Source organism: Piliocolobus tephrosceles, chromosome 9 (assembly GCF_002776525.5).
Source record: "Piliocolobus tephrosceles isolate RC106 chromosome 9, ASM277652v3, whole genome shotgun sequence".
Taxonomy (NCBI): domain Eukaryota; kingdom Metazoa; phylum Chordata; class Mammalia; order Primates; family Cercopithecidae; genus Piliocolobus; species Piliocolobus tephrosceles.
In genome coordinates, this window is record NC_045442.1 from 68,299,663 (window position 1) to 68,370,422 (window position 70,760).

The following is a 70,760-nucleotide window of genomic DNA, read 5'->3' on the forward strand; positions in this document are numbered from 1 at the left end:
AAAGAAAGAAAGAAAGAAAGAAAAGAAAGAAAGAAAGAAAGAAAGAAAGAAAGAAAGAAAGAAAGAGAAGAAAGAAGAGAGAGAGAAAGAAACAAAAAAAAAGAAAGAAAAAAAGAAAGAAAGAAAGAAAGAAAGAAAGAAAGAAAGAAAGAAAGAAAGAAAACCACTACCCCACAAAAACATGAAAAGGAGATAGACAGGAAGGAAAGGAGGGCAAGAGGGAAGGAAGGAGGGAGGAAGGAAGGAAGTACAGACAAGCCCCCCACCCATAGCACTGCATACAGCCTCTCCCCGAATGCTCTGGGCGCAACCACGCCAAGACGGCCTGGAGCAGCACCTGCTGGCCACGTCCCTGGCCGCACAGCGCTGGCATCCTCCCTGCAGTCCAGCAGCCATCCTCCGCTGGCCATAAAGGCCCCTTTCTCTGGTGGCTGTTTGTGTTGGGCCCTTCCCACCTTCATGGGCAGCCTCCAGACACTGCCGGCGGGCACGAGGACACAGCCCCTGCCCGCTGCTGAAGGGCCGCCTTTGTGGACGCACGGACCAGCCGGCTGGTGCACCCTGGCCCTTGGAAGCCAGCTGCTTCCCCCTCCTGCTCATCCAGGAGGTAAACAGGACTGAGAGCCAGCCTCTGCCACGTTCCCAGCCCCCTCCCCACCCCAGCTCTGTGAGGTCCTGACTCCAGGAATGAACACACAACCCCTGTTCTTCCTCAACCCACGACATAAATCACTGTTCCTCTGTCCAGGCAGCCTGTATCACAGGCGCCACTGACGCCTGCTGCCTGGACACCGGGCCGGGTCCTGCTTCCACCGGCCTCCTGGAGCTGTGGGTGAGGCAGGACCGGGAGCTGCCTGGAGCCACAGCTGGGGACAGTTCCAAGGTGTATTTCTCATGTTTAAAACACTGTGTGTATTTAAACATGCCCTGTCTTGTTCCAGAGAAGATCTAAAGCAGCTACAAGGACACATCAGATGCAACCAGTGTAAATGAAGACTGGGACGAAATGCTCAGAATGACTTTGTTTTTTTTTAAGAGACAGGGTTTTACTCTATTGCCCAGGCTGAAGTGCCATGGTGGGATCCTAGCTCACTGCAGCCTCAAACTCCTGGGCTCAAGCAGTCTTCCTGCCTCAGCCTCTTTAGTAGAGACTACAGGTGTCCGCCACCACACCAGGTTGAGATTTTGAGTATAGTTTAAAACAGAGGAACATCAGAAGCCATGTAAATGTTCAATGATAGGGAATTGATTAAATAAATTACAATATAGCCACACAATTCAATTCATAAAAATATTCATTATGCAGCCATTAATACTGAAATTATGGGTATAGAACCTAATTAATTTACTACTTATGTATTTATAGAATCTAATGGCAAGCTTGTATGTATAGGCCTAAGAGGATTTTTCCTCAAAGGGAGCTAGAAGTCTCGTGACCTTCTTGAAATGACTATGGCCTCCAAGAAGTTAAGAGTCACAGTATAAACTGTATGTATTGTGAAATCCCACTTTCATGTCTGTGTGTAGTCTAGGAGGCTGTACCACAAACTTCAAAGCACTCTTATCTCTGAGTATTAGAATTGTGTATTTTTTCATCATTTTCCTACCAGTATGATCTATACCCTTATCATGGTAAGCCGCAACTGTGGCCACGTATCTTCCAGCAACCAAACCAAAAACAAAAATGTGGTCAGTTACTAATTCCCAGTGCTCATAGGAGAAAATAAGTGACTGCTTTTGGCATTAAAGAGGGTAGAGAGTTCTCTGAACTCTGAAGGGGTTCAGAGATGTATTTTTTTTTTTTATTTTTATGTATTTATTTTTTGAGATGGAGTCTCACTCGGTCGCCCAGGCTAGAGTGCAGTGGCGTGATCTTGGCTCACTGCAATCTCCACCTCCCAGGTTCAAACGATCCTCTGCCTCAGCCTCCTGAGGGAGATGAGGCTGGCTCATATAGAGTGTGAGAACAGGGTGCAGGGAAGTCTCCATCAGGGGCTGAGGCATCTGCAAATATCAGATGATGCATCTGTCCAGGAGAACATCTTGCAGCCCCCCTCGGCTGGCCCCATTCAGGAAAGGGGCTGACTCATTGCTTCACAATAGGGTAGAGTGAGATGGGGTCAGACACTCGCTGTTCATGTCTTCATAAGAAGGACAGGTAGCAGTATCACAAAGAGTCAGCCAAGAGTTGTCGACTGTCTGGCACAAATAGAAGAATATGGAGGTTACTGAAATCAAAATATACAGAAAGCTGTTCACTCCACCCAAGCCTAGGAGGGCTTTTCCACCAACCTCAGAGGAAAATCTGCAGAACATATTCAAGAGTGTTCCAAATATCTATTGCTGAGTCACAAATCACCCCAAACCTTAGTGAACTAAAGTTCACAACAGCAATCCTTTTATTATCTCTCACAGTTTCTGAGGTCCAGGAAATCAGGAAGGGCTCAGTTGGGTGGTTCTGGCTCAGGAAGGATCTCATAACGTTGCAGTCAGATGGAGGCTGGTGTTGGAATGGCTCAAGACCGGACTGCTAGGGATGGCCATGTATCTCTCTTCATATAGTCTCAGGGCCTCTCCACGTGGTCTCCTCATGTGTGACAGCTTGGGCTTCCTAACAGCATGGCAGCCTCAGAATGGTTAGTCTACTTATATGGTAGTTCAGGCCTGCAAGCCCAAGTATTCTAACTGACCAAGCAGAAGCTGCATCACATATTATAGGCTAGGATTGGAAGTCATCCATGTTACTTCCATTGCTTTCTATCGGCTATGAGCAAGCCACAGGCCCATCAGATTCAAAGACACAGGACACAGACCTCTCCATGGAAGAAGTGTCAAGATCACTCGACATCATGTAGATTGAGGGATGTTGCAACCATCTTTGGAAAATATAATCTTCCACACAGAGCCATCACCAATATCCAGAGCAGGTAAGAACAAACTGAGGCAGATGCAAGTACTGAAAACTTTGGCCTTTGAACATTTGACATGGACACCCTAAGACTACCTTTTATCTACACAAATTTCAGCCATCATAGGCCTCATGATGTGGCAAACACTTTGAGCTGTGATAGGCACCACGTGTCGGCCATGAAATGGGCTTTGGCAGTGGCCATCTTTGTCTGTCAGCAGGGCTGAGTTTAGGCAATGATTTAAATACACTGTTGAGGCTGGGCGCGGTGGCTCATGCCTGTAATCCCAGCACTTTGGGAGGCCGAGGTGGGTGGATCACCTGAGATCAGGAGTTCGAGACCAGCCTGGTCAAATGGTGAAACCCCATCTCTACTAAAAATACAAAAATTACCCAGGTGTGGTGGCACACACCTGTAATCCCAGCTACTCAGGAGGCTGAGGCAGAGGATCGTTTGAACCTGGGAGGTGGAGATTGCAGTGAGCCAAGATCACACCACTACACTCCAGCCTGGGTGACAGAGCGAGACTCCTTCTCAAAAAATAAATAAATAAAAATAAAAAAAATAACATATATCATTGAGTTTTACCCATACTATCTGATTTTTTAAAAATGAGTGGAGGCCGAGCACTGTGGCTCACATGTGTTATCCCAGTTCTTACCTGCACTGGATATTGGTGATGGCTCTGTGTGGAAGATTATATTTTCCAAAGATGGTTGCAACATCCCTCAATCTACATGATGTCGGGAGGCTGAGGCAGGAGGATCACTTGAGCCCACAAGTTCAAGATGAACCTGGGCAACCTAGTGAGAACCCCATCTCCATTAAAATTTAAAGTGAAGGTGGAAAACAGAAAAGTGGACCTACAGATGGAAATGATGGAAAAGGTGTTCGCTCCCACCCCTAAGACAGTTGAGGCTGAGATGAGTTAAGAGGGACTCTCATCTGCCCATGTTGGCTGCTGATCAGCCTCGAGTCCGTTAACTGTGAATTAGTTCTCTGGTGGAAAACAAAGAATAACAGTAACAATAAAAGAACAAATAGGCCGGGCGCGGTGGCTCAAGCCTGTAATCCCAGCACTTTGGGAGGCCGAGACGGGCGGATCACGAGGTCAGGAGATTGAGACCATCCTGGCTAACACACGGTGAAATCCTGTCTCTACTAAAAAATACAAAAAACTAGCCGGACGAGGTGGCGGGCGCCTGTAGTCCCAGCTACTCGGGAGGCTGAGGCAGGAGAATGGCGTAAACCCGGGGGGCGGAGCTGCAGTGAGCTGAGATCCGGCCACTGCACTCCAGCCTGGGCAACAGAGTGAGACTCCGTCTCAAAAAAAAAAAAAGAACAAATAAAACAATGTGTCTATCTAAAGTATTTTGGGGTAAAATTATACAATGTCTGGGATTTGCTTTAAAATACGCCAGCAAAGTAACAAAAAGTACATAGAGGGACCAAGATTTGTCATGAGTTGCTAATTGTTGAAGTTAGAGGTGGGTACATGAACGGTGTTTGTTTGTTTGTTTGTTTGAGACGAAGTCTTGCTCTGTCGCCCAGGCTGAAGTGCAGTGGTGTGATCTCAGCTCACTGCAACCTCCGCCTCCCAGGTTCAAGCGACTCTCCTGCCTCAGCCTCAGGAGTAGCTGGGATTACAGGCGCCTGCCACCACGCCCAGCTAATTTTTGAATTTTTAGCAGAGATGGGGTTTCACCATCTTGGCCATGGCTGATCTCAAACTCCTGACCTCAAGTGATCCGCCCACCTCGGCCCTCAAAGTGCTGGGATTATAGGCGTGAGCCACCGCACCCAGTCATGCGTCCATTTTCTTAAGTTAATTGATTGATTCATAATCAAGAAAAATCATCAAATGGTTATTGTTGGCTATTCCTTTCTTTTCCCTGTAGTGTGTGTTTGTTTGTTTGTTTGTTTGTTTTTTGCTGTTTTTGAACTTGTTTTGTCTGCCAAGGGAGCAGGTATCTTCAGTGGACAAGAGGTACCCGGCATAAAAGATTAGGAGACAATTATGGAAGAGTAAGTGTTAAATAGAATGAATTTTGGTCATTAGCCTAATCCTAGACCTCCCCCGATCCCATCCACTCCCTGACTTGAAAAACCTCCGTTGGATTTCCCTGGACACCTCCCGGGCCTGGTTGTCAGAGGCCTTTTCTAACGCAATGGCTGGCACGCCCTCTGGTGGCTACTGGCAGAAGTGCATAAATCCGTGCTTTTTTTCTGAGCTCACAGAAGCCAAGTTTCAGAGCTTCCACTAAAGATCACAAACTGGTTGCTCCAAAGGCGGATTGAGACCTATAGATGCGCTATCTACAGAGTATGCATATAGGGGCCAGGTTCTTCATATGTTACCAGCATTTAAAAATCTAGATATTTTACGTACAAATCCAGATTTCTGACTTCTTTGGAAAGCCAGGTCTGACAATGACAGGCCGAGGCCTGTACTCTCCAGTTACCTGTCTGACCTCTGGGTTTCCGTTCAGTTTCTCCAGGACACGATCCCTGTAGTGCGTGGAATAATAACTCCCAAATATTTGTGTCCACCAGGAACCTTGAAATGTGACCTTATTTAGAAATAAGATCTTTGCAGATGTAATTAGTTAATCATCTGAAGATAAAATCATACTGAATTTGGAGTGGGCCCTAAATCCAACAACTTATGTCCCTGTAGGAAGAGGGAGGATACCAGCTGGGTGCAGTGCCTCACATCTGTTATCCCAATGCTTTGGGAGGCCGAGGAAGGAGGATTGCTTGAGGCCAGGAGTTTGAGATGAGCTTGGGCAGCATAGCAAGACCCAATCTCTACAGAAATTTTTAAAAATTAACCAGTCTTGGTGATTCACATCTGTAGTCCTAGCTGCTCAGGAGGCTGAGGCAGGAGGGTCACTTGAGCCCAGGAATTTGAGGTTACAGTGAGTTATGATCACACTGCTGCACTCCAGCCTGGGCCACAGAGCAACACCCTGTCTCAAAAACAAAAGAAGAAGAAAGAAAAAAAAGAAGAAGGAGAACAAGAAGAAGGACAAGGAGAAAGAGGAGAAGAAGAAGAATCAGGAAGAGGAGGAAGATAGAGAGCCACAGAGGAGAAGGCCATACGGAAATGGAGACAGCCTGGAGTGAGACATCTGCAGGTCAAGGAATGCAAGGATGGCTGGCAAACACCAGAAGCTGGGGACAGGCCTGGCACAGATCCTCCCCAAGAACTTCAAGAAGGAGCCAATCCCACTGACACCTTGATTTTGAACTTTTGGCTCCCAGAACTGTGGGAGAATAAATTTGTGTTGTTTTAAACCACCCAGTGTATGGTCATTTCTCATGACAGCCCTAGAAAACTAACATGCAATCCTCAAGAAACCCTTGCTCTTCTACAACAACCCCCAAACAGGCCTCTGCTCTAAAGCCTCAAGAGAGGGACAGCTCACATCTCCCCGCTGGGTGATGGACTAATCATTGGAAAGTTCTTTCTGCTAAACCAGTACACAACACAAACAACACAAAATCAGGCTAGAATCTATAAAAAGTGGGGGGAAGGGTACCTGGAAAACACTGAAAAAAAGTGGGTGGAAACAAGATTATAAAAAGAAAGAAATCCTGCTGGTTGTGGGATCAGGGAGGGCTTCATGGAAGAGGTGGCACCTGAACTGGGCTTCAAGGATGGCTATGACAAGACAAGCAGAAACTGGTGGGAGTGCAAGGCATATTCCAGGCGATAAAGCAGTGAAAGGCCCAGAGGAGGAACGTGTGGGTCATGTACAGTAACATTCATCCACCCATCCCTTCCATGAATGTTTCTTCACTAAGCAGTGAGCAATGAGCTCAGCTGGATGGAGTCCTGTGGCTGAGGGGTCAGTAGGTTGAAATGAAACAGCAGAGTCTAAATCTTTACAAAATCCTGGGTCCCCAAGCATGCTAAGTAAAGAATTTGACATTTACACACCTCCACAGGGGTTTTCCTTCAAGCTAAACTATTTCACTCACCTCTTGTATAGAGAGGGCTGTTGGTTTTGTGTCTTTTCAGGGTCCTTCCCCTGGTAACAGACCCATGCCCTGGAGGCAAGCATGGGCACATGACTGGCCCAGACCTGGCCAATCACTGCATTCCGTCCACCTGGCAACAGTAACAGATCCAATCAGGGTCATTCCCTGGGATTAATATACAGATTCTGGGTGCAACCAGCTCTCTGTCTGCTGGGACAGTCTTGTTCCCTGCCACATGAAGACAGCCCATCAGGAGTCAGACGGACTGAGGCCAACAGGTGAAAAGAAACAGTAAAGCAAAGACAGTCAGCATGGAGGAGCAAAGACAGACAGCATGGGGTGCTGAACTCACAGTTGCCATCCCCGAAGACCTGGTTCCTCAAATTCTTCCTTCAATTCCAAGACCTGCTGCAGGATCCCCACCTTCTATGAGAGCCAATACATTCTTTCTCTGTCTAAGCCAGTCGCAGTTAGGTAGGTGTCTGTCACTTGCAACCAAAGGCTCTTGGCTGGTACAGTCCTGTTTCTGAAACCCTGCCCCTGCGGACCAAGCAACCAGTGAAAGCAAAGGGAGATGGTGCCCATCCCGGCAGCAGCCCTCTCTCCGGTTCAGACAGGTCACTCTAGGGCACTTTCTGGTGGGTGCTTGGTGCTGAAAAAGGTGACACTGAAAAAACACAGGGATGTGAACTGAAGTCAATTATGAATAGGGTAGAAAAGATAACAAATCAGACTCTCTCTAAAGGACGCACATGTCCACCCTCAGTCATTCCTTTGGATTATGGCTCCCTTTGTAGAAAGTAGGCCAATTTTCCAAAATACCAAAATGCCTTAGATGCAGCCACCGAATTTACTGGTGCAAATTTTGTAAATCAAAATTACCAAAAACTTGTTTCTTTTAACTAAATATAACATTTTCAGAAATTCATGTGAAGTATTGACATTTTGGTTTCCAACAAGAAGCAGCTGGGATACATTGACTTGGAAAAAATTTACAGAAAGATTCTGAAGGGAAAAGTAAAATTGTTTGAAGTAACTGAAAAGAAATGAATCTCCAATGGTGAGAAAAAGTACTAGGAGTGCTTGTAGATGTTTTATTTATTTCTTTATTTATTGAGACAGGGTCTTGCTCTGTCACCCAGGCTGGAGTGCAGCGGCGTGATCTCGGCTCACTGCAACCTCCGCCTCCCGGGTTCAAGCGATTCTCCTGCCCCAGCCTCCCAAGTAGTTGGGATTACAGGCACGTGCCACAACTTCCAGATAATTTTTTAAATACTTGTGGTAGAGATGGGATTTCACCACATTGGCCAGGCTGGTAGATGTTTTAGACATGGATGATATTCAAATGACAGGTAGAGAAGGTAGCGTAAGGGTGATGTCAGGGCTGAATTGGGTCAAGATCATTCATTCATGCATTCATTTCAATGTATGTCCTGGTTACCCACCAGGCCCAGGCCTCCGGGATACAGATGTGACAAGACATGACCTGTGCCCTAAAGAGCTTGGCAGGAGGAGCTTCAGGGAGTCAAGAAGATGTGACCCAGTTCTATATCCTTATAGATATATCCTATCTCTAGCCCAGGGCAGGGTAGAGGCCTGTGCAAGGCCATTAAGGAGCAGAGGCAGCCTGGTTCTCTCTGCCTGCGGAGGTCAGGGAAGTCATGATATTTGAGCTGGGTTAATTTTTTTTTTTTTTTAGACGGAATCTCACTCTGTCACCCAGGCTGACATGCAGTGGCGCGATCTCAGTCCACTGCAGCCTCTGCCTCCTGGGTCCAAGTGATTCTCCTGCCTCAGCCTCCTGTGTAGCTGGGATTACAGGCACCCACCACCATGCCAAGCTAATTTTTTTGTATCTTTAGTAGAGATGAGGTTTCGCCACGTTGCCCAGTATTGAACTCCTGGGTTCAAGCGATCCACCTGCCTCAGTCTCCCAAAGTGCTGGGATTACAGGCATGAGCCACTGCACCAGGTCAATTTTCTTTTTTTAAGAGCAAGGGTTCACTATGTTGTCTAGGCTGGTCTTGAACTCATGGACTCAAGTGATCCTCCGGCCTCAGCCTCCCAAATAACTGGGACTACAGACATGCACCACTGCACCTGGCTTGGCCTGGATTTTGAAGGATGTGTAGGAAAGTCAAGAAAGGAGTGGTGAACATTTTCAGGCAGGGGGTGCAGCCCTAAGCAAAAGGCTGTAAGGCACAGAGGGTAGAGGGAAAAGGGAGGACAATGAGGCTGGTGACAAGGGCGAGGACCAATTCTCCTGGCTTTCAAAAGGTGAAGGAACTTGACTTTCACCCTGTGGATAGTAGGGAGTCATTGAGGGTTTTATGTAGAAGAAAGACCCCACCTCACCCATCTCAATGGTAGTTATGACAAAAATGGATAAGGAGCACTAGAAAGGAAGGGGCTAGAAGCCCAGTTTGCCAGCTGCTGCAACTGTCCAAGAGACAGGTGATCATGGCTGAGCTAGGGAATGCATTCATTCAGCAGGTATGATGAATCCATACTCAACTAGAAGGCAGACTTTAGCCTGGACAGTTTGGCCCCAACTACTTCTCCAGTCTTCATTTGAATCCTTTCCTGCCTCCCAGCCATAGCATGCACAAGGTCTGCAGCCCCCTCTGCACAGGGTATGCACCCAGCAGACCGCCACTGTTCCCACCCCTCCCTGCACAGGCCCCATCACCCCTTCACAATGAGTTTGCAACCCCTGGGAAAGCACCTTCCTGCCCGAGAAGAATCACACTGGGACACATGTTCTTGTGTGTTTTTTATTGGACTGTGGGCTTCCTAAGGCAAGTCAGGCACTATTTCCCTCTGTATCCTCTTTTGCACCACCTAACTCAATTTCTCAAAGCCTGATAAGCAAAGAGCCTTGCATACAGCAAGGGTTCAATAAACCCATCTAAGTTGACATGCCATCTCCAAGGGTCAAGGGCAGATGTAGCTCTACGGAAGGGGCAGACCAAATGAGCTTTGACATCTCTGGGATTTGATGATCCCAGGATTCTGAATCCAAGAATCTGGGGTTGAGTGAGGAGCCCAGTGTGTGAGCAGAGGGAGAGAACAAGGAGCAAAACCAAAGAGACCCAGCCTCAGTGGAGTCCCGAGCCTGCTGGAAACAATGCTGGAGAAGGGGTGCAGGGAGAGAAAGGTAGGAGCCCGCGTCTCCCTCGCTGCCCTCTAACTGCTGCAGGACAGGCCATCACCTGCCCATCAGCACCTCAGCAAGTGAACAGGCCCCCTCAGCCCTGGCCCAGGGGTCTTGCCTCGCCTGATGGGGGCTCCTCCAGGGTGGTCCTAGGGGCCCTGGGGCAGATCTCCTTCATGTTGAACAACGGGGCATTGCCAGGCCCCAGGCTGGCCCTCAGTGACAAGGGGAGTGCTGGAGAACCCGGCTGGAGCCAGCTGCCTGGCAGATTCCGGGAGGAGGCTGGGGCTGCGGAGGAGGGAGTGCAGTCTCTGTTGGTGTCACTGACTGTGATATCCTGATGTAAGAAGAAATATGTATTTGGTCTTTGTCCCAGTTCCTGACCCAGAGTTCAAAACCTTTGTAATTTCCTGAGTAATAGGAACTACTGACGCAGAGCTCTGAAATCCCTTGGAATTTCCGGAGTGATAGAACATCTATTGTTCCAATGAGGTGACTCCTGGGGGGCTCCCGGATACCCTTGGAATAAGGGCTGGCTGCCAGGGGAACCAGCTCCCCAACTGCTGGGGAAGGGAGAGGGGCCAAAGGTTGAGGCGATCACCAGTGGCCAGTGATTTCATCAGTCATGCCTACGTAATGAAGCCTCCACAGAAACCCAAAAAGACAGGGTTCGGAGAGCTTCCTGACAGCTGAACACACGGAGGTTCCTGGAGGGTGGTGCCCATGGAGGGCATGGAGGCTCCACGTCCTTCCCACCCACCTCACCCTATGCGTCTCTTCCATCTGGCTGTTCATCTGTGTCCTCTGTAATATCATTCACCATAAATGGGTAAAGGTGTTTCCCTCAGTTCTACAAGCCACTCTAGCGAATTAACTGAACCTGAGGAGGGGAGTGTGAGAACTCTGATCTGTAGCCCATAGGTCAGAAGCACAGGTCAGAACCTGAGGCTTGTGACTAGCATCTGAGGTGGGGGCAGCCTTGTGGGACTGAGCCCTTTTTAAAATTGTTAAATTCATTAATTTTAATTTTTTTAGATAGGGTCCCACTCTCTTGCCCAGGCTGGAGTGGAGTGGTGCAATCATGGCTCACTGCAGTCTTGACCTCCCAGGCTCAAGAGATCCTCCACCCTCAGCCCCCCAAGTAACTGGGACTGTAGGTGCATGCCACCTCATCTGGCTAATTGTTTTGCTTTTTTTGTAGAGATTGGGTCTTATTATGTTGCCCTGACTGGTCTCAAATTCCTGGCCTCAAGTCATCCTCCCACTTTGGCCTCCCAGTTCGCCACTGCGCCTGGTGGGACTGAGCCCTGACCTACAGGATGTGTCACTCTCTCCAGGCAGTGTAGGAACTGAATTGAATGTGGGACACCTAGGTGGTGTCCCCTGGAGAACAACTTGGTGTGTAGAGAAAAATCCCCACACATTTTGGTGACCAAAGGGGAAGTCTTCTGTGTTGACAGAGTAAGAGTAGAAGAGAAAAAAATAGTTTTGCTTTTTTCCCCCTTCAGACAGACTGTAAAGGAGATTGAGGCCGGGCACGGTGGCTCATGCCTGTAATCCCAGCACTTTGGGAGGCCAAGGTGGGTGGATCACTCGAGGTCAGGAATTCTAGACCAGCCTGGACAACATAGTGAAAACCCATCTCTGCTAAAAAACGAAAAAAAAAAAATTAGCTGGGCATTGTGGTGTGCACCTATAATCCAAGCTACTCGGGAGGCTGAAGCAGGAGAATCGCTTAAACCCGGGAGGCAGAGGTTGCAGTGAGCCGAGATCATGCCACTGCACTCCAGCCTGGGCAACAGAGTGAGACTCCATCTCAAAAATTAATTAATTAATTAATTAATTTAATTAAGGAGATTGAGGGGAGATAGTGCAGGGAGAGGCCTCCTTCCCACCAGAGCCAGGGAAGCAAATATTCCTGGGAGATTTGGAAGGCATCCACCCTCTCCTCTACTGGCATGGTGGGAATCAGAAGAGGATGGGCAGCTGGAGCAGGAGCTCCACCCCAAGGGTCAGCCCAGTTTTCTCTAGAGGCTGACCCATCCCACAGGGGTGCATCAAGGATGCCCATCCTTTTCCTTCCAGGAAAACAGTGGCAGTGTCACACCAAATGTGCATTGTGAGAGAGAGAGAGAGAGAGAAAGAAAGCAAGGCAATCCTGAACCTAACAAGACATTTTCTGGACTCGTACCTGTGCATGTTTTTTGGCTTTTTGTTTGTTTGTTTGTTTTTTCACCTGTGCACGTTTTCACAGACTCACAACACTGGACAATTGAGTCCAATCCCCTCATCTTACAGATGGGGAAACTGAGGCCCATGGAGAGGTGCTGACCCAAGTTCAGAAGCAGAGCCTGGCAGAATCTCCATATCCTACCTTCTTCTGTTCTTCCCCAGTACCCACGCTCCCATCCACATTCAACCAAGACTTATTGATGAAAACACAGGATTTTCCACCGTGGGCATTATCTCAGTGCGGGAGGCATGCCAGGAGTGGCTACAGCCCTGGGCAGCTGACCTTGCAGTGAGCCAGGCCTGGGGTAACACCAAGGCTCCGCCGCACACCCCTGCCTGAGCCAAGGTCAGCCCTGGGAAACGGAGTCTTCTCATCCATAAATGGGTCTGAGTGGCTGGTGATCCCTGTCTCGTGGAGTTGCTGAGGGGATTCAACAGCAGACGCGGCCTGGACTGGCTCACACCTGCGATCCCAGCACTTTGGGAGGCTGAGCCCAGGAGTGCAGGACCAGCCTGGGCAACCCCCATCTCTACAAAAAGTTTAACAATTAGCCAGGCATGGTAGCATACGTCTGTAGTTCCAGCTACTAGGGAGGCTGAGGTGGGAGGATTACTTGTGCCCAGAAGTCTGAGGTTACTGTGAGCTATGATCTCACCACCACACTCCAGCCTAGGTAACAGAGTGCGAAGACTTCTCTGAATAATAATCATGATGATGATGATGATGATGATGATGTAAAGGACATAGGGCATTGAAGGGAACATAAAAACATTTTTTTTCCTCTCCTCTCCCTCACCTATTTTGCTCAAATATAAAAAGTTCTGGTTTCTGTTTGTTTTTGGTCAAATGCACCCCCTCCCCTCTCTGCGCTCTCCACAAAGGTGGCAGGTGGAGAGAAAGGCTGCCTGTGGGACTCTGTGTGCAGTTTGGGTTTTTGCTTTCAGATTTGTTCTCAGGCCCCAATTATTCACTGGAGAGAAGTCAGTACACAAACCCTGTTCCCAGGAGGCCACACGCTGAGGGAAAGCGAGGTGCCCACGCATTTGGGCTCCGGTGACGGCTTCCCAAACGGCCTCAGCCACGTCTGTACTGCAGGTCGGCACCTGGGCCTGTCCCCGGCAATGCTCTGTTTGCTGCTGGGCCCAGGAACCCTGAGAACCCAGGTTGACAGGACATGGTGACAATGGAAGGATTGTTCCAGAAGCTGGGGCCCTGGCTGGCCTCTGGCTTCCCGTCATCTGAGCAAATGTCGATCCCCCAGATACAAAAGCCACCATTTCCCTGACAATTGAAGATGCTCATTCAGAAGGCTCCCCCTCAGCAGGCTGCAGGCTCCTCCTAGCCACTCCGAATCCGAAACCGCTGTTCTCATCACCACCCCTTTCATCTTACATGCTGGGAGCAGCCCCTTGGCAAACCCCATCACTCCTCACACCACCTTCCAGAAAGCTACTGAGCCTCCAAGTCTGAGCCTGCTGGTGGCAGCGAGGCACAGTGAATAGCAGAAAAGCTCCCCTTCCTAAGGAGCCGCTGCAGCCAGACGGGCAGAGCCTGCCCTGGCTGCAGGCTGTCACCGGGGGCTTGCTTTTGCTGTTTGGAAAGCACAGGGGCTGGTTACCACGGGTGATCCATCCATCAGAACCTGGCCCAAGGTCACAGTTAGCAAGCTCCAGGGCTAGAGCTTAGAGCTCCTGTGCCCAGATTCCATTCCCCTCCACACCACAAAAGGATTTGTTAAAAGACACGTCTAGTGAGGAGTGGGCAAGGCCTAAGAGAAGAAAAGTCACAGAATAATGACGACAGTCCCCCAGCTCAGATAATCCCAGAAATAAAAGTAAGACACATGGTTATTCTTCTGTCACTCTGGCTGGGCATGGTGGCTCACACCTATAATCCCAGGACTTTGGGAGGCTGAGGCAGGCAGATCAGCCTGGCCAACAGAGTGAAACCCTGTCTCTACTAAAAATACAGAAATTAGCCGGGCATGGTGGCACACACCTGTAGTCCCAGCTACTCAGGAGGCTGAGGCAGGAGAATCACTTGAAGCGGGGAGATGGAGGTTGCAGTGAACCAAGACTGCACCTCTGCACTCCAGCCTGAGCAACAGAGAGAGACTCTGTCTCAAAAAATAAAAAAAAAATTTTTAAAAAGTAGAATCATGGGCTAGGTGCGGCGGCTCACGCCTGTAATCCCAGCACTTTGGGAGGCTGACGTGGGAGGATCACTATAGGTCAGGAGTTTGAGACCAGCCTGGCCAACATGGTGGAACCCCATCTCTACTAAAATTACAAAATTAGTCAGGCATGGTGGTGGGTGCCTGTAGTCCCAGCTACTTGGGAGGCTGAAGCAGGAGAATCACTTGAACCTGGGAGGTGGAGGTTGCAGTGAGCCAAGATCGTATCACTGCACTCCAGCCTGGGTGACAGAGTAAGACTCCATCTCAAAAAAAAATTAAAAAATTAGAATCATAACGCTGACAAGCACGTAAGGGCCTGATACTCACGTACTCCACTGACGGCGCTGTCTCAGTTGGTTTTACCTTTCTCACAAGCCATTTGCTAAGAGGTGGTTGAAGACTTTGAAAAGCTCACACCCTGGATGAAAGTGCTCTGGAGCTGGATTGTGGTGATGGCTGTATGACACGCGAATGTACTAAATGCCACTGAATTGTACTGTACTGTATTTTTATCTTTTTAGAGATATGGTCTCCCTCTGTTGCCCAGGCTGGAGTACAGTGGCACGACCATAGCTCACTGCAGCCTCAACCTCCTAGGTTCAAGCAATCCTTAGCCTCACACACTGCCCCCTCTTCCCAGCCTAATTTTTAAAACAATTTTTTTTTTTTTTTTTTTTTTTTTTGATAGATACAGGGTCTCGCTATGTTGCCTAGGCCGGTCTCAAACTCCTGGGCTCAAGGGATTGTCCTGCCTCAGCCTCCCAAAGTGCTGGGATTATAGGTGTGAGCCACCGCGCCCAGTCATAAATGCTGTTTTTGTGAAAAATAATACCAAGGGTAAGAATAATTCGAGTATTGCCAGCAGATGGTGTTTATAAAGTTTTTATTTTCCATTTTCTTAAAAATAACATTTGATTTCCTTTATGCATGTGTGGAGTGTACTTGTTTCCTTAGGCTGAGTAATAGGCAGATAAAGACGACACGAGGCAGCGTCCCCAAGTGGAGGCGGGGCGGGACGTGAGAGGATGGGGGTGCAGGGGAAAGGGATGGCTGGATGACTCACGGGACGCTTGAGTGCCCATCAACGCACACACACAGTCTAACACTTGGTTTTTCGATTTTTTAAAGACATCTAAAATTACTGAGAGATACGATTTCAGCACTTAAATCTACAGACGGAAATCCAAGCACTTGAACACAATTCCTAACTCTAAGCTCGGTTATTGCACATCACACAGTTTAAGCAGGCTTCAGGCTGGAAAGCAGTTTGCTCGCTGGGAACTTCCTCAGGATATCTGGGTCTCCTTCTGCACCCGTGGTGTCTTTCCCCTGGGACTACCGCCAGCCTGCAGCCTCTCAAGGACCCCGGGAATCAAAGCTCAGCCATTCGTTCTCCCCAAGAGCTGAGGGCTCGGGCTTTGGTGAAGCAGAGGGTCCCATGTTGATGCCAACGGACCCCACCCCCTCCAAGGTGAAGCTGGAAGCAGGTGGAGCTCATGGAAGGCTGAAGCCAGGCGGGCTGGAGTGAAGAGGTGTGACCACCCCCTACATGTGGGACAACAGGGGGCAGTCAAGATGCCACCACCCACCGCCCCTCCCTTCCAAGCTCCCAGGCCATGCTTCCTTCTCCATCACCCTTGGACCCTCTCTGAGTGGTCTCTCAAGGCACATTTATTTTCTGTGCTCCAACCTACCAGATCTGATCATCCACCTCCCCCGGCACCCACGGGCCAAGGAGGCCTGGGGCAGCCAAGGGGAGTTCCAGGACCAAGCAAGCAAGAAACCGTTCTTTGAACACATGGTTAAGCTTCTTCCAGCATGGCCCTAATTCCCTTACCTGCCTAAGCCAGGGGAGTGGGGGCAGGAAGAAGCAAGGCATCGAGGAGAGGGTGCTGGAGGGGCTGGGTGGCAGGCCCCTTGGTCAAGGGCATGAATCAAGGAGCTGAGGAAGGACCAATCTGCAACCTTGCTCATGAGGAAACCTTCACCTTGTCTAACAAGAAGCCACTTGGAGGCCGACCTTCAGCCCCACTGGGAGCTGCTGTTCTGTCTACCTTTTGAGGGGCCCAGTCTCAGTGGGGCAAAAAGCAGTGTAGAGGCCTCAGAGACAGGCAAGGCTGGACCCCTGCAGTCCTGCCAGAGGCTAGTTCAATCCCTTTTGCTTTCTTCCTAAAACATATTTACAAGGACACACAAACACGTACAGTCAGAAGACCCAGAGACAGAGAGAGCACGTGCCCAGGAGCAGAGGGCAACAACAAGAGGACAGGGAACGCCCTTCCTCTGAATTCCTTCCCTTCCCAGGCCCTCCAGCATCCTTAACAACCCCCACCCCCTGCAGTAGGAAAGTTCCAGAACTCCAGCTGGGGCAGAGGGAAGAGACAGGTAGACTTCAATCCTAGCAAGAGCAAAGTGTCAAGTAGCTCCGAGTCAGAGGCGCGGCTGCCTCAGAGAGCAGAGGGCTGATGTGGAACAGCATTTCCCTGAACTGAGCCGGGGCTGGAGGGGGAGGTGGAGGACAGAGAGAGGACAGGAGGAAGAAGGGGCTGGGGGACCTGGAATGGCACGACACCTCAACAATCAGAACTGGGCTGCAGAATGGGAAGCGGTTTATGGGGCTAAGTGGGGCTCTGCTATTTCCCTCAAGAAGGACTCGGAAGATGCTGATTCCAGGGCAGAGTGAGGGGCAGACAGGGTGAGGCTCTTCTGTAAAGTCCAACAGACACTCGCAGATGCTGGGAGGCTGGGGACTGCCAGGTTGGGAGCTTCACCCAGAGAGCCTCACCGCATTGACCCCACACCCGCCACCCACCCAGCACACAGGAGGCCCCTCCTCACACTCCCAGGCCACCAAGACGGCCCCCAGGTTCACACACAGGCACACACACGCACGCTGCTCTCACGCACTGAAGGGCATCAGTGATGCCCAAGTCTGGGTAAGAAATTCTCCACCAAAGGTGTTAAGGAATTTGCTTCCATGGGGAGAACTTGACGGCTGGGGGAAAACAGCAACAAGCAAGCAAAAGAAATGCACGGGGCCTTTTCTCATCTGGCGAGATGAGCTTACACTGCTCAGGGGATGTTGGGAACAGCGAGGTGGGAGGTGTGGCCGCAGAGCCTAGCTGCACCTGTCCTGTCCCCTCTGACTTCTCACTTTTCCATACTGCAGGCTTCGAAACGGAGCTTGGGGAAGCCCCTCTGCTGGGGCAACCCTAGGGGATCTTCAGAGGGGCCAGAAGGAAACCCCGGGGGGCTGAGGGGAGTGGGGCTGGACATGGCCTGTGGGTGGCTCTCCCCTGGCAGGAGGAAGATCATGGTCTCAGAGCGCGGGAAGCCTGCAGCCTTCGACAGCTGCTTCTCTCTGGGGTCTCAGGGACAGGTCTCTCTGTTGGTCTGGGCAGGATGGGAGTGTTAAGGGCCAGGGAGGAGGTGAGCACACACAACCCTAGCCTAGACCCAGGCTCCTCGCCTGCTGCTGCTGGCCCTCAGGCGCCCTCAAGTGGACGAGGGGACCCCAGCAAGGGGGATGAAGGCAGGAGCAGCACCCCATGGGATGGGCTGCACCAACGGGGAGCCAGGCAGAGGTCAACTGTGTAACCACCGCCCAGTGTCCCCAAGAGAGCAGCCCAGACCATGGCTCCAACACGAGACCCAGAAAAAAGGGACAGGCTATTCCAGGGTCTGGGATTTAGAGCTGCCCCTTCTCAACTCCTAAAAGCTCCTCCAGTCTCTGCAGCCACAGCCTCCTCCTGCTGAGCCGACCCCTCTCCCCACCCTGTTCTACCCGCACCACCTGGGCCCCCTGGGACAGACCTTGGACAGCCTAGCAAGGTACCCTGTCCCCGGCCTCTCAGCTGCTGCCCTCCTCCTCCTCCTCGCCGCCACCTTCATCACTCTGCCTTGGGTTAGGAGAGTTTCTCCAGTGCTTGGGGATCAGCAAAGGGACGGGGCTTGCTGTGGCTGGGCGTCCTGGCCCGTCTCATCTGAGGCTGGTGGGGATGTCACACCACATCGGCCCAGTTTTGGGAGGACCTCAGCCGGTAGACAGCTCCCTGCCCTCCCTCCCCTTTGCAGTGGGGACAGACTCACAGGCCAGAGCTTGACTTCAGAAGCAAGAGGCAGAAGGGCAGGCAAGGGCCGGTCGAGCCAGGGTAGGAACCCAAGGGATCAGGGCTGGGCTGGGGGACGCGGCTGGGGGCATCTCATTTCATGGATTTTGACCTGTCAATTCGTATTTGTGTGTGAATGTATTTTAAAACCAACAACAAAAGGAAAGAAAACAGCTACAAGGAGGCCAAAGCAGCCTTTGGGTGACTCACTCTGCCAGGAGCAGTGTGGATCAAGGACACATTTGTCAGCACATGCCACACACACACGCACACATACACACACGCACGCACACACGAACTCACACTGTTACCCATCCCAGCCATCTGTGCCACACTCATGCCATGCACACTCACACTCCCAGTCCCCCCGGGTGGAGCAGGGTCCTTCTGACTGCATCTCCGGATCCGTTCTCGAAGCTGCCTGCTGCTGCTCAGAGCTCTGCTGTTGAGTCCCCTCCGGCCGCCGGCTCCTGAGGGCATCTACCAGATGTAGCCCCCGTCGTCAGCCTCGCCTGCCTCGCCCTCCTCCTCCTCGGCCTCCTCGCCTGCTTCCTCCGTCTCCTTCTCCTCCTCGTCCTCCCAGCCAACGCCGCTCCCAAAGTCACCCGAGAAGCCCACGATGTCATCTGTGAGGGGACCAAGCCAACAGGGGTGAGGGAGCTTCTGGTACGCCCCCACCTGGCATCCTACGACAAGGGCCCCCCAGGCCCGGGCCCCCAGCAGGCCCCGTGCCGCCCAGCCCGTACCGCAGTCGGGGCTCCCGTGCGTGCGGGTGCCAGTCAGCTCCAGGCCCAGCTGGTCCACACACCAGCAGTCGCCGCTGCTCTGGTCACACTGCATCTTCCGGTAGTAGCCATCCTCGTCGCAGCTCGGGATGAAGATGCCTGAATGAGATGGGGCCAGGCAGGGTCAGAGCAGGGACCCGGGCTGTGGGCCCCTCAGAGAGGTGACCTCCGGCTCTACTCGCTGGAGATGAGGAAACCCGCTTCCTTGAACCACTGCTCAGCCCCTGTGCCAGCTCCCAGCCACCCCATCGGGTTCCCTGACTCTGTGGCCCAGATTTGTAGGACAGCCAGTCTGACTTCACCGGGTTCGACACTCTCCATCCTCCCACAGTTCCTCCAGCCTGGCTGTCCCCTGCCAGGAAAGCCCAGCCTTCTCCTCCCAGCCACTCGGAGTCTGACCTGCCTCCAGGGCCCACTCGCTTTCCTGTAGGCCCCGCAGCTGAAGGTCCTGGGCGCCTGTGTACAGGTCACACTGCTAGTTCTATCTTTTGGGTGTGTCCATTTGTGTGTTGTGTGTTTCCTGACTGGCCCAAGCTAAAGGGTTATGAGGCCGAGGAGTGCGTCTGTCTTGCCGTCCGCTCTGAGCTGGGTCTGTTGCTGTTGTATCTCTGGAGAAGGCCCCCAGGTGTTTATGGAGTATGTGAGGGAGTGTCTCTCGGGGAGCCGCGTCACTCAAACACTAGTCACATGCTTGCTGCAGGAAACTGAACTCAATGGAGGGTTCCAGGGTCCTTCTGTATCCCAAACTCTAGCTCCGGCATGGATGGGCGTAAAATTAGTGCCTAAAACACGCTTTTCTGGGGCGGATTGGGACGCCCTGCCCCCCACAAGGATAGACACAGGAAGGGGGCATCCCTCTCCTGTCTTCCTAGGCCAGGGCCTCCTCTGGGCTCCATGTCTGCCATGAGGCCCAAGGCTTGAGCCACTGGGTCTCAGACGAACCCAGGAAGCCGTCCCCACCTCCTCCTCTGAGTGCCTGGTCCAGCCCCTCACCTGGCTTCTTCTTGGCAGCCTCCTGGATCTGGACGCGCTCCAGCTCTGCCAGGCAGGGGGGCTCTGTGGGGAGAGAAGCAGTCTCTGATGGGGCTGTCCCCTGGTGCTGGGGGGATGCACCGAGCCCTTCAAGGCTTAGAGACCCAGGCAGGGGCTCTGCAAGATGAAAACACCCCGTTTCCGACACAGGGCCGCCCCACAGCAGGGGTGGGAAGCACAGGAGCTCTGTGGCATGAAAACACCCAGTCTCTAATTAGGGGAGCTCATCCCACAGCTGTGGATGACCTGAGGTTCCCCAAGAGGTCCTAGGGACCCGTGAGAGGAGTAACAGGATTCAGAAGAGGAGGTAGGGTGAACACATGGACACCCAAACGTGAGAGACCCCAGGGGAACGTAAAGCTAGAGGGAATGTTAGAGAGAACTCCCAGGCCTGAAAATACAGCCAAACGCTACATGACAACATTTCAGTCAACAATGGATGGTGGTCCCATAAGATTACAACACTATTTTTACTGTACCTTTTCTGTTTTTAGCTCTTTATTTTATTTTATTTTTTGAGATGGACTTTTGCTCTTGTCTCCCAGGCTGGAGTGCAGTGGCGCGATCTCGGCTCACTGCAACCTCTGCCTCCCAGGTTCAAGTGATTCTCCTGCCTCAGCCTCCCAAGTAGCTGGGATTACAGGCGCCCGCCACCATGCCTGGCTAATTTTTGTCTTTTTAGTAGAGATGGGATTTCACCAAGTTGGCCAGGCTGGTCTCAAACTCCTGACCTCAGGTGATCCACCTTCCTCGGCCTCCCAAAGTGCTGGGATTACAGAAATGAGCCACCACGCCCAGTCTATGTTTAGCTATGTTTAGATGCACAAATGCTTGCCATTGTAACACATCGTAACACAACGGTAAGCATTTATGTGTTACATGTTATGTGTCTGCAGTATTCAGCACATAACATGCTGCACAGGCTGTAGCCTGGGAGCAATGGGCCAGGTGCACAGGAGGCCGCACCACCGGGGTCTGTGGAAGCACTCCTGTGATGCTTGCACAGTGAGGAAATCACCTAACGATGCATTTCTCAGAATGTATCCCCCTCGTTAAGTGACGCATGACTGTAACTGGCAGCCAGCCTCTAACTTGTCTGCGACCTTGGGAAGTCCCCACCTCTCCAAGCTGGAAGCCTGCCTGGTTGTAAAATGAGGACAGTTCCCAGCCTCCTGCCCAAGAAAGCTGCTGTACAGAATGGATGGAATGGCCTTCAAAGGCCCGGAAAGTCAAAGTGCTAGAGTGATACAGGTCACAGGAGGGCTGGGCAGTCAGAGTTGAAACAGATCACAATACCACGCATTTGCAGAGGGATTTGTGAATTACATGGTGCTCTGCACAGATTTTCTTGGCACATCCTTACAACAGGCTCCAAGATAGGTATTGTTATTTCCTGATGCAGATGAAGAAGCAGAACTTAGAAAGATGTGGTCACTTGCCGGGGATCCCTGCCTAGCGTATGGTGGGGCTCGGGCTGAAGCTTTGGGCCCTGACTGCCGATCCCCCACCAAGATGGGGAGAACCATCCAGCGAGGAACACCAGGGCTTCCCCAGCTCCGGCCACACAGGTCAGGTGAGCCCTGGGGACCTCAGTCTTTCCAGAGAGGACTCTGGTTTGAAAGCTCTGGCTTCAGGTATATTCAGCTGAGAAATTTCATCACATCTCTAAGGTGGATGACAACGTATGTAATCACTTATTTGGCGGCACAAAATGTAAGATATGCCCAAAAGAAGAATCACCGAGAAGCAAATGCATCTTCAGCTCTAAGACCCTCACTTATACAGCCCTTTCCCAAGCCCTCTGAGGGGCCCCAGAAAGTTTACATTTGTAATTTTTCGTACTCTTTCTTTCCTTTTTTTTTTTTTTTTTTTTTTTTTTGAGACAGGTTCTTGCTCTGTTGCTCAGGCTGGAGTGCAGTGGCACAATCTCAGCTCATTGTAGCCTCAACCTCCTAGGCTCAAGAGATCCTGCCACCTTGGCCTCTTAAGTGGCAGGGACCACAAACGCATGCCACCACACCTGGCTATTTTTTTTTTTCTTCTTCTTCATAGAGATGAGGTCTCCCTGTATTGTTTGGGCTGGTCTCCAACTCCCAGGGTCACATGATCCTCCCACCTTGGCCTCCCAAAATGCTGGGATTTTTTTTTTAACTCTTTCTTAAAGAAGACCTCCAAAAGTATATAAGCATCAGGACCCACAAAATCTGGATCCGCCTGGGAGCCTGCCAAGTAAGGGAGCTGAAAGTGTTGGCTTCCCCAGGTCTTAAAGGATGAAGCCCTGAGGGAGTACAGGAAGTGGGCAAGCTGGGGAAGTGCTGGGTCTGGGGACGTAGCCAAGAAAGAGCCACTCTGACTTCCCAAGAGAGCCTGGAACTTCAGGCAGAGCCCACACGGGTGAGGCAGGGGCCTGGGAGAGGGGTCACACTCACTCTCCCTCCAGAAGCAGAAGCACCACTCAGCAGTGGAGACCCGGCCATCCTTGTAGGTGTCACAGGAGTTGAAGAAGGGACGGATGCAGACCTCGTACTTGTCCAGGTTGATGGCAGCCAGCTCCGTCTGGTCCAGGAAGAGGTCGGCACTGGTGTCCAACTTGGAGAACATCCAGCCAATGGAGTCCTTGCAGCTGGCCCCCAGGCTCTTGTCCAGCCCTGGGAAAAGACCAGGTTCAGGCACGCTTCATCTAGCTCTTCAGTCGTTTCTCCAGCCCTCCAGCCCTCCACCTCACCATCAGCCCCAGCCCTCTGATCTGGGTCTGGGCAGCTTGGAATCTAACCATGGCATTGAGAAACTCGAGAATGGCCAAAGGTCCTTCCTTTCACCTCCACATAGGACTATGCCTGAACCATTCAAAACCCTATTCTGAAAGCCCTTCAGGGAAAAGAATTCCTGCTTTCCCTGGGCTACCCACGTCAGGGTTTAAGCTCCCTCCACCCATGTTAAGTTCTTCCTACTAGCTAACCAGTATCCCTCCTGCTCTGGTGAAAGTCGACTTCTTTGGGGTGAAGGTTCTTTTGGACCCAGAACCTTCTGGGTAGGACCCAGAGTCCGGCAGGAAGGAGCAAGGGCGGGCTGGCTCAGCATACACCTGTGTCCTCAGCCACTTCCCTATCTCCCTCCCTCCTCCAGGCAGAGCAGCAAGCTTCCTACCGCTGGCCGGGCTGGCTGCACTGCTGGCTGAGCCATTCTGCTTGGAGTTCTCATGAAGGAGCTGGAACCAGTCCCGCAGCCGATCTCCCAGGTCAGCCAGGTCCTGACCGGTGCAAGTCTCTGCAGAACAGACAGACAGCATGGAGGGTGAATGTGCAGTGGAGCAGCAGGCTCGATCTCAGTCTGGGATCCTGCCCTACAGGCCAGGAGGCTGAGCAGGGGTCAGGGAGGCAGCAGCAGAAGGGAAGGTGGAAATCGGACTTCCTCTTGAGTCCTCTCCCATCTCCCACCACCTACTCCTTCCTAGCATGAAAAACACACAGCCCAGATTATCTGTGGCTGAGTCTCTCCCTCTGCCCACCTTCCAGGCACCCAGGGGAGAAACAAGGGCTGAGCCCAAGCCTCCTGCTCTGTGTTACCCTGGACCTCTGACCTCACAGCTCCCTCAAGCCTTTCTGCATTTTTGCCACTTCCCTCTTGCTCTGCACACCTCTTCTACCATCCTAGAGCCCTGAAGGAGGTGCCAGGTGGCCCTGCAGTGCCCCCAGCCTGGTGGCCCAGTGCTCTCCTCACCTGGTTTGCCATCAGCAGTGGAGGTGGCCGCCTGCTCCGTGGGGCAGGGGCAGGGGCCCTCGCATCGCACCGCCAGCTGCTTGTTGCTCAGGCACGCCTGTTGCTCCAGCTTACACTGCACACGGGGAAAGGTGGGACAGGGGACTGAGGGCTTACCCCAGGGGTCCCCACAACTGGGGACACCCTCAAGCCTCCCATGGCAGCCTCATCGGCCTCCCCCCATGGAGCACCCATGAACAGCCTGAAGGGCCCCTCTTGGTCCCTCTGCAGACCGAGGTGCACAGTGGAGAGAGTCAGGGCCCGGGAAGCGGGGTCCAGAGCTGGTCCTAGCCATGCAGGCTCCCATGAACCTGCTCGGCCCTCTCTGAGGATTTGTCCCTCCCAGGACACCCATCTCCCCTTCCCTCCCTGCCCCTGTCGCCCCTCCCCTGTGTTAGCTGTCTGTCCCTCCCCCTGGTTCTCATGGCCTGTTCCTTGGTCCCTGTGTAATCAGCCATCAGCCCTTCCCTCAGTGATCTCCGCACAGTCATCCCAGTGGGCTTTTCTCAGCTCTCCTGAGAAGACACCGCACCGCCTATGGAGCATCTAACAATTCCTTGGCCTTCGCTGAGAACTGCTTCTGCCACGGCTGCCTGCTAAAGCCAGGTTCTGAGAGGTTCATGCACTCCTCATCATGAAAGCCTTTTCTCCTGGTCATATCTCTTTCTTCTCATGGGGCGGCTGCTAATGGGAAGCGGGTCATCACAGCACTCGACAACAGTGTCTCACTTGGGAGGCTTGGGTTTCTCCTGCTCGGCAGAGAACAGCAAGGCGCAGAGAGGCCCAGTGACTTGCCCAAGGCCATGGGCCGGGGTGAAAGCCAGATTTGCTGCCGACCTCCACCTCCCTAAAGGACAGCGTGATCCCCGAACCGGGCCGCACTGCAGCGTCCTGCCCAGACCTCGCCCTGGCCTTGGGTTGTGGGACACTAGCTCCTCTTCTTCTCCTCCTCCCCCTGCCAGCTCCTCTGCACCCCTCCCACCTCCTAAATACAGCCTCTGCCCTGGTCTCTTGCTCATTCTCTCTCTCTCTCTCTCTCCTCCCTTTCTTCTCCCTGGTGACCTCATCCCCACAGCAACATCAATCATCACCCACAGCGGGTGACTGAAATCTGCATCTCACTCCAGGAAGGCCCCTCAGCCCTGGCATCCACCCCGAGCCAGCTGTCAGTGCCCTCCCAAACCAAGCAATTCCTGACTCCTTGTTGCCAGTAAAAACATTCATAATCATCATCTGCATTTCTATGTTACTTTTTTTTTTTTTTTTTTTGAGACAAGGTCTCACTCTGTCACCCAGGCTGGTGCAATCATGGCTCACTGCAGCCTCGAACTCCTGGCCTCCACCTCAGCCTCTCAAATAGCTGGAATCACAGGCATATGCCACCACACCCAGCTAATTTTTATATTTTTTGTAGACACAGGGTCTCACTATGTTGCTCAGCCTGGTCTCACACTCCTGGACTCAAGCAATCCACCCGTCTCAGCCTCCCAAAGTGCTGAGATTACAGGCGTGAGCCACCATGACCAGCCTAAAATTTTTTAAATGCTTTCTCAAATATTGTCTCCTGAAATCCTCACAAAAATCCCCATAAGGTGCAAATTCATTCTCCCAGTCAGTTCCTTCTTCCATCGCCTTCTTATGGAGGATTATTTCCTGCTGCCCCAGAATGCCCCTGCTCACTGGTGAACACTGGTGCCTCCCTGTGGAAATCCTCTTCTTCACCCTCTAACAACTGGATGCCAGAGCTCCTTCTTCCACACCCATGGACACTTGGTTGAGGCTTCCCTCAGTTCCTTTGACTTGCAGTTACCTGACCGCAGAGTCTCTTTCAGGCCCCACTCCCTACCTGCACCTATCTGCGGTCAGGTACAGACAGGGTCTGGCTCCAACTCTCAGGTAGTCCCAGCCAGGGCTGCAGGTGGCCCCAGTATGGCTGGCTGCATTGAACGCACTGACCTTGCCATCTGGCCCCACCTCAGTCCTGGAAACCCCTTGGGAGGCCCCAGCTGGGTCATCCTTTCTGCTTCCTGTGGCCTCGGGTGACTCCACCCCCACCCTACCTGGGGCCAGGGCTCCTCACCACAGAGCTGTACGTGTGGCCATCTGAGCCGCAGACAGAGGCAAGCTGGGCCATGTGGCAGGGCTTGCAGATGGAGTCTTTGTTTCCATGGAGTTTCACGGTCGGCTGCTTGATCCTACAGGAGAGGGTGGGGAGCACACCAGGGTGGAGGTGACAATGAGGAAGGAGCAGGGGAAGGGAGGGCTGAGGAGACCTGTTCCAACAGGAAGGCAGCAGCAACCTCCAGCAGATCAGCCCCTTCCTGCCCCTGCCCACCCTCCCCACACTGCTGCCAGATCTTCCTCCAGCTCAGAGGGTTGAAGCAACTGGGCAAGGCATAAATTCCCCCAGCTTTGCTTCTTCCAGGCTTCACTGAGTCCTATGGGGCCTTCAGGTAGCAACTCCAGGTCTGACAGCCAGAGGTAAAAGGGAGTCACACTTCACTTAAGGGGTCAGACCAAATCTGAGGTTGCAAACTGATGACCTCTGGGCCATATTTGGCCACCAAGGGGTTTTTTTTTTTTTTTTTTTAATTGAGTTATTTATGCACTAACATTTACCAAATGGGAGAGTTCACAAAAATACCTGGATTCTTGGCCTTTCTTTGAAAAACGGAAGACGTGGGAGTCCTGGACTTGCATTCCCACATAATGGGCCAGGGCCAAGAAGGAGCTGCCAGGCCTGTGCTCCACAGAGCGGCCCGTGAAAAAACCACTCTTCATGCATTACGTTACCGGCCATGCCCCTGCAGCCTTCTAAGACTGCAACTCCATCTTTCATCTTCTGTGATTCAGGAGAGAAGGGAGGGAACTGGAACCTTTTCCAGGGTCTTGAAGCCAGACAGAGCCTTGTCCTTGGGCTAGAGCTAAGACTTCCTTATTTTTGTTTGTTTGTTTTTTTTTTTTTGTTTTGAGATGGAGTCTCACTCTGTCACCCAGGCTGGAGTGCAGTGGCATGATCTTGGCTCAGCCTCCCAGGTTCAAGCAATTCTCCTGTCTCAGCCTCCCGAGTAGCTGGGACTACAGGCACAAGCGACCATGCCCAGCTAATTTTGTATTTTTAGTAGAGACAGGGTTTCATCATATTGGTCAGGCTGGTCTCGAACTCCTGACCTTAGGTGATCCACCCACCTTGGCTTCCCAAAGTGTTGGGATTACAGGCGTGAGCCACCACACCCGGCTGGAGCTAAGGCTTCCTTAAATGTCCCTCACTCCTTTCTCCTCTGCAAGCTACAACCTCTCACAAGCTACCACCTTAAATATTTCATGAAGTCACTGCATGTCAAAGCTGAAAGGAACCTCAAATTATCTAGTCTAACCTATTTGTCTTAGAGATACTACATCAAGGCCCAAAAAGGAGATGTGACTTTCCCTGGATCCACAGTGTTTGGTAATTGTTCTTATATGGTGTGCCTTTCTCCTCACTAATCTCTTGAATGACTTACTTTAGGTGAAGGCAGCCGCCATGTTGTAAGGACACTCAAGCATCCCTATGGAGGGGTCCACATGACCAGGAACTGAGGCCTCCCACCAAGAGCATAGGAGCGAGCTTGGAAGTGGATCCTCTAGCCCCTGACAAGCTTTCAGATGAAACAGCCCCAGCCAGCACCTTGATTATAACCTCAAGACAGACCCCGAGCCAGAACCATCAAGAGAACAACTTCTGGATTCCAACCCTCAGAAATGATGTGAGATAATACATATTTGCTGTTTTAAGCACTAAGTTTTATAATTTATTTCACAGCAGTAGATGGCTAATTCATAAGGAGAGGGTCAGTTCTTTGAACACACCCCCTCCAGGGCTCCCACCTCCCCAAACCCCTCACCTGTGCTCCAGCTTCTTGCGACTGATGCACATGGCCCGCTGGTAGCCCTGGGCGATGCACACTTTGTGGCGGCTGCACTTTACCTTCTGGCAGGGGTCCTTGGTGGTGTCCAGGGCTACAGGGGCACAGAGTCAGGACACAGGTCACCTGGGAGAACCCAAGAACCTCCAGCCCCGCTTCTGAGCTGGGAGGCCTCTCCCTCCAGCAGCCCGTGATAACCAGAGCTCCTGAGCTCAGGAGTCCCATCCCCACCGGGGCCTGGTTGCTCAAGGAGCCTCCAAGCGGGGTCAGGGCTTGCCCTCTGGTCTCAAGTCTTCACACTTGTCAGTCACCTTCCCCAGCTGGGAGAGTCATGTTACCTTCATCTCCTTGCTGATTGTCCTCCCAGCTCTTGATGTAGTCGTCCTAGAGGACAGAGAGGGACAAGGGAGAAGGGAAGGGCTAAGATCCATATCCCAGAGGTTCAACTGCGGGGCCAAGGAGAGGCCGGGCCAGCGATGCCATGTGCCAATGGCCGTCATCCTGGTGGCTGACTCCTGTCCACCCAGGCCCTACCAGCTGCCTTCCCCACACCTCCATCCCTGTAAACCCATGTCTAGAATCCTTTCCAGCCTCTCCCGTGAGCTCCTTATTGCCCCCACGCCACACTGGAGGCTGGCAGAGAAAGCAAGTCAGAGTGAGGGTGTGGAGGGACAGGAGGGGAGGGGGTGTGCTCTGCAGAGACCACACAGACTGGGCCCCCGGCAGTACTCACCTCTACTTCCTGGAGATCAGGGAACAGCCACAGGCCATGGAAAACGGAGCAGGAGGAGAAAGGGAGAAAGATGGGGATATCAGTATGAGGCCCTCTGGTGTTTCTGGGGTCCACCCCCTCGTCATGTGGCCATGGGTGCTGAGCAATGGCCTTTGATGGCTGGTTCCTCTGACCCCCAGGAACCCCAATAGGAGGCCAGTATTCTTAGGTCTTCACCACAGAGCTTAAGACTGGCCTTAGGAGAAGAAGAGGCTTTTTCTTTGAGAGGGTGGGGCACCCCCCACTCCATTCCCAGCCCCACCACCAAGACAGATGTCCCAGGGGCCCACACTGCACAGGAACAGAGCTTCTCATGCCTGTGCCCTGGGTGTCCCAGAAACTGCCTGAGAAACGGTGCACTGTCTGTCTCCTGCCAAGGCCCCTTCCTTGTCAGTCCCCTCTCCTGACCTCTGCCCACCATGTGAGTGAGGCGGGAGGAAGGCCCTCTCATTCAGGCTGCAAAGGGATGCTTTTTGCTCAAGGTCTCACTTCTCTACAGAGCTCAGCTGGTGCACGGAGTGAGTGGGGAGGCCGTGCCTGTGATGTGGCTTCCCCAGTTATCACAGTTCAGCTTCAAATCCTCGGAGGCAGAGGACCCAGAAAGGGTCCTACGAGGTCACCTGGTCCAGCCCCCTCTTTGTGCAGAAGAATGCCCATAGACAGGAGATGACCTGACCCAGGTCCTCCTGTCACAGAACCCCGGTCTCCCGACACCCAGCACAGCTCTTCTTGCTACAACACACTCTCTGAGGCCTAAGACACAAGGGAGACCTTCTCACCCCGCTCTGGCTGCAGGGGCCTCTCGGGCCATGGACCACAGAGTGGCCAGAGGCAGAGCGCCTCCCACCCAACCCGGCTCCCTGGTAAGAACACTCAACTTATCTGGCTTCCTCCCTTTCCCCTACAGGGCAGAGACAGTTGCTAAAAAAACACCAAACAGTCCCAGGGCACTCCTGGTGGAAGCTCTGCCAGGCAGGCAAGGAGGGGGCTTCCCAGGCCTGGAGGCTGGCAGTTGCAAGGACCAGCTGCCCACTTCCTCTGCGTGGGGCTCCAGGAGGGGCTCTGGGAGCCGGCGGGGAGAAGGACATGAGAAGTCAGGCGCAGCTGCCCCCTTCATCCTGAGTTCTGCCCTAGCCCAAAGGAACAGAGATGTGCAGGGGTGAGCAGAGCTGTCAGGTCTGGGGGAAAAGCACATGGGGCCATGGCACCGAAGGGCACCCACATGCATGCAGCAGTGGGCACACAGAACGGTTCCTAAAGGGCTTTGAAATTCCAAGGCCTTCAGGCTTCTGAAGCCTCCCCTGGAAGCTGGCAAGCATCAGAGCAGGCAGGGTGAGGCCTCCTGGACAAAGGCCAGAAGGGGCCAGACCCGAGCAAGCAGTTGGCATCACCACCGAGAAAGACACGGTGTGCACAGGCATAGATCCGAGTGCATGCTTCTGTGCGTGTGTGCATTTATGCAGACCCAGGTGCACCCATGCACACTCACAGGTCTGTACTATGTAGCGTGTGTGTGCAGGCGCGTTTGTGTGTATGCACATCCTCATTTATGCACAGGTGGACATATGCACACACGTGTGTAGCTACAGTAGGAAAACAAGGACACTAACAAGGACATTGTTCACCCAGTGCCAGATGGTTTTTATCCAGAAGTGAGGTGACAAAACCCACTCTGTGAGCAGCCTCCAGTTTCGCACTCGAGGTTCTCCCTCAGGCTGGCCTTCCTGCCTCTTCCGCAGTGCGAGAGGGAGGCAGCAGGAGACAGGAAGGAGGGAGAGGGTGGGAGGACCACAAACTGCCCCCGTGAGGGCCCAGGCCGGCTCTCTCCCGCTCTCTTCTTCTTTCTCTTGCTTTCACCTGCGTCCCCTTGTGTTCCTGTGTCCGTCTCTCCTCTGTCTCTCTCACTGAGCGAGCCTCTTCCTCACCCCTCCGCTCGGCCCACACCTGGCCCACACATACCTGTCCCAGCAGCCAAGAGTCCCGCAGCCCCTGGGCCCAGGAGCAGACAGAGGAAGGCTGCAGGGGTGCTTCCTGGGAGCCTGCGGGGCACCTGGCCTCACACCCACCCCATCCCTGGGGCTTGACCTGAGCGCTCCTGAGCTCCTAGGCAAGCTTCTGCGGAGGCTGCAGGCACCACTTCCCTCATTTGCTAAAACCAACGAAGCCTTCTCCAGGAGCTCCTCGGAGTTCAGGGGTCCCCTGCTGGGGGTCCACCCCATAGGAGATGGAGGGAGGCCAAGGGAAGTGCAGCTGCTGAGGCCATGATGACAAGGGTTGGGGCAAAAGTGGCAACTGGTCTCCATCAGCTGGGGTCTTCCCATCTGTACCCATCATCCCCTGGGGCAGGGGTGGGGACAAGACTGCAGGTGACAGGAAATGGCTGGGTTCTGGGAGGGAGGTATGAGCCCTCAACCATACCTGCCCTCAACCAACAAGATCTGTGTGCCCATAACCCACCTGCCCAGAGTGGGAGTACGGAAGGCACCTCCAGCCTCTGGGCGTCATCTGAGGCCCCTGATACTTCCATTCTCTGGCCCAACCCTGCTGCCTTAACCTCCAGCCAGGCTGTGAGTGGAATCTTTGGGACTCAGTACATAGTGGATTCTCAAAGATCAAGACCAAGAATTTCTGATTAGAAATTTGGGGGAAAGTGGGGATGGGGTGGGAGTTCTAAGAAAGGGACTTCCCCAGCAGCTCCACCATCCCCCACTCCCCTCCTGACTCAGTTGGCAGGGAGGCAGCCCCTTCTGTGCAAAGCACTGCCCCAGGTTCCAGCCTCTGCTTTTTGCCTCTGCTGTGGCCAGGTTGGGCGGGAGGGATGGAGGGGCCCCGGTGGATCTGGATTCCAGGACCCTCCCTCCCAGGAGAACAAAGACAGCCAGCCAGAGAGGGACGAGGAGAGCAGGGCCCTGGGGTCCTGCAGATCCCCAGGCTTCCCCTGACCAGCGCACCTTGGGCAAGCACCCGACCTCAAGGGGCTCAGTGCCTCACAGGACTACTCAGAGATTAAAGCAGATGGCACCTGTGGGGTGCCTGGGATCCAAGAAGCACTTAACAAATCAATGCTGAAAAGGCCCCGGACTGTGGGTGGGGAAATGGGGGACAGAGATGCCACATGAGGAACCCCAAAAAAGTGGAGAGGGAGAGGCCACCACGGGGACAGCAGAGACCATAGGCGGTGTGAGGAGAGTCCCCCAGGGGGTCTTGCGGGGAGGCAGGATGAGGAAGTCCTGTGGGCAACTTGGGAGTGGCCACTCTGAGGGCAAAACCCGGGGACACACTGAGGGGCCCCTGAGGCCAGGTGTGGGCTGGTGCCACCTTTAAGCTGAAAAGAAGGTGTTTGTTGGCAAGTGCGAATAATGCCTTTCAGTGCAGCGTTGTCTATTTCTGGCACCCCAGTGGGCTCATTAGCAGTTGTGAGAAATGGTCTCATCAGGGCACCTGGGGCTTCTCAGGAAACAGAGGCCCCGTTCTACACCTGAGAGTGCTGGCAGGTGGCTCTGCTGCCAATGTCACCTGGAAAATGGGGATTTGGAAGAGCCCATGGCTTGTATTGCATGGTGCTTAGATATGCTTATCTATCTACCTACCTATATGAGTAAAGCTTTTAATTAAAAAACTTTTATTTAATAGAGATGGGGGTCTTGCCATGTTGCCCAGGCTGGTCTTGAACTCCTGGGCTCAGGCAATCGTCCTGCCTTAGCCTCCCACAGTGCTGAGATTACAGGCGTGAACCACTGTGCCCAGCCTGCATGGTGCTTTTAGAGTAAGTTCTCTCCAGGAATTTGGATGGGTCTGCCTTTTATCTTCACAGTCCTATGAAGTAGTCAGAGCCAACAGGATCAACACCAGAAGAAAGGAGAAAACGAAGGTTCAGAGAGGAACAGCAACTGGCCAGAGCTCGCAAGACAAAAGAGGAAATGAGCCAGGGTTCCCCATCCCCTACTCCCACCCCACAAGTTAGAGTATCTCTCCTTAAGAGAGGACCAGTGTCTGCACTGAGGAGGAGGAGGTAGAGAGAGGACATAGAAGGGGCATTGGACCAGGAGTCCACTTTCAGCCTGGCCCACGGCGTGTCCTCAAACCAGTCACTTCCTTACTGTGCCATGAGAACCTCAGTGGTGACTGTGCCTTAGAATCAGCCGAGGAGCTCTTTATTTTCATTTATTTATTGAGACAGGGTCTTGTTCTGTCACCCAGGCAGGAGTGCAGTGGCACAATCATAGCTCACTGTAGCCTCAAACTCCCAGGCTCAAGCGATCCTCCTGCCTTGCAAGTACCTGGGACCACGGGCATGTACCACCATGCCTGTCTAACTTTTGGTATGGTTTTTTTCATAGAGATAGGGTCTTGATATGCTGCCCAGGCTGATCTCCAACTCCTGGGCTCAAGTGATCCTCCTGCCTCAGCCCCCCAAAGCACGGGGTTACAGGCATGAGCCACCGTGCCCTTTCCTGAGGAGCTTTTTAAATCTTCCAGCACCCACGTGCTACCCGAGACTTCTGGAATCCCATGGGCAAGACCCAGCTTGGGCCAGGCTTCTGCGCCGGCTCTAGGCAGGCAGCTTAGAGACCACTGGGCCAGCCATGAGGCCTCAGGTCCCTCCCGCTCTGTGCTTATGTCTAATACTTTTCTGATGTTCTTGGGTGTCTTCACCCCAAATACGGGGCCTCTGGGATGAAAAAGAGCAGCCGTTCTTCCTCCCTCCGAGGGTGCCTCGGAGCACACAAAGCAATACAAGGTGCGCTGAGGAACAGGCTGGTCCCGGGAGAACCCAGGCTCCTGCTTCCCATTCCAGGCCTGTTCCTGCAGCAGGCTCACAGTGCCACCCTCGCCAACCCAAAGACTGTCCTGCCCCTTCCCCTCCCAAATCCCTCTTGCCTGCCCTCCCTGCCCTCCACCCACTGGCCTGGACCACCCCAACTCGAACAACTGCAGCGCCTCCTGAGGGTCTCCCTCCTCCCACCATCTTCCACATGGCTGTGGCCACCCAGATCCTTCCAGAACACAATTCTGACCCGGTCTCTCCCTCCTTGAAACTGAATATACAGTTTGATCTCATTTTGGGGAAAAAGAAAGTGAGTAGGTGAAAAGGATTTATACCAAAATGGTAATAGTCATTTCCTCTGCTGGGTAGGAATACAGAGAATTCTGACATCTTTCTGCTTTTCTCCAACTTTCCCCAAAATTTCTGCAATGAACATATATTACTTTGTAATAAAGGGAAAAATCATAATCATAATCATAATAAACATAAATAATAAAATAAATTCTAAAAATAATAAAAAATATAATAAGTATTATATTTTGAAAGCCCTTCACGGGTTCCCTGTCACCTACAGAAGAAATTCCATCTTCTCTTGATCTCTCCCTGGCTACCCCGGCTCCAGGTCCCTCCTGCAAGGTTCCAGCATGGCCAGCACAGCCTTCGCCATCTGGAATGCGAGTTCACATCAGCCCCAGAATTTCTACTCATCTCCCAAAACCCAGCTCAGCCATCATCTTCCCAAGCCCCACTCCTTATCCTTCAGGCCAGCTGCGCCTCACAGAAGTCTACCATTGCTCCAGTGACACCAGGCAATGTCGCCTCTGCCTCACTCCGCCCTAGTTAGATGGCCAGTTCCTTGGATGCCCTCCTTGAGGGCAGAGACCATGTAAATTTCTTCTCTCTATGCCCAACATCTAGTAATACACACTCCTAACACTGGCTGACATCTTTACAGCAATTACCACGTGGCAAGCATTATGCTAAACACTTTACATTCATTGGCTTGTTTCCTCTTCACAACAATTCTAAGAAACACTACTATTATCTCCATGTCTCAGATGATAAAATTGAGGCTCAGAGAGGTTAAGTGACTTATGCAGGGTCACACAGCAATTGCAAAGGAGAAGAGTGCTGCACCCAGAAATGTGATTCCAGAATCTGTGCCCCTAACCAGTACTCCATGAATGTTAGCTGATGAAAAAAGTCCCAGGCCAGGGGTGGGTCCCAGGAGGCCCAATCCCAGCCCACAGGTGGTTTCTCCTACCTCACCAACTCAGCTTCAAGCCCTAGGCAGGGAGTTTTGCAGTTAGGAGGGGAGGGTCTGGCAGTGGAAGGGGAAGACACCTGGGGGCCCCTGTTCTCCAGGCATTTTTCAGAAACCCCTTCACACGACCCCTGGTTTGGCTGGTTTGGAGCTAACCCATCTCCAGCTTTGATCTCTGCAGCTCAGCTCAGTTGCCATGGAGACGGTGCCCACTGCGCCAAGCTGGGGAGACAGCAGTGAGTGCGCAAGCCTAGTCAGGCTTAGGGGGCACATGCTGGGTGTTTCCAAGTGCTGTTTACTTCCTGTCATTTTAATTAGCACCCAAATCACCCGCTCACTTCACAGCTTGAATTAACCCAATCTCTCCCAGCTTCTCCATCTGGTGGGAAGCTTGGGACCCAGCAGCGCATCGGCAAAGAAGAGCAGCCCTCCAGATCCTGGCTTATGGGGTCAAGATCCACCTGCTTCTTTGCAGCACAGTGTGACAGGGAGACCTTACCCCTACACCCCTCACCACCAAGGATTCGGGGGCCTGGGCTTCTGCTTGGTCTTGCCACGGACTGCCAGCAAGTGAGTTGCTTCCCTTGCTGGACTGGCTTCCTTGGCTGTAAAATAAGGATGACCCCCTTGCCTTCCCCTCTGAGCTACAGAAGAACCCAAGCAATCATGTCTGCAAGAGCACTTTGTGAACTGAAGCTCTGTACTTTCAAAAGACACAAGACAGGACGCCTGAACCCCGGGTTCTCTGGCACACACCCGGCGAGCGTAGGGACAGTGCTGGGCAGAGGCTCTGTAGGGTCTCACTGTTACAAGGGGCCTCAATATGGGTGTCTGACATTGTCTCCACTTGCCACACAGCCAGAAGCACAGCAAGAGGACGGAAATAAGACGGTCATCATAAGACTGAATACACCACAACTTCCCTAACCTTGCTACGGATTTCTTCATTTTTTAATAGACCAAGGATCTCTAAAAATGGAAGTGGGCCAGGCCTGGCTCAGCATCTGAGAGGCCCTGTACCTGCCATTATTTTGGCCTCATTCCTCAGGCAAGGGAGCCTGTGATGGAGGCCAGTCCACCGAAGAAGGCCCAGGACTGGAAAGAAGTTGGCCTCTGTGGCCTTCTCCTGCCCTCCCTGGAAATAGCCACAGGGCACAGAGAGAAGGACCCAGAAAAGAGCGAGGCGGGGCCCAATGGTGACACCTGGGATCCTCCTCTGCTGAGGATTAACACCCCATCACACGCCCGGGAGAGGGCACTTGGGGAGGCAGCGTCCCTGCGAGGGGGTGGGGGTGGCTGGGCAGGGGGGTGGGGGGCAGAGGGGCCAGGCCTAAATACTTGCCTCTCTTGGAGGCGGCGGCAGAGGCTGTGTTAGGCCTGGATAAACAGAAGGAGACAGGCATCTAGAAGACTCCAGCCTCCCACCTCCTCTGCCCCCAGAGGAATTTCCTTGGAGGGCAAAAATGTGCTTATCACCACTCCCCGCGTGCCAGGAGCCGGGCTGGGCCTGGGCTCAGGTATGCCTGTGCCAACACCCACCTGATGCCCGGGGCCTGACCTCCCTGCTGGTCCAGTGGCATTTTGGTGGTTGCCCTAATCCTTGGTCCCTGCCCCAATAGTCCATAAAGGGCAGAGAACAGTGGGCAGAGTGAAAGGCCCGGGGCTGTGTTCTGAGCTGCCTCAGGACCCTGGTTTCCCTTCTGGAACATGGGGATGGGAATCAGAATTCAAGCCCCAGGGAGGTCTGAGGGAGACCCCGGGGCTGGAGCTGAGCCACAAGCCATGGTGCAGGGGAAGAGCCCCGGGCCGCAAGAGGAGCAGTGTTGCAGGTGCCTGCCCTTTCTCTGGTCCTGTTTCTTTTTTTTTTTTTTTTTTGCCCTTTCTTCGGCCCTGTTTCTCTTTTTTTTTTTTTTGAGACAGAGTCTCGCTCAGTCGCCCAGGCTGGAGTGCAGTGGCCAGATCTCAGCTCACTGCAAGCTCCACCTCCCGGGTTTACACCATTCTCCTGCCTCAGCCTCCCGAGTAGCTGGGACTACAGGCACCCGCCACCTCGCCCAGCTAGTTTTTTGTATTTTTTAGTAGAGACGGGGTTTCACCGTGTTAGCCAGGATGGTCTCGATCTCCCGACCTCGTGATCCGCCCGTCTCGGCCTCCCAAAGTGCTGGGATTACAGGCTTGAACCACCGCGCCGGGCTGGCCCTGTTTCTTCACCTGTGAAATGTGGGGCTCAGTGCTTCTGAGCCTCCAGGGTTCTGCTCCCCCAGTTCTTCCAAACTGAGAACTTGGAGATTAGCAGAATAGGAGCCTGAACGATTTCAGACTCTTTGCGTCCTCTGCCCTGTGCCAGGGGACAAGGGGTCAGGGAAGGAGCGAGTTGTTTGCATCCAGGCAGAGGTAAGACACCAGCGGGGTCTGGCTTACCCTTCTGTACAGGGCAGCCTTGACAGATTGGCAGGTGTCAGGGCAGAGAGCAGGAGGGGGCTGCATGCCCCGCCCTACAGAAGCTGTTCTCTACCCGAGGGAGCCCTGTCCCCACCATCCACATGTCTGATAAGTGACTATTATGGCACACTCTGTGGGCATAATAAGGTGTGAGAGTGGGGAAGAGGCTCAGAGCACCCTCTCCACAGGATAAAGTAGGAGACTGGCTGCAGCCAGGGACAGGCACAGAGGGCTGAAGGACAGGGAGACCTGGGGACAGTCGTCCTTCATTTTATCATTCACTCCCTTATCCCACAAATGAATCACTGAAATTCAGGGAGCTGAGCGTGTTGCTGTGTTTGTCCCAATGTTTTGGGGTTCAGGAAGAGGAAGAGATCTCCCCAAATCACCAGCACAGTCAGACCAGCCCCCTAGCCCCTCTTTATTTGAACCCACAGCACTGCTACTTCGAGAGGAGAGGGAGGGGTGCAGAGAATGTGCTGGATGAGATCCTGTCTGGTTCTAACATGCCACAGTGCACACGTTTACACTGAGCACCTACTGTGTGCCACACGTTTACACTGAGCACCTACTGTGTGCCAAACACCCCATGCAATGCTCTGGGGATGGGGTGGTAAGCTATGCAAGGCAGGCTGTTCCCAGACCCTGTCCTCAGGGGATTACGATGGGAGGAATGTGACAAACATACATTACAAATACCAGCAGGAGGACTCTGAAGATACAGCCCGCAGTTTAAGTGATGCTATGAGGTGGCATCTAAACCTGTGCCAAATGAGTTATGGCCAATAAATGCTGCAGGAACCCCAAGGAAGGAGCCACACCTGCAACTGGATGCTGGCCAAGCCCTTGGGCGGTCAGAGGCTGGCACACTTCAAGAGCCACAGCCAGGCCAGGTCTGCACACTGAGGCTGGGCACAGTGGTATCTAAATTCTGTATCCAGGCCTAGGCCTGGGCATACATTTTTCCCATCCACAACTCTAAGAAGACCCACATTGCTCCTGCAAGGAGACGCACAGAGATGGCGTTGTAGACTGCATGTTTGTGTCCCCCCAAACCCAAATGCTGAAATCCTGACCTCCAATGGGAGTTGACTAGGAGGTGGGGTCTTGGGGGGGGTGGTGGATTCAATTTAGGTAAGCCATCAGGGTAGAGCCCTCATCAGGGTCTGTTTAAGAGGCTAGAGGCTGGCACGGTGGCTCATGTCTGTAATCCTAGCACTTTGGGAGGCAGAAGGGGGTGGATTCCTTGAGTCCAGGAGTTCAAGACCAGCCTGGGCAACATGGTGAAACCCCCTATCTACAAAAAATACAAAAATTAGCCAGGTGTGGTGGTGTGTGCCTGTGATCCCAGCTACTTGGGAGGCTGAGGTGGGAGGATCGCTTGAGTCCAGGAGGTGGAGGTTGCAGTGAGCCAGAACTGCATCACTGCATTCCAACCTGGGTAACAGAGTGAGACCCTGTCTCAAAAAAAAAAAAGGAAGAGGCTACATAGAGCTCATGCTCTCTCTCTCTCTTTGCCATGTGAGGCTATAATGAGAAAAGTGTAAGCCAGGAAGAAGGCCCTCATCAAACACTAAGTCTGCCAGCATCCTGATCTTAGACTTCCTGGCCTCCAGAAGTGTGAGGATAAAATAAATCTCTGTTGTTTAAGCCACCCCATCTCTGGTATCTTGTTACAGCAACCCACGCTAACTAGCTAACTAAGAGAGATGATACGTGCGTCCTCAGCCTGGTGCTTGCCCCAAGATGCCATTAGGCCCCGTTTCTCAGATTTCTTGGTCTCCAGCTAATATACACCCTCCCCTAATCTGGTCACAGGTACTTTCTCTGGAGAAAAAAGAGAATCTCTTCCTTAAACCCAAAGACTTGCTGCCCAGCCTGTGGCGGTGGTGTGGTAGGATAGGCAGGGTATACCTGTGGGTGGCCAGGCCATTGCCAGGCTCTTCCTGGAGTCACAGCATGCTAAAGCCTCTGTAGATGATTTGGTTTCGCCTCCCCACTAAACCACCAGGAAAATCAAGGCCCAGAAAGGTGAAGTGGCTGCCCTAAGGTCACAACTAGTTCTATCCCCTCACTGGGAAGATGAGCAGAGCACTGTCTCCGGCCCTTGGGGCTCAGCGTAGGACAGAGCTCTTCTGTGCTCCAGGTAGCCTTCTGACCTCTTCGAGAAGGGGAGGGGAGGGTGCTGGCTTCCCATCCTCTCAGGCTGCTGCAAGACTGGAGTAGCATAGGACAGCCTCTCCAGGCAAAGAGGGCTCTTCTCTCCCTCTCTTCCCAGGCTTGGAGTCTCGCTGGGTGTTCAAGAGCCCATCACTCTGCTGACACTACTCCAGTTAGAAGCCGGGGTGGAGGGGAGGTCAGGGAAAGGCCCACCCTTCCATTCTCAAATCCCAATTGTTGTTGTTGTTGTTATATGTTTTGTTTTGTTTTTAGTCACTTTATCTGGCAGAGGACCCAAACCCCAATGATGAAATCCATCCTGACCCACTTTTGGGTTCTTCTCACACACCCACACTTACCCACAGACATTGGCGCAGCACATCCCCACACTCACGCTGGTTTAGGTGTGTGGGGTGGGAAGCAGGGAGGGGTGGTCAGGAGGGAGCCCCTTTGTGGCTACTTGCTACTTGCCTTTTTGGTGTTCCTAAACACATGAGACTCATATGTAGCCAGCAGGTAACAATATCCCTGGACCAGACCCCAGGATCATGATGAAGTCCCTGGCGTACAGGAAGTGCTCAGATCTGCAGTGAATGAGTGACAGTGAACGTGCAGTAACGTCTTTCTCACAGGGACAGGCATGGTGTGGGCCAGCCCCAGAAATGAGGACCCATCTGGTGGTTTTTCCATGGGGGAGGAGCACAGTACCTGCCCTGGAAGCCCTCCAGCCCCTTGACAAGGTGCCTTCAGGCTTATGCGTCCCTTTTAGTTTCCTAGTCTGAAACCGAAGCTCAGAGGGGTTATGTGATGTGCCGGGTATCCTGGGGCCAGTCAGTGGCAGAGTCCAAACATGCACCCAGGCCAGAGCTGTCCCAGCACACTGCACCCCGGCCCCTCCTGGGTGGAGAGCTGCCTCTGGAGTGTTGCTAGGCCTGGGTGGGAAGCAGGCTATGGGAAGGCTGCTGGAGACACTGTGGTCTTTGGCCCACCTTCCTAGGAGGTGACAGTCCTACTCAGGGCATCCTTGAAGACTCAGAGGACACGAGCCAGGGTAGACTTTGTTCTTCAGGGTAGACCCTTCCTTCTCACTTTTGCTAAGGGTGAGCCCTAGAATTCCCTGAAAAGCAAAATTAAGTGAGATGATTTGGATTCAAATCTCAGCTCTGCTACTTACTAGCTATTTGACCTTTGGGTAAGTTACTTCTGTGTGCCTCAGTTTCTACAACCATAAAATGGTAGTCTGTAAAGTAACAATAACTATCTCCCAGGTCCTCGACAGGCACAAGAGACCACTCAAATTAAAGTGTTTTCCGTAGGGACTGGCAGACATGAGTGCTCACTACACCAGAGACTCAACTTATATGAACTGTGTGCCTCCTGGGTGCCAAGCACTGTGCAAGACACTCATAGATATAATGAAAACTTTGTAGAAGTGGAGTACAAAGTAGAGAAGAACCAAGAAGAAAGAGAACAGTCAGTTCTTCACAACCAAGCTCTGTGGAGCCTGCCCTGAAGAATGCTGTGTAATGGACCTGTCTCCTCCAAGTGTTCATCCCTCTAGGCCCTGATGCTTTGTTCCAAAGACCTGCATTAAATTCCACCCAGTTGTGCAGGGAGTGAATTGGGAGGTAGGAGCATTGGGCAGCAGGGCTTGGAAAAGCCCAGGACTGCCCAGGGCAGGGCATGGCTAGATCTGTGGGCCAGGGAGCCAGGTGGAGTCCACAACCTCCCTGCTCCTCTGCCAGAATCCCCTCCTCCCTGACAGTCGGGCACCCAGCATTAGAAGAGATCTACCCAGGCGCAGGCTGTGAAAGCCCTGAGCCCACTGGAGGGGAGGATTACTCAACTGGTAAATCCTGCCTTCCCTATAATCCTGGTGCTCAGAGAAAGATGCTAAGCTGCGCTCCCTCTCAACCAGCTCTGGCCAATTCCAAAGTGGAGCAACTCCTCAAGTTTTCTTGCTCTTCTTCATTCTCCTGACCCTTTCAACATGATTCCTTCAACTTCCCCCTTCAGTTCTGTCCACATCATTTAATGAGGCATTTCCCTCCCAATCCTGTTGCCTGAGAGTATCCCATTCCTCCTGTTTGCCTCCACCCTACTAGGGCAAATGAGGGGCCCTGTACCATTTTGAGGTTATGAACAAAGTCCCAGTTCAACCTTGCAACCTCTTAAGGGGTTCAAATGAAATTCCCATCTCTCCTTTGAGGAACCAAGGAGCATATTTTCCAAAGAGCTGGCCTAGTGGAAATATAAAGCCCATTGCTACTGGGCCCAGTTAGAGTGCCTTCAGCCCTTAGGCAGGAAGTAGAGCTTCTTCTGGCAGAAGAGGGATATGTTTCTAGTGCTGGTGGGGACCCTGTATGCTGTCTGTGCACTGCACAACTTCAGGGGGCGCCATTTCTATTGTGACACCCCTAGAGTTATGCAATGCAGTGGTTCTGAGCTAGCAGCCTCCTTCCTGACTTTCTGCAGAGGCTGTCAACAGATCCCCAGGGCCAGGCCCTCCTGCCCAGCCTTCTTTGTCCTACTTCTCTCCCTGACCCTGTCCTCCTGCAGCCAGAACTACCTTCAATGGGGTTTTAGAGGACATCTGCCCTACAAAAGCCTGAGGCTACCAAAATCAACACACGCCTAAAGCTTTCCCATAAATCTTATATGTGCAAGTCCTGAAGACTTTCAAATCTAGTGCCCTTCTTCTGATGAGCATGGGAGGAAGGGGGAAGTGGTTGGCACCAATACAGGGAGACAGGTGGGCAGCCCAGTGCTATGGGGTCAAGCAGTAAGTCATTTATTCTCACCCACTGAGCTGGCTATTAGAAGCAGGTGGAAGAAGGGAGGTGGGGAGGAGGAATCTTTTATTTTAAACCTTTCCTATTCTGATTAAGCATTTCTTTTCCCTCTGACCTTCACTGGTCTCATTTTGGCAGATCAAACAGCCAGTGAGTCGGAGGGAGGCCCAGGCCAGTGACACATGGATTCCGGATGGGCCGGCCTGCTGCCACCCCCTCGCTGCTGTGGCCGGGCTGCTGCCCAGGAGGCGGCAGGAGACTGCGGCTCATCTGCGCTGGGCCTGCAGGTGCCTCGGGAAGGCCTCGCGGGGCTTCAGCCTCCTGCGGCTGGACAGGTCGCAAGTGGGGAGAAGGGGAGATCAGCAGCCCATCCGGGGCCCGGCCACTCAGCCTGGAGACCTGGCTACCCGTGGTTCCTGCTGTCCTCTGTGAATTACAACCTGCCAGTTTGACTTTGGGGAGAAACAGTCACTTGTCTGAGGGTAACAAAAAGATCCAAATCTCTGCCTCTTCCCATTACTTGGCTGGACAGCCAATGAAGCAAGTGTGTTTTAAACAAATTTCCAAGGAACTTGTGGATGCACGCAGTTTAAGAGAAAACCGGAGAGGTCATGGTGTGGCCTGCGTTGTACTGGGTGGGTCCGACGAGGGAATCTGGGGAAGGAGGAGTAAGCACCGGGGTCCTAGAAGTTTTCTGGGGTCAGGGCGATGGTGAGCACCAGGTCGCCAGGAGCAGCCGGCGTCGCCTCTGGCGCATCTGGGCCCATCCCCCACAGCACCCACAACGATCTCGGGGTCCAGCCACACCCTCCGCCCGCCCTGCCTCACCCCTGCTTCCCCAGCCCACAACCCGGCCCGGCCCGGAGGAAGGAGCCGGCCCCGCCGGGCCGCCGCCTGCGACTTCCCCTCTGATCCACAGGTGCCGGTAAACAAAAGTGCCGCAGCCGCCCCCCCGCCCCCACCCCGCGGAGTTCGGCCCAAGGTTACGCCAGGGTTCGGGCGGCGCCCGCCAGGGGCCCCCAGACCCAGCTTCTGGGCTCTCCCGGGCTTCTCAAGCCCACCGGAGCCGGAGCCTTCCTGCGGCTCCGAGCTGCTCCCCTCGCTCCGAGCTGGGTTCCCCCCTGAAAGATTGTTCCAGGAAAACCCTCCTGGGTCCTCGCGCGCCCTTCTGCACGGGAACCCCAGCCCACCCCCGTACAGACACGCCTTCCACCATCTCGCCTAGGAAGGCTGCTGGGACCCCAGACCCAGAGCCCTGGCCACACTCCCGTCCCCTGCTGCCCCCTCCCGCAAAGCCCACGGTGGGAACAGAGGGCACCGCGCGAGCCGATGCCACCCTCACTGCCGGCCCCACCCAGACCTGCCGGTGCTGCAGTGCCCCGTATGTGCAGCCTGCAGCATCCCGGTGGCTGGGACAGGCCCGGGGGCGGCTCGCACGCAGCGGGGAAGCGGGTCGGGGTCCAGCCATAGCCAGAGCCCGGGTTCCCCCGGCCCCGCACCCCTTCCCGCTCCCGGCCCGCAGGGGCGACCCCGGAGAGCGCGCCCCCGGAGCGTCGGGCGGGTGTGGGGCTGAGGGTCCCGGGGCTGGGGGGTCCCAGGGCCGCCGGCCAGGGCCACTGGGACAGGGGAGGGGCGCCAGGCTGTGACCCCCCGTACTGTTCACTCTCCGTGTAATTAGCCGGCTGGGCAGCGGAGCCTTGGGCTGCGACGTGCGGCGGCCACTCCCGCAGACCCTGGAGCTCACTCCCCTAACCCGCAACCCCGGGCCTCTGCCCGGGCGGCCCTGCGGACTCACGTCTCGGAAGCGGTTCCAGTGCTTGATCTTGCCGCTGTACTGCGAGATGGACGACAGCCATTGCTCGTCCTCCATGAAATTGCCGGGGGTCTCGCCCTCCTTGAGACCCTTGGCGTCACCTTCGGCCAGGGCTGCCGCGGTCAGGAGCAGCAGCGGCAGCACCAGCCGCCCGCAGCCCGGGGCGCGCATCGTGGTCCGGGTTCTACCTGGGGATCTTCTGCAGTATTTTAATGTCCTTCCTCCCACCCCGCTGCTGGTGAAGAGCACGCGGCTGTCCTCAGCCCTCCTCCCGCAGTCTGCGTCCGGTGACTGGCGGAGAGTGGGTCGCGGCTGAAATGTGACCTGGTTAGGAGATGCACTTGTCTGAAAAAGCCCAGCACTGGACGCGGAGAGGGAGAGAGAATCAGAGAGGCTGCGCCAGCAGGGGCTGTAACTGTAGCATCAGCATCACGTTTGACATCATCATACCTGTTTAAAAAAAAAAAAAAAAAAAAAAAAAAAAAGGAGTGGGTAGATTTCAAAGCGAAGCGCTCTCTGGATGAGAGCGCCAAACGCCAGCCAGCCGCAGCGGGGCCCAGCCCAGCCTGGCACACAGGGAGTTGCAGACCAAGAAATCAGAATCCCGAAATGTCCCTAAGCTCCCTCCAAGGATGGAGAGCAAGAAGGGCCCCAGGATCTCCCCGGGGAAGATGGGATGGGGGAAAGGGCGCAAAACTCTCCGGTTACAAAGCCAGCCAGGCTCAGGTGTCGGAAAGGGAATTTGACCAGACACCGTTTTTCTCCCTTTGCCTCCCACCCGCAGGGGCCTGCGCCACAACCCTGACAGCTGGCTTCCTGGAGTTATGGCTCTACCCTAATGGGTGGCTTCGTTAAAACAAAAGCCGTATAACAACTGCCTGCTCAGAACCATTGCTCCCCAGCGGCACCGCGTTGCGCAAAGCAAGGCCTGAGCACTGAGTGGCTGGTGAAACAGAGGCAGATGTCCTCCTCCCCAAGCAGCTGTTTAGGGGCTGTCACCCTTTTTGTTAGCTCTTCCTAGAACAACCCTAAAAGGCAAATGTCTGACCATTTCATCTGCCTTGGAGGCTGCAAATTTGGAAAAGGCATATTTGCTTACGGTTTTTTGACTTCAAGTTAGTTTGAATAAGCCACTGGGGAAGCTGGGACGTGGGCGGGGGGGTTGGGTGCTGGTTTTGTTTAAGGTGTTTTGTTGAAACTGTGACCCTCCTTATTGGTTGTAGATTTAAATGTTGACATACCAGCCGGGAAGGTTGGAGGCCGGCCACAGTCCCAAGATCACAGCAGAAATGGGGAGAGGTTTACATTACAAATACATTAAAGAGGAAACATCATCTAATGGGACAAAACATAGTGAACTTTTGTGACCCAAGGCCTAGACTGTGTTTTTAAAAAGACTTAGCCGCTGTGATCTAAAAAATAAAATTTTAAAAGGCAATGAAAAACATGATCTTAATCAGTAGGAAAAAACATAGCTTACAAGGTTCCTCGTCACCTGAATCTGGCCTGTCTGGGAACTCTGAATGCCTCGGTGGCTCAGGCTGGAGTCTCGTTGGGAAAACAGAAAACAATAGCTCCCTTTCCGTGTTTTCTTGTTTCCTTTGCTGTTGGATTTAGTGGTGCTGCTGCAGTGAGGCCCTGGCCATGGACGTCTTCAGCTCACAGTAATAAAGCATTCTTCCTGGGTGTGTCCTGGCGCTGGACAGTGGGAGAGCACAGCTTGCTGTCATGGAGACTGGGGGACAGAATCCCACTTACTGGCTAGATTCTTGAGCAATTACCTATTTTCTAACTAAAATTAATGGTAATACCACCATTAAAATTGCTGTAAAGTGCAAGCAAAATTACATACTAAGTGTCTGGGCATAATAGGCATTTTTTAAAAAGTTAGTCTTCCGGCCGGGCGCGGTGGCTCAAGCCTGTAATCCCAGCACTTTGGGAGGCCGAGACGGGCGGATCACGAGGTCAGGAAATCGAGACCATCCTGGCTAACACGGTGAAACCCCATCTCTACTAAAAATACAAAAAACTAGCCGGGCGAGGTGGCGGGCGCCTGTAGTCCCAGCTACTTGGGAGGCTGAGGCAGGAGAATGGCGTAAACCCGGGAGGCGGAGCTTGCAGTGAGCTGAGATCCGGCCACCGCATTCCAGCCCGGGCGACAGAGAAAGACTCCGTCTCAAAAAAAAAAAAAAAAAAAAAAGTTAGTCTTCCCTCTGGTTGGGAAGAGAAGGCTACGGTGTCCCATAGTTCTGAAAATTTATGAAAATTTGCCATCTTTTCCACCATCTCAATCCTACAATCCTAGTATGTGTGTGTGTGTGTGTGCGCGCGCGTGCATGTGTTTTAGCAAAGCTAACTATATATCTCTAAGGCACTTAGGAGATAGGTACCAGATACCACAGCTCTCCCATTCCTGTGCTATCTTAGGGGTTTCCAGAGTTACCGAAGTTGCTAAATGAAGAGTTTGGAAAGGTGCTGTCAAGATGCCCATCAATATGACAATAGCTGTCTCCAGACTCTGAGGGTTAAAATGGCTCCCACAGTCCCAGGTAGCTTCTCCAGTGGGACTCGCCTTCTGTAGCACCTTCAAGCTGGGTCAATACTAGTCCTGTGTTGAAAGCTAATCAACAACATTCCAGTCGCATTAGTGAAGCCAATAGTAATGCTATTTAGGAAGAAGAACCCAAATTTCCAGATGACTGATGTAAAACTTGTAGGAAACAGCCAATAGTTTTAGTTTACAAGGAAGAAAAAAAGGGCCACATGTGCTGATTCACACCTGTAATCCCAGCACTTTAGGAGGACTAGAGGCAGGAGGATGGCTTGAGCCTAGGAGTTCCAGACCAGCGTGGGCAACATAGCGAGACCCTATCTCTATTCAAAATTTAAAAAATGAGCCAGGTTGCACATGCCTGTGGTCCCAGATAACTCGGAGGCTAAGGTGAAAGGATTGTTTGAGCCTGGAAGCTAAGGCTGCACTGGGCTAGGATCGTGTCACTGTACTCCAGCTGGAGAAACAGAGCGAGACTCTTTCTCAAAACAGAAAAGAAGAAAAAGAAAAGGTTTTCCTTTCTTTTTTTTTTAGACGGAGTCTTGCTCTGTCACCCAGGCCGGAGTGCAGTGGTGTGATCTCAGTTCATTGCAACCTCCACCTCCCAAGTTCAAGCGATTCTCCTGCCTCAGCCTCCTGAGTACCTGGGATTACAGGTGCCCGCTACCATGCTCAGCTAATTTTTGTGTTTTTAGTAGAAACAGGGTTTCACCATGTTGGACAATCTGGTCTTGAACTCCTGGCTTCAGGTGATCCACCCTCCTCAGTCTCCCAAAGTGCTGGGATTACAGGCATGAGCCACCACACCCAGCTTGGTTTTCCTAATGTTTGAAAGAATTACTGGCAGGTCAGCCTTTTCAAGACAATGGCCCCAAACACGAGGAGCTGCTAAGTATATGTGCTAAGTGGTACATATATTTACACATTTTTCTGTTTGCACTTAATATTTAGCAATTCTAAAATGGAGAAGAGAAACCTTAGTTTCCTAATAAGAAACCCAAATGGAATAATACATCTTTTTTTTTTTTTTTTTTTTGAGACAGAGTTGGTGGAGTGCAATGGCGCGATCTCAGCTCACTGCAACCTCTGCCTCCCAGGTTCCAAAGCAAATCTCCTGCCTCAGCCTCCTGTGTAGCTGGGATTATAGGCATGCAGCACCACACCCGGCTAATTTTGTATTTTAGTAGAGATGGGGTTTCTCCATGTTGGTCTGGCTGGTCTCAAACTCCTGATCTCATGTGATCCACCCGCCTTGGCCTCCCAAAGTGCTGGAATTACCGGCGTGAGCCACCGTGCCTGGCCTGAATACCTCTTAAAACCCATTTAATTCCATTTCTAGATGACCCCACAAGCACAAAAAGATAAATGCACAAAGATAATTGTTCATAATAGCCCATCCTGGAAACCAATTCAATGCCCATTAGCCATTAAAGGATAAAACATACCTATAACAGACTACTGGTCCAGACATTAAAAATAATGATGTAGATCTGTATCTATTAAAAACCAGTGTGATCCACGATTTTGCTGGGTGAGAAAAGCTCATTATATAGATCTTATCTAATAGGATCCCATTTGGAAGTACAGTATAGTGTAGCCATTCTCAAACTTTCTGGCATCAGGAGAGCTTAACACTGAAAAATTATTGAGAACTTTTGTTTAGGTGAGTTATATATATAGTGATATTTACTGTATTTGAAAATCAAAGAATTAAATTTTTTTTACTTTAAAATAAATGTAACCATTTCATATTAACAGAATATTTTATGAAAAACAACAGTCTCTACCCCTCTCCCAAATTAGTAAGACAGTGGCACTGTTCTACAGTTTTACAAATCTCTTTAGCATCTGGCTCAGAGGAAGACAAGAGTCTCACATAGGCTTCCGCATTACAGCAAGCGTATCCGTCGCTGGGGCTGCCGTAACAAAGTACCACAGACTGGGTGGCTTCAACAATAGACAATTATTTTCTCACAGTTCTGGAGGCTCAGAGTTCAAGATCAAACTGTTGGTAGGTCTGGTTTCTCTGAGCCCTCTCTTCTTGGCCTGCAGGATGGCCGCCTTCTTGCTGTGTCCTCGTTTCCTCTGTGCACACACTAGTCTGGTGTCTCTGTGTGTCCAAATTCCCTCTTTTTGTAAAGACACCAGACAGACTGGATTAGGGCTGACCCTAACAGCCTCATTTTAACCTAATCACCCCACTAAAAGCCCAATCCCCAAATAAACAGTCACATTCTGAGTAACTGGGAGTTAGAGCTTCGACATGTAGATTTTGGGTGGTCATGACTCAGCAGCAGGTATAAATGAAAATAGCTAGTAAGAGCACAGTAGAAGCACTAGTAGCAAACTGAGTTAATCTCTGAAAACACATACATTTATACCCTACACCTATCAATTTACAATATTCTAGAAAACAAAAGTACACACGCACACATTCTACGAACCGTCAGAGTGATGTCACCATGTCACAGAGCCTCTGGAAAACTCCACTGAACACTCGTGAGAGAATGAGTTTAAAAGGCACATAGCACCTTAGTATTCTTACTTGGACCTCCTCATAGACATCCCCTAAAAGGTTCCTGGGGACTCCTAGAAGTCCAAAGTCCACACTTTGAGAGCTACTGGTACAATCTATATGACTTAAGGCAATTTTTTTTGTTTTTGAGACAGGGTCTTACTGTCACCCAGGCTGGAGTGCAGTGATGTGATCATAGCTCACTACAGCCTTGCCCTCCTGGGCTCAACTGATCCCACCTCAGCTTCTGAAGTAGCTGGGACTATAGTCACATGCCACTATGCCTGGCTAATTTTCTTTTGTACTTTTATTTTGGTAGAGACAGGGTTTCACCATGTTGCCCAGCCTGGTCTTGAACTCCTGGGCTTAAGCAATCCTCTTGCCTCCCAAAGTGCTGGGATTACAGGTGTGAGCCACTGCCCCCAACTTTAAGGAAAACTTCTTAACCTTGTTAAGCCTCAGTTTGTAAAATGGGGACAATATTACCTACTTAAGTGGGCTATTGTAAAGATTGAATTAATGTACAAAAAATAACATATGTGAGCATTCCACTAATATTAGTTATTATTTGTGAAAAAATTTAACTTCTCATATTTTATATATGTCTAAATGTATAGGGAGTAGTTACCTCTGGAAGCTAAAATTTATTTTATTATTTTTTTTTGTAGAGACGGGGTCTTGCTAGTTTGCTGACGCTGGTCTTGAATTCCTGACCTCAAGCAAACCTCTGGTTTCAGCCTCCGATTTAGACTGAAGTATAACACACACTGACAAAAGCACAAAGCATAAACTTGGTTATTTTTCATAAAGTAAACTTGTCTTCATTTAAAAGGACATTTTACAAAAAAGAAAAAAAGATGTTAATAAAAACCATAATGGCAGCCACTTTCCTCACTTCTAGCAGCATAGGCTTGAACATTCATGCTCCCTATGGTATCAAGATGGAAGCTGACAGGTGTTCCACTGACTCAACTCAATACACCTCCAGTGCCACTGGGTTCCCTTGACCTCCAGGACAGTGAGTTCCAGCACAGTGCAAGGGAAAACAGGAACTAAATCTGAATTACTATGATGCTGGATTCTACTCAATGCCCAGTTTTGGAAACTCTAGAGCTCGCTTTAAAAATAATCATTACAAGAAACATTTATAACGTGTCTAAAATAAAAATTACTCTCCATAACAAAGTTCCATGTATAACAACACAAATTCTGTGAAGTAGCAAGTGAGAGATTTTTTCCCCTCTTCCTCTTAGAGGAACTGAGGGTGAAGTCAGTGCCTCAAAAGCTGGCTGGAGCAGTGTTAGGTACAATGAACTATTTCAGTGTAGAATGAATTACAAAACAGTAATATGAAGGAAGGTTTAATTGTAAGCACAGCAGCAGCAAATCCTCCAACATTTACCCCATTATCATTTGGTGAGAGGGGGCCTGAATCTAGAAAAATTCTTTTCTAACCCTAACTCTAACCCTTTTACTGTTGTTGCTCTCTACCATTTTGCTTTTTCATAAAAGTTCTACATCAAAACTGTTACTCCCTCTTCCACCACAGCCCTGAAAACTGTATTTCCTTAGAGCTACACTGTCCCCCAATTTGGAATACAGACCTCATGAAAGAACATTTTATGTCTGCCTACCACAGCACGTGAAAAAAAAGGAATTTTTTAAAATTTAAATTTAAAAAACTTTCCAATTCTACCAATACCTACCAACTTACAAAACTCTAGAGAACACAGAAATACACAAACACACATTCCATTAACCACCAGAGTGATGATGCTGTGGTGTCACAGAGCCTGTGGAAAACCTCACTGGATAACTTGTGAGAGAAGGAGAGGGAAAAAGGCAAACAACTTGAGAAGAATTACTTAACAAGATATAGGGAAGAGTAATCACTAAATTCTCAATAACACAATTTCCAATTCTATTTAGAATTTGGTATTTGGGCCCAGTGTGGTGGCTCACACCAGTAATCCTAACACTTTGGGAGGCCAAGGCAGGAAGATGGCTTGAGCCCAGCAATTCGAGATCAGCCTGGGCAACACAGAGACCCCATCTCTGCAATTTTTTTTTTTAAAGTAGCCAGGCATGGTGGGGCACACCTGTAGTCCCGGCTGCTCGGTAGGCTGAGGCGGGAGGATAGCTTGAGCCCAAGAGGTCAAGGCTGCAGTGAGCTGTGATTGCGCCACTGCACTTCAGACTGGGTGACAGAGTGAGACCTTGTCTCAAAAAAAAAAAAAAAAAAAGAATTTGGTATTCAATATATAAAGCTAAATTTTCCAAAGACAAAAAACTTAAAAAAAAAATCCTACAAATGTTAGTCATAAGTCTCAGACACCCAAAAGAAGTGGCATTTACTTCCTGGCTGAGGTTGCCCAATGGCTTGTCAGAAAGAAACTAACGAGACAGAGGCACACCAAGAGGAGATGGGGCATTAACTCCACAGTCAGCTTCAGAATTCAGCACTGTCCCTGGAGCACTCATTCCCAAGTGCCATCTACCAAGAATCTGAGGTGAGGTAACATCTCAATTTATATAGAAAACGAGTATCCGTAGAAAGAGGAGGCCTGGGGAAAAAAATCAACCTTGCGCCGGGCACGGTGGCTCACGCCTGCAATCCCAGCACTTTGGGAGGCCGAGATGGGCGGATCACGAGGTCAGGAGATCGAGACCATCCTGGCTAACACGGTGAAACCCTGTCTCTACTAAAAATACACACACAACAAAAAATTAGCTGGGCGTGGTGGCGGCTACTTGGGAGGCTGAGGCAGGAAAATGGCATGAACCCAGGAGGTGGAGCTTGTAGTGAGCTGAGATCACGCCACTGCACTCCACCCTGGGCGACAAAGGGACTCTGTCTCAAAAAAAAAAAAATCAACCTTGCAGGTACTAATATGTAAGTCCTCCATGAATGACACAGCTATGCTGGTAAATAAGTGAGGGCAACATTGTATTCCAACACAGGAAGGGGGTAAAATTCAAACTATGTGATTATACTAACAGAAAAACCATTAAACATTTTATTCACAAGTGATTTGTGCAGTCCCAATAATAAATCTCAGTGTTAGACACAGTCCTCACAACGTAGCGACTTAACACAGAGTTCAGAAGTGGACTTAAAGAATAGAAAGAAAGTAAGAATCAAGGTAAGAATAAGGAAGGAGAAGGAGGAGAGGGCGTGGAGGGAGGAAGAATGTGAGGAGGGAGGAGTGGGAGGCTGGGGCTCCCCAGCACTCCCCTCTCTCTCTGCTGGTCCGTGGTGAGGGAGGAGAGAGTGCCTCCTGTGGCTGACATTCTTCCAGGGAACTCTGCACAGTCCTGCTGATATCACCAGTTTCTTTTGCTGCTGCCTTGAAAAGTAAACAAAAAAGGGCTACAACACTGCAACTCCATCAGGGGCATGGGAAGATGAGGGTGGGGATGGGGTGAAGGAACAGGAATCCAACAAATATAAAGAGGACAAACTTTGGTAGGAAAATGATAGATCAAGCAAAGTAAAAGGCAAAAAACTTTAATAGTTATTTTGCTAAAGATAAAACTCCGGGTGGTAAAGGAATTAAAGGCAGAGTCTCAAAGAGATATTTGCACACCTTTGTCTGTATTAGCACTACTCCCAATGGTCAACAGGAAGCAAGCCAAGTGCTCACTGATAGAGAAACAGAGTGTGGTACACAAATGTAACAGAACATTCCATTATATGTATAATACAGGAAGGAAATCCCGTCACCTGACACAACATGGATGAACCTTGAGGACATTATGCTAAGTGAAATAAGCCAGTCACAAAAAGACAAGTCACTGTATGATTCCACTTATATGAGATACCGAGAATAGTCAAAACCAGGGAGACAGAAAGCAGAATGGTGGCTGCAGGGGCTGGGAGGAGTGGGAATTACTGTTTAACGGGTACAGTTTCCATTTTACAAGCTGAGAAGCCTATGTAGATTGACGGTAGCGACGGCCGCACAGCAATATGAACGTATTAACAGTTAATGTTACTGAACTGTGCACTTAAAAATGGTGAAGACAGTATGTTTTATGAGTATTTTACCACAATTTAAAAATTAAAAGAAAAAAAAACAGAACACACTAAGGGTTATAGGCACAAATTCTCCTTATGCCCACCACCATCTCGGCTGGTAGTGTGATGGCTGTAGACACCATTAGAGGCAATGGTGAATCTATGGGGCACCACCCAGGAAAGTCACCATCCACATGTCCACATCTCTGCTTGGCAATTAAAACGAAGACACTTTTCTTCAGCACCTGGTGAGAATGTTCAGTTTCTAGTGCTTTCCAAGATCTACCTCAGGAGAAGTCAATTTGTCCACAGGAAGCGTAGTTTCCAAAGCTGTCTATGGTGAACCTCTGAGAGATATGAATTGAATTCAGCTTCAGGGAGCCAAAGTAGAAGTTCTCAAACAACTAAAAAGGAAGAATAAAAACCCAGAATGAATATTTACAGTATAGATGAAAGTATTAAACATCAGATTCTCTTGTAAAAACACCAAATCACAAAATCCCAACAAACCTCTCATGCTTTTTCTTTTCAGTGTTTACTCTGAATAATGATCCAGGAGAGGAGGGATGGGGGTGGGAGTGAGAAAAGAACAGCCAGCTCTTCTCTCTGATTAATTCTAAAGTCTCCCCTAACAAATGCACCAGAGAAAGAGGTTCTCAAAAGTCAAATCCGATATTCATCTATTGACCAGATATGACCAAGAATTTGTAGCAAATGTACCATGGCCACACCCTGACTCACAGAGCCTGACCAGGCTGCTTCTGACTTCCAGTGACTGACCATGCAGGGATCCCAGCTTTGTTGCACCAGGGTTAAATTTGACATGACATATGCCTACTCAACGCCATTTGTTAGAAGCGCTGACTAAAATAAATAGAAGATAAGGCTCTTGACTCACAAGTGATTTAGACAAGCCACTGAGGGGCACAGAACATGCACACACACACAGAACAACCCGAGGGACACTTTTACTTGCCAACAGAACAAGTACAAGTGATTACTTATCAAATACCTTTATTAGACTTGGATTCAAGCCAGCAACCTAAAATAAACACTTTTTACTATGATCCTGTACTTTATAAAAGCTGTCAAGTGTGTCAGAGGGAGGGATGAACCATACATAAAGAGGGACTGGACTTTGTGATTACCACATTTATAAGGCAGGACCCAAAATGACATCAGAATTCATCCCAGGAAAATGCAGCCATACTGCCTGAATAAGGACTGTCAAAGAGTCAAGCATGTACCTTCTTCTGTTAGGATGTAGGAATTGCTCTTTCTTAAAATGTCAGTACAATCCCAAGAAAGCCTTTGCTTGTTTTTTAGAGATAGAGTCTCTTGCTCGGTTGCCCAGGCTGGAGTGCCTTGGATTGCAGTAGTGCAATCATGGCTCACTGTAGCCTCAACTCCTGAACTCAGGCAATCCTCCCATCTCAGCCTCCCAAAGCACGGAGATTACAGGCATTAGCCACCATACCTGGTCCCAAGAAAGCCTTGTGATACATGTCCCCAACGATGCTTGAGGGGACCTTTGCACATGGGCAAGTGACTGTCTTTTCACTTATTTTTATACAACCTCCACACACGACCTTGACCACCATTGTTTTTCCTCTTCCTGCAATTAATGGCCTAGCAAAATGCCTGAGGGTTCATTAAAGGTTAACTTTATAAAGTCCAGTAAATATTGATTCTTCAACATGACATCAACTTGACCCCAAAGATCTATTTAGAGGTTGTGTGCTGTATTGTCTTGTGTTTCAGAAAGGTGATCAGCTCTTGCCTGCATTGATTTACGCAATTAACTTCTCTTCCTGGCTTTGGCAGCCTACTCAAACCATATCCACCCTTTTATGTCAAGAAATTCAGCCTGAAATGGTTATCTGCTAATCCCTTTGCTGAACATTAATTTGAAGTGAAAGACACGTCACTAAGACTGACAGATTTATAGCTCTGCAAACTGAAGCCTTCTAGGTACAGAAAAGCTATAACCAAAGAGGCAATAAAAGACAATACAAAAGAAAACTAAAAGGAAACTCATAATACTTTCAACAAGTTACTTTTTAAGGATTGGCAGCCTGTGGGTTCTCTACCTTCTTCTCTTTGTGCCCATGTTTTCAAGTAGGGGGGAGGCCGCCGTGAGGAGCTGCAAGTGACCCACCCATGACTTAACTTCGCCTTATGCAGATGGCCTACAGGCAGCATGAATCTGCCAGGGATGTTCTCCTGCTCCAGGTTTAAGGAAACAGCAAATGTAGCAATCATGAAGTTAGCTGGGATGTGACTGCAATGCAGTAACAGAAAACAGAGAGAGATAACTGAACATAAGTCTACTAAGGCAAGAGCAAGCTGTGGAAAGACTGCTGGATTCTAAATGTATGCCCAGACATGTAAGCTGTGTGACTGTGGGTAGAAGACACCACCCACTGCACCAACCACAACAGGGGCAAAAGATCATAATGGGCAAAGACCTCATAAGAGCAAGTACAAGGCCAGGCGCGGTAGCTCTCGCCTGTAATCCCAGCACTCTGAGAGGCTAAGGCAGCCGGATCACCTGAGGTCGGGAGTTTGAGACCAGCCTGACCAACATGGAGAAACCCCGTCTCTACGAAAAATACAAAACTAGCCGGGCGTGGTGGCACATGCCTGTAATCCCAGCTACTCAGGAGACTGAGGGAGGAGAATTGCTTGAACCTGGGAGGCAGAGGTTGTAGTGAGCCGAGATTGCACTATTGCACTCTAGCCTGGGCAACAAGAGAGAAACTCCGTCTCAAAAAAACAAACAAAAAAACAAACCAAAAAAAAGAGCAAGTACAAGTACCTTGTGTGCTCACTGAGCAGGGTTTTAAGTACCTTGTAAACTGTAAAGTGCTACGGAAAATTGGTATTTTCGTAGCAATATGGTATTTCTGTATGGTATTTCTTATGATGTTTTAAAATATCTCTCTGCCATCATTACCCTTGTATTTATTTCACCTTTGTAAGTCGCCATGTTCTTGCATACCTTTTGATAATATCACAACAAATGGATTTTTCATCCAGATGACCCTAGTGCCAGTGCCAATCTTCATGTCACCCTTCCTACCTCTGTTCTTGTCCTCTCTATATGTTTACAATGATTTAGTAATGGTTAATTCTCTGTCACCCAGGCTGGAGTGCAGTGGCGCGATCTCAGCTCACCACAACCTCTGCCTCCCAGGTTCAATCGATTCTCCTCCCTCAGCCTCCCAAGTAGCTGGGATTACAGGCATATACCACCACACCGAGAAAATTTCTGTATTTTTCAGTAGAGACAGGGTTTCACCATGTTGGCCAGACTGGTCTTGAACTCCTGACCTCAGGTGATCCGCCTGCCTTGGCCTCTCAAAGTGCTGGGATTACAAGCATGAGCCACCATACCCGGCCTGTTATATCTTTGTTCTTTCTTCTTTTTTTCCCCCTTTTTATTTATTTTCTTAATAGAGACAGGGTCACCTGCTATGTTGCCCAAGCTGGTCTTGAAATCCTGGGCTCAAGTGATCCTCTTTCCTTGGCCTCCCATAGTGATGGGATTATAGAGACACCACATCCTGCCAATGCATCTTTTTTTTTTTTTTTTTTTTTTTTTTTTTTGAGATGGAGTCTCGCTCTGTTGCCCAGGCTGGAGTGCAGTGGCGCAATCTCGACTCACTGCAAGCTCCACCTCCCGGGTTCATGCCATTCTCCCGCCTCAGCCTCCCAAGTAGCTGGGACTACAGGTGCCCACCACCATATCCAGCGAATTTTTTTGTATTTTTAGTAGAGACAGGGTTTCACTGTGTTAGCCAGGATGGTCTCGATCTCCTGACCGTGTGATCCACCAGCCTCCGCCTCCCAAAGTGCTGGGCTTACAGACATGAGCCACCGCGCCCGGCCGTATCTTTATTCTTAAGTCTTTCTTTTAGTTCTATCAATTGTTTCTAATGACTCACTAAAATATAAGCCCTACAGAGGAAGAAGCTGGATCCTACTGTACTGTAATAAACATTATCTAGTAGACTGCATCTGATCAATAAATATCTGTTGGACAAAACGACAATGAAAACGCTGTAGATGTCTATGTACATCCCCAAGTCTGGAAAGAGAAAACTATGACATGCACTTGTCTAGATTGGATTAAAGGTCTAATGTATAGTTTTCCACCAAGGAATTTCTGAACAGGACTTGCCAAATTATATTACTTCAAATCAAGGGGGCAGGGCACGTTTCTACATGTTTCTTATTTGTGAAAAACCTGGATCTCTTTCTTGGCTTCAGTTCCTGATCTGGAATACTGCTGAGCACCTGATGTTATGCATTTTCACGCAAAGAGGCACAGGAAAGTAGTTCTGTCTCCCAAGTGCTTACCATCTCATTAGGGAGAGTGCATATCAGAAGAGGGAAATGCTGATGACCTGGGTGTGTCCACCTTATGAAAAGTCATTGAGTCCTTTACTCTGTGATCTGTGTAGCTTTCTGTATGTATGTTCTACTGTAATGAAAAAAGTTTACCTAAAACAATATAGGCAGTAAAGGTTAAGTGTGTGAGATGAGAGGTACAGGCCATCAATAAACAAAGCAGGAGGTAAGGAAACAAGGGATGCTGAGGGCTGCGGACCTAGGAAAGCCATCTGGAGGAGACCTGACCTGAGCTGGCCTTGTGGCAAGTATAGGGTGTAACACAGTGGAGGGAGGGCAGCATGAAGGCAGAAATGGGCATGGTGGGCTGGGTCAGGCAAACAGTTTAGATGTTTGGAAGGTGCCTAGACTTAAGTAGTGAGAAAGACAAAAGGAAGGAGAATCAGATTAAGGGTGTCTGGGGGACCTGAGGCTCAAGTTCACAAGTTATACTTCATCCTACACAGTGGGAACCACTGAAGGCTTTAGGGTAGATTGGTGGCGCAAGATGAAAACCATGTTTTAGGGAGATGAACCTGGGTATGATGTGTTGTGCTGACTGGAGAAGGGAAAAAGAGAAAGAAAAGAAAGGAGACCATGGTAGTAATTTAGTCATGAGGGTGATGTTGAGTGTCTCAACTACCAACAGGCAATAGTTGGAAAGACTGGAGCAGATGTGAATCTGGAAAGACTGGAGCAGATATGAATGACTAAATGAAGCCATGAATGAAACTATGAATGAAACAGACCAGAGCTAAATGATGACAACTTATGAACACAGAGAAGGAAACAATAGACACTGGGGCCTCCTTGAGGGTGGAGGGTGGGAGGAGTGAAAGGAGCAGAAAAGATAACTACTGGGTACTAAGCTTAATACCTGAGTGATGTAATAATCTGTACAACAAACCCCCATGACACATGTTTACCTGTGTAACAAACCTTCACATGTAGTACCCCCAAACCTAAAATAAAAATTACAAAAGAAACATAGAAATGCCTTGGTGACTTTCTGGATGAGAAGAAGATGGAAAAATCACTGATGATGGGTCAAATGGGTGTGTATGAGGCTGCCATTGATAGAAACAGAACATTTTTGAGAGGGAGCTATTTCATGGGGAAAACAACAACAAGTTCAGGTGTGTTTGCATACTCACGGCTGTATCACACCCACTAGCTCTCTGTGTCCCAAGCCCTTCTCGATTCTAGGATTTTCCTGGTAGGCTCTGAGAATATGTATCAGAGACATCTGTAGCACAGTTAAGTGGAAATAGATCACCATAAAAGGCTTTACGAGCGTCCCTTCTTTATTGAGTTGTAGTTCTTTTTATATTAGGGAAATGAACACTTTTTGTCTATGTCACAAGTTGCAAATATACATATATTTCCTCTAGTTTGTCACTTGTCTTTTGACTCTGCTTATGATGGTATTTACCATGTCAACTTTAATTTTTATGAACCCACATTTATCATAACAGATTTTAAAAACAAAGTTACCTAATGCCAATAGTTATATATTAAAAGATTGGCTGGGCGTGGTGACTCACACCTGTAATCCTAACACTTTGGGAGGCCGAGGTGGGAGGATCACCTGAGGTCAGGAGTTCAAGACCAGCCTGGCCAACATGGTGAAACCCCGTCTCCACTAAAAATACAAAAATTTACCAGGCGTGGTGGCGGTAGCCTGTAATCCCAGCTACTTGGGAGGCTGAGGCAGGAGAATCACTTGAACCCGGGAGGCAGAGGTTGCAGTGAGTGAAGATTGCATCATTGCACTCCAGCCTGGGCAACAAGGCAAAGCTCCATCTCAAAACAAAACAAAAAAAAGATCAAAGTGAACCGAAAGTATGTAGGTATTGACAACCATACTAATAAAGATCTCAACAGTCGACATTTATTAAGTAAACACTTGTGCCAGGCATTATCTCATTGCATCCTCACAACCCCAGGAAATAGATCCTATGATTAATTCTCATTTACAGTTGAGCCTTAGGTTTAGATGGCTTAAGTAACTTGCCTAAAAACACACACAAAGTTGATGGTGTTCAGGACTTCCCAAAATATGGCACCTTGGCGTTTGAGCAAACAGCAGAAGCAGGAAAGTCTCTCTTACCTTCCACAGCCCTTCTTCCCTAAGGCAGATGATAAAACCTACGAAGGCCGTCCTGTGACCTCCTGCTCTTCTCCTCTGAAGCAGGTCATAAGACCCTCATTCGACAGGTACCCTCCCTTTACCCAGAGGAAAGAAATATCCTTATCTGTGAAGATATAGGGCATAGAGAAGAATCCAAACAAACAGGCCTTACTAAGCCTCCCCTCAGTTTATTACCATTAGACCACACCCTTTGTTCTCCAACTATACTTCTCCATGACAAACTTACTTATAAAAATCAAACCTACTTATAAAACCTTTATCAAACCTACTTATAAAAATACACAAGTTACCTCTTCCTTTGGATCTTTATTTCTGAAGGCTCCCATGTCATATAAAGCTTGTATTAAATAAATTTGTAGGCTTTTCTCTTATTAATCTGACTTTTGTTACAGGAGCCTCAGCCATGAACCTAGTGATGGGTGAGAGAAGAAATCTTTCCTCTCCTACCAAATAAAGGTAAAAAACTGAGATTCACACGCAAACAGCCTCACTCTAGAGTCTGCGCCCTCTGACTCCTCCACTCTACTGCCCCTTACTGTGGGTGGCTCCCCTTGAAACACAGCCCCATTAAACAGCCACGGTGAGGAACGCTGACCCAGACAACTCCCAAAGACTGAAATGAGTATGTTCTTTCGGTTGCTGTTCCTATATTCACTGCCACTGCTTTTCCTGGACCTGGTTTAAGAATCGGATGGCTCTAGCTCAGCTGGAAGCATTTTAATTGAATTCTGGATGAAAATAAGCACGAGTCAACTAAAAGACTATATTTAATTTGGTATTTGAATGGGGAAAGAAGAAAAAGCTTAAACTACAAGTTTAAAAAAGAAACTTGGTTGCTCTTTTGAACCTGAACTAAACATGAAAAGCAAAGTGTTGTATTGTTTAGAAAATAACAGACCTAAAAGGAAAAATTTAAGTTGAAAAAGCATCTAGTTAAGGTGTTTGAATCATGTTGAATTTTTTCTCCTGTTGTTTTATAACAATTCCCTTGGGGATTTTGAAACCTAAACCATTTTCTTTCTGAAAACATTTTTCCCTGACACACGCACACACACAGCCCTGTTGTTATGGAAGTCAGTATTTTTTAAAGCCTGCTATAAAGGAACATAACAACGAACAGTACACAAAACTACAAATATTTAATGAGGAAATGGAAATAGGATTAAAACTGCCAATCACTGTGATATAATTAGTAAATAATAAGTACTGACTTGGACGATTTAAAAAAAATTTAAAACCGGGCCGGGCACGGTGACTTATGTCTTTAATTCCAGTACTTTGCAGGGCGGAGATGGGATGATAACTTTAGCCCAGGTGTTCAAGACGAGCCTGGACAACATGGCGAAACCCAGTCTCTACAAAAAAAATACAAAAATTAGCCAGGCGTGATGGTGTGCATCTGTGGTGGGAGGATCACTTGAGCGAGTGGTGGGGGCAGACGTTGCAGTCAGTGAGACCCTGTCTCAAAAAAAAAGAAATGTAAAACCTAAGTAAGTGCAAGTATGACATTTGAAAACTGTTATGCACACAGCTGCTATCCTCTATTGAGTACTCATAATGACAGAGACAGGAGGCAGAGAAATTCTAGGCAGACAGGGGCAGGTCCCCGGCAAAACCCCACCTTCAAGCTGAGAAGCCTGAAACCCGCAGACCAAAGTGAGAACTTCTATTCCTGTTTGCCCACTCTCTCCCAATTGGTTCTTCATAAATCACGTCTTTTTACCAATTGAATGTTGCCTTTTCCAAAACTGCCTACAGCTCACCCCGCCCCCCATCCTGTGCCTATAAAGACCCCAGATTCAGTTGGTAGAGGGAAAGAAGCGGCTTGACTGGAGAGAGGCGACTTGACTTCAGAGGGATGGCTGGACTCTGGAAGAGAGATGGCTGGACTTCCGGGAATAGCCAGCCAGAAACAGGCAGACTTTGGGGTAAGATTACCTGCCCGTCCCGTCCCTTCTCCAGCTCCCACGTCTGCTGAGAGCCATTTCCATCACTTAATAAAATTCTCCGCCTTCAACATCCTTCAAGTGTCTGGGCAACCTCACTCTTCTTGGATTCCGCACAAGAGTTCAGGACCCACTGGGTGCGGGTACCCAGAAAAGGCTGTCACACTGGCCCTTTGCCCTCACTGGCAGAGGGCAGCCACCCCACATGACAAGGCAAGGGTACCACTGAGCTGATCACACACTGCTGTCCACGGACAGTGGGACTAAGAGAGCATTCTAACATGCCCTCTGGGGCTTTGGAGGTCGCTGGCACCCTCACCTGGGCACTGCCACAGGGCCCACACGGAGCCTGCTTCTGCCAGCACCCAAAATGGCCAGCCAGATCCCATACTCACTCGCTCACGTGCTCCCTCCCACCACAAGGGTTGAGCACAGAGAGCCAAATAAATTGGGCCACCCCCATCACAAGTTTGACGAACGGGTCAAGAAAAATCCTGCATCAATAATATTTTTAGAAAATTAAACAAACTTTTCCTATCACCAAGTAAAGACAGAAATGTGGACCTTTGATGAAAGGTTTTTGACCAAAGAATGGCAAGATAAAATCCAACCACCCTGCTGTCCCCTGCTCACATGATCCGTAAAGCCTACCATTTTCAGTTTGTACATGTTTCTTTCCTAGGGAGAACACAGACGGAATTATTGATTTCTGGTAATGTTGTGGTATACACTGAAATAAAACAAATAGCAAGATTTAAGGGCTCACTGTGGTTATTTTTCCTTGCATTCGTTTCAAACCTTCTACTCCTTCCCCACTGCCCTGTGACACGGACATCAAAGACCAGAAATAACTCCAAATTCAACAAGGCTGCCAAAATGAAACCTGCAATCTCAAACAGAGGTGGGGAGGAAGGTGGAGAGGGGCATTCTCTTCTCATATCTGTGACCTCGGGCTACAAAACCGAATGAATGACCAGTCTGCAACAGTACAGTGACAATCTGCTGGGGATCCCTGCTCACTTGGCTTCCCCAAATGAGGCTCACTGTTTTTCTTCAATCTTAGACAAAGCTATGGTTACTCTCTTCCAAGATCCCTCTTAAGAAAATCTACTTCTTGTGCTGGTGGTCTCGGTGAACTATTTGCTGTCTCAATACTACTTGAATAAGAAGAAATTCCATTTTGAAGTTAAAAACGAAAATTCAAAATATTCAAGTCTTATGCTATTTATAATCATTTTTGACATACATGAGATAAACCAACCCTTAGGATGTAATCTGGAGCAACTAAAAGTAAGTGCAGGGGGTTCAATTAATTCAAATATTTAGAAGGATGTACTAGGTCATATTTCTCTCTAGGAAAGGATGCTATTGTTATCATGTATGGCAATCAGACTTTCGAAACTCAAAGCAGAGTGAACAGGAATAGCAAATGCATGCTACTTTGAGGTTTTCCCAGTGTTTTTCTTCCATAGTCTGTTTTACCAACTTCTATTTCTCACAATTATCCCATTTATAGATAAAAGTAACAGTAACAACACTATTTTGTACTTAATAATAATGCTTAACCACCTACCTCCCTACCAGGGATGGTATGAGGATGAATAGAAGACAGGCTGACAAGTACTTTGAGCTCTTTGGGAAGGTACTCCCAGTGTGAAGCCTTGCTGTGGTTAAATAACACCTTTCATCTAAGGATCTAAAAGTGTCTTACAAAGCCCAGCTCATTAACTCCAAAACATTGCTATGATATAAACCAGAGCTGAGCATTATCCCCATTTATATAAGAAACAGGGACAAGCTAGGACCACTAATACTGTGAGAGAAATTTAAGAGTTCCTGGGATGAGGCCTAGGATACAGGCCAGTAGAAGGCCATGTCCACAAGGCACTGTGTATGTGCCTCTCAATTCCATTAACAAATATGTACCAAAGAATGCCAAGTGGGGAAGCAGGTCCATCCTCAGGCTGTGCATATACAAAAAGATAGCAAAGAATGAGAAGCAAATGATGTGAAAAGCTATCATCACAGCCCTTGGAAGATCCCAATTGCGAAACATCAAAACAAATAATGGTATATTTCAGATGCATTCCTCATAAAAGAGGCATCGAGGTACAGGACTAGTATGACTTCAGGGAGTAAACAGAAATATATAAATAACAGACTAAAAATATAATCGATTTTGAAAAAAAAAATCAAGGTTCTTCATGTTACTTACTAATCTCACTTAGAATTAAGATCACTTTAATGGGAGTTAAGTCATCAAAAAGAATTAAGTTCACAAATAAGTTTCACCCTCCAAAAAAATAAATTTTGTTTCAAAGTTATGTTTATTAAAATTCCTCAAACTTAAAAAAAAAGATTCTGAGTTTCTGCCAAATACAATGCATTTGTCTTCTGGGCCACCTGTGAGGAGACCAAATGTGGGAGGTACGAAGAGGCAACAAGGAAATGGAGATCCACCACATCCGGGGTACAAAAAAACCTTCCATCTACTTTAAAAATATTCATATGGGCTGTGCCCAAGTGGATTCTTTCAAAATATCATCACAAAATAATGTAATTGAGCCTGTTTATCCTAAGGTAAGTCATGCTCCTCTACACAGAGACACACATACGTTCACCTAGGTACAAAAAACAGAAATTTCTTTTCTACTAAAGAAAGGGGACAAAAAGTTTCTTGGGGGCAGACTAGACTTTAATGCTTTCCTATTGTGAAAATATGTAATTCAAAATCTAAGCTGTTGGAATCTTAACATATTGTAAGGCTTAAGGGAATGTGATTATGTGGGTCACTTAAACTTGTAGCTGTAACCTGGGCAGCTGTAAGTGTTGTTTTCCTGATTATAGATTAGCCTTTTGCCTCACCTACACTGTTTTGTAAATTGTTGTAAATGAATAAAGGGTGCCAAAGACCCCTTCCCTTTTAACTGTTGCTCTTCATCACAGATTAAACTTCCCTCTTACACTTCTCATACAGAGACTTAAAAGACTATCACGTCGTCTAGGATGGTATGTTAAATACATTCTTTTTTTTTTTTTTGAAACAAGGTCTTACTCTGTCAGCCAGGCTGGAGTGCAGTGGCGTGATCACAGCTCACTGCAGCCTCTGCCTGCCAGGTGCAAGTGATCCTCCCTCCTCAGCCTCCCGAGTAGCTGAGACTGTAGGTGCATGCCACCATGCCTGGCTAATTTTTGCATTTTTTGTAGAGACAGGGTTTTTCCATGTTGCCCAGGCTGGTCTCAAACTCCTGGGCTCAAGTGATCCTCCCACCTCTGCCTCCTAAGGTGCTGGGATTACAGGCGTGAGCCACCATGCCAAGTCCTATACTCTTCAGTTGGAAAGGAAGTGAAAACAAGCTGTACAGAAAAGAAAACAAACTGTAATTAACGAAATTATAGCTCATAAACCAACCTTGTATAGAAAATGTTACAATCCTACTAAATTTCTTTGTTTTCTGCCTATATAAGCAGGACTTTAACTTTTAACTTTAAGCACTGACCTCATTTCTCAGAAGTCCCTCTTTCCCGAATGGCCATTCCCAGCTTTTCACTTGAATAAACTTTTAAAAACTGAGTTCTGATCCTTTCCATTATTGTTGGTCGACATTATCAATGACTACAGACCCACTCCCTCCCCTCAATTTCTCCATCTTTAAACAGGGATGATCCTTTAGAAGGATGTTCTGCAGTTACAGTAAGATAAATTATAAGATGAAATTTTGAGCTCTGATTATTATTGTCACTCACTGACTATAATCTCTAATGCATCACTGCAGGAACCAAAATGCAGAGTATCCTTAAAAGAAAAAAGGAGAAGGTTTATCAGGTACTCTGACAGCTTGCAGTCTCTGCAATCATTATCTGGTCTCATAGGGCTGTAATATTTTTAAAGATCAAAATAGGAACATCTACTTCAGAATAAAAGACAACGAGATTGGCAGGTAGTGACTATCCTAGAGTCATCTCCAAATACAGCCTTAACTCTGCCCAAGATGCCACTTTTAATCTGAAACATCAGACTGCAGTATCAGTGGTGTGAGAGCCAATAATATTATAGTAGCTAATAATAGCCAATAAAAGAGAGGACATAATGCACTTCCAGAAGGCCTGGGCACCTCAGATGCAAGGAACAAGGTCAAGAGCAGTCTGTGGGAGGAGCAATTCTTATCAACATCGTGGCCCCTGTGAGGAGAGCAGCAAAAAGGCTGTCAAGTCAGTAGAACAGCCGTGATTTTTCAACCCATCAGCAGGCCACTCTTGTTTTTGTCTCCATTAAAATAGTACCAAAAGGCTTGCACGTCCCCAGAGCCCAAATCCCCTCTCCACTGACTGAGATGGCATTCCTTGCACAGAATGGAAACAGGAACTTCCCTCACTCATCCTGCTCTCAAATCACCTGCCTGTCTTGCTGCAGTGAGCAAGAGGAATGCTCAAATGAGCATTAGCCTGACCTAAGGATGTGCTGGCAGAAGGCAGACAAACAGAGCCAGGGAGGGAAGGTTTGAAAACTTCCTTCAAATAATCACCCAGGGATGCACTTTGGGAATTTGGCCTGAGGCTCACTGCTGATGTAAGGATTATCAAGTTTAAGACTGCTAGTAAGGCCAAATGACTTATTAGAAGGCAAATTAAAACCGCTATATACAAACAGGATGCCAGGCAGTTCTACTGAGCACCTCAATATTCAAAATGCCAAGGGATTTCCCCCGTCTGCAGTCTTTCAATTTTGAAAAGTAGCAAGAAAAAAAATATGAGTGGGGGTAGGAGGTGGAGGAGAAAAGAGGCTACACTGACACAGCTGGAGAACCCATACCTAATCTCCGCACAGGCTAGGCACACTCTGCCCGTTTCCACATTACCTCGCAGAATTAGCCTCAGAGATGAGAGTTGAAAGTTCAACTTGCTGCATGATTTATTCCCAAGGAAGCCTCGCCACAGGGCATGAATATTACTGCTCTACCAGACAAAACTGCCCCTGGGGCTAATGGCCAGCAGAGACTATTCAAGCCTGTGACCAGCAACCCTAAGGGCAGGCACCCTTTCAGAACTAACCTAGATGATGTTTCTGCAGATAAATTCTCTCCCTTAGAAAAGTGCCTCTTCTTGGCCAGGCCGCCTGTAATCCCAGCACTTTGGGAGGCCGAGACAGGCGGATCACGAGGTCAGGAGATCGAGACCATCCTGACAAACACGGTGAAACCCCGTGTCTACTAAAAATACAAAAATTAGCCAGGCGCAGTGACGGGCGCCTGTAGTCCCAGCTACACGGGAGGCTGAGGCAGGAGAATGGCGTGAACCTGGGAGGCGGAGCTTGCAGTGAGTGGAGATCGCACCACTGCACTCCAGCCTGGGCGACAGAGCGAGACTCCGTCTCAAAAAAAAAAGAAAGAAAAAAGAAAAATGCCTCTTCTTATTGCTCTTATTTCTGGTGTGGTCATCTTCCCTCGGGTATTATTCATAATGGTCCCTCAAACAAATGCAACAGAAGATAAATGTTTGGTCTCCATATCACACAGTAGAAAGGAAGAGCAAGTCAGCAGAAATGAATCCTTAGAGGGGAATACATAGGGGACAGCAACAGGGTTTCTTTCTGGTCCCTGGCTTTTGGGAGGCTGGGCACAAAGGGACTGACTATAGTGCCAAGGCAACAGATTCAGGAGCAGCATGGAGGAAACCAGTCACCCGTCTCAGCCCATCTCCACTTCAACTTCTCAACCAACAAGGCAGCATCCAGAAGTTAAAGAGCAAATCATGCTGGGTGCAGCGGCTCATGCCTGTAATCCTAGTACTTTGGGAGGCCAAGGCGAGTGGATCATGAGGTCAGGAGTTCGAGACCAGCCTAACCAACATGGTGAAACCCCATCTCTACTAAAAATACAAAAATTAGCCGGGCATGGAGGCACGTGCCTGTAATCCCAGCTACTCAGGAGGCTGAGGCAGGAGAATCGCTTGAACCGGGGAGGTGGAGGTTGCAGTGAGCTGAGATCACACCATTGCACTGCAGCCTGGGCAACAGAGTGAGACTCCATCTCAAAAAAAGCAAATCACACATCCCTAGGCAACATCAGACAATGCAAAGAGTACACATACATATAAATAACAGCAGTCCAAATAATGGCTGGTCTTGGAATGGCTCCCCAGAAGAGGGGAGAGAGGCTGCCACATGTTATCAACTAAGTTATTTTCAACTAAGTTACCTCATTAGACTGGAAGACATGAAATACTGCATCCTCTGTCAGAACCAAAGGAAACACGCCTTGAGTAGCATCACTGTAACTTTACAGACTACAACACACACTTTTCTATAACCTAATTCAGATGGCCCTCCTTGCCCTCTGCAAAGGTGTGGGCTAGATGTCAAACAAGCAAAATGCCTTGGAAGAGAGAGAGGGTTGTCTCCACGCATGTCACAGTGATAAGGCCACTACAATTTAAGAAACTGCTATCAGGCCAGGCATGGTGGCTCATGCCTGTAATCCCAGCACTTTGGGGGGCCAAGGTGGGTGGATAATTTGAGCCCAGGAGTTTGAGACCAGCCTGGGCAACATGGCAAGACATCTCTACAAAAAAATACAAAAACCAGTTGGGTGTGGCAGCACACACTTCTAGTCCCATCTACTCAGGAGGCTGAAGTGGGAGGGTCACTTGAGCCTGGGATATTGAGGCTGCAGTGAGGCAAGATGACACCACTGCACTCCGGCCTTGGGTGACAGAGCAAGACCCTGTCTCCGGGAAAAAAAAAGAAAAAAAAAAAAAATCACAGTTTTAACCTACAATTGAGAGAATAAACTCTCAATTGGATTTCCGGTTGATTTATATCGTTTTCTTACTTTTAATTTGTAATAATAATGTTCATATTTGAGTATTAATTCTAAAACTGTTTCATCCCTGGGATATGGGGGAAGAGAGCATCTTTTTTTTTTTTTTTTTTGAGATGGAGTCTGTCTCTGTAGCCCAGGCTGGAGTGCAATGGTGCAATCTCAGCTCACTGCAAACTCCACCTCCTGGGTTCACACCATTCTCCTGCCTCAGTCTCCTGAGTAGCTGGGACTACAGGTGCCCACCACCACGCCCAGCTAATTTTTTTGTATTTTTAGTAGAGACGGGGTTTCACCGTGTTAGCAAGGATGGTCTCCATCTCCTGACCTCGTGATCCGCCCGCCTCGGCCTCCCAAAGTGCTGGGATTACAGAACATAGTTTCATTTGGTCTGGTCTCTAACAAAGGGCTGCTTCAAAGAAGACAGTGCCCTGTCACCATCTCTGCGTTCAGATTTATATTCTGCTACTGGTTTGTTTATACTGTAGCTAAAAACACACAATGCAGAATACATGTACAATGGAATAATATTCAGCCTCAATAAGGAATGAAATCCTGACACATGCTACAACATAGGTGAACCTTGAAAACATTATGCTGAGTGAAACAAACTGGACACAAAAGGACAAATGTACAATTCCACTTACATGAGGTACCTAGAGTAGTCAAATTCATAGAGACAGAAACTAGAGTGGTGGTTACCAAGGGGAAGGGGAAATGGGGAGTTGTTGTTCATTAAAATGAGTTTTAATTTGGAATGATGAAAAAGTTCTGGAGATGGACAGTGATGATGGTTGCACAACAATGTGAATGTACTTAATGCCACTGAATTGTACACTTAAAAATGGTTAAAATAGCCAATCTTATGTATATTTTACCACAATTTTAAAAAACAATGGCCAGGCGCAGTGGCTTACACCTGTAAGCACAGCACTTTGGGAGGCTGAGATGGATGGATCACTTGAGGTCAGGAGTTTGAGAGTAGCCTGGCCAACATGAAACCCCATCTCTACTAAAAACACAAAAATTTCCTGCGCATGGTGGCATGCACCTGTATCCCAGCTACTCAGGAGGCTAAAGCATGAGAATCGCTTGAACGCAAGTAGTGGAGGTTGCAGTGAGCTGAGATCCTCCACTACACTCCAGCCTGGGAAACAGAGCCAGATTCTGTCTCAAAAAAAAAAAAAAACAACATACAATTCATTTCATCAGTGAACTACATCCAAAATAATATGAACAGCCTAGAAATGAACACATAAAAGAGATGAGTATTTTCTATAAGAAGAGACATCCCATTCAAAGAGTTCATAAGAATGACATCACAGGAACCACAGACAATTGAATATTTATTCCCCCTCCCTCAAATGCAACAAGCAAGCATGTAGCTTAGTGTTTTATATTTAGTAGGTATTCAATAAACATTACCAAATATTTATTTTCATTCTGATAAGAACAAGAGATGATTTTAAGAAAGGCAATGCTGACCTCTTAATCTTTTTCTATTTTCCCTGCCTTTGCCAAACCATGGCCTATTTCTTGTTACTGTGCTGGCTGGGCCCTTTCAAAACCCTGCATCATTTCCCGACTGAGCCAAAACAACACATGGAAGTATTCCAGTTCCACTGCAAAGAGGAATAACCTGTGAACATGAATTCAAAAGACAGCAAAATACATCATGTAGAAACAGATAGCCACAGACCAGGGAAGGTGCATCTTCCCAGAATAAATGCTGGCTTCTGCCAAAAATCAGCCAATTTCTTGTTTTTCAGTTCCATGTTAACAATGGTTTCACCTCACTGACAGCCATATCTTCGGATGCTCTCATTAGACTTCACTGTTCAGGCAAAGTAACACATAAAACACATTTAAAAATTCCGAGGAAAAGTTTTGATGAAACACAGTTTAGATTTGAATTTTCCTTTCCCTCACCCCCTAAACAGACTGAAATAAGAAGCTACAACACCAAACTGAAGCATTTCAAACTGTACTTTTTCCTTATATATCTGATGCTCTAAGGAACTGCCCAATCACCTGTCAGAAGTCTTTCAGATCCTTTAAAACATGGTCTATTGTTTTTCTATTGCTGGCAAAATATGAAAAGCCCCTAATAATCTTCTGCAATCTCCTATTTTTATGAGTTTCATTTTTCACCATCAAAGAAGGGAGGCAGAGCCCTATCTTATCACTAACAAAGCACCATATTCTAGCAAGATGTCTCATCACAATCTCCTTCCTAAGCTTTCACATTTTTCTGACATTCATGTTAATTGTAAAATTAGCACCATTTACTTGCAAGTTCAGTGCACTTTAT

At 49.5% G+C, this 70,760-nt stretch overlaps 2 protein-coding genes across 5 annotated transcripts in view; both read right to left on the reverse strand.

Annotated features, from left to right (window-relative positions):
* Window positions 1-15,322: 15,322 nt before the first annotated feature.
* On the reverse strand, window positions 15,323-44,503 carry SPOCK2 (SPARC (osteonectin), cwcv and kazal like domains proteoglycan 2). The gene is made up of 11 exons (XM_023204996.1): window positions 44,040-44,503; window positions 28,780-28,788; window positions 28,385-28,430; window positions 28,026-28,140; window positions 26,222-26,336; window positions 24,103-24,217; window positions 23,530-23,649; window positions 22,812-23,030; window positions 20,344-20,406; window positions 19,312-19,449; window positions 15,323-19,191 (listed from the first exon to the last, which is right to left on the reverse strand). Exons 1-11 carry the CDS (start codon window positions 44,226-44,228, stop codon window positions 19,046-19,048), a joined length of 1,275 nt encoding a protein of 424 aa, XP_023060764.1. The 5' UTR covers window positions 44,229-44,503; the 3' UTR covers window positions 15,323-19,045.
* Window positions 44,504-52,610: 8,107 nt separating this feature from the next.
* ASCC1 (activating signal cointegrator 1 complex subunit 1) overlaps window positions 52,611-70,760 on the reverse strand; it is a 126,845-nt gene continuing 108,695 nt past the window's right edge. For all 4 annotated transcript variants that reach the window (XM_023204988.1, XM_023204989.2, XM_031936181.1 and 1 more), the window contains one exon: window positions 52,611-53,545. In XM_023204988.1, coding sequence (XP_023060756.1) covers window positions 53,429-53,545 — 117 coding nt within the window. In that variant the 3' untranslated portion in view covers window positions 52,611-53,428. The remainder of the gene's footprint in view (window positions 53,546-70,760) is intronic.

What these genes read in the sequence shown, in the direction of transcription:
- SPOCK2 (XM_023204996.1), bottom strand. Translation starts at nt 44,228, where the DNA reads ATGCGCGCCCCGGGCTGCGGGCGGCTGGTGCTGCCGCTGCTGCTCCTG. An exon ending in CGCAAGAAGCTGGAGCACAG is followed by an intron (nt 26,337 to 28,025) that starts GTGAGGGGTTTG and finishes CCTCTCCTGTAG; the next exon opens with GATCAAGCAGCCGACCGTGA. An exon ending in TGCAGCCAGCCCGGCCAGCG is followed by an intron (nt 23,031 to 23,529) that starts GTAGGAAGCTTG and finishes GTCTTTTCCCAG; the next exon opens with GGCTGGACAAGAGCCTGGGG.